Genomic DNA, 71032 nt, shown 5'->3' on the forward strand with positions numbered 1-71032 from the left:
CAAGCGAGAGAGCAAGAAAAGAGATTCTAATCAAGTTATCTATGACAATAAGAGAATGACGAATATTACAAATGTTTGCTTTGGCATGTGCACTGGTACATACATACATATGCATGCGCTAAGGCGCTATCTACGATTTGGCATGCGCTCTCTTCTATGTTGCACGAATATGTATGTACGAGCTAAGGAACACTGCGCTTTGACATGCGCACTCTACTTTGTTTTATATTCACACATACATACTTACAAACATATGTATGTATATACATATGTATGGGCGTAGACGCAAGTGCAAAATCTAACAGAAATATTGTTGTCGGCGTTATTTTGATTAGAAATGTTATTGCGTTAGGTAAGCTTTGAGTCAGTTCAGTTTTCTTCCAAAAGTCAAGGCGGCTATTACCAGCGAATAATACATACATACTACATCGAATTTCAGTTCAGATTCAGATTAATTATTAAAAATAAAATGCCAAACCAAAGGCGAATTAGACGAAAAAGGAGTTTAACAGGTCGAAGAGAAGATGTGAATGTTATAGATAAAAAGGAATTTTTAATTGTTAATGTATGTATGTATATGAATTGACCTGTTTTATTAGAGCCGTAGTCATGCAGGATCTATGGCAAGTTATTTCAAAGCTGCCCTAAACTCCGTAGTTCTTCCGGAGTATAGTTCGCTTGGGGGTTTGACTAATATATGTTTACACTGTAAAGCAAAACATTTCGGAAGTGAAAAGGTACCTGTACTTTTCATTGTTTTATATTTGTAATATATGTATATACATACTTATTGCCTTAATATTTGGTTGAAATTGTTACTAGGTCAGAAATGGCTTTACGACATGTTGTCATGGCGGAAAAGTTAAACTTTACGTGTACCTGAGTTTTTGAAAGCTGTGTTAGAAAATGATTTGAGCTCTTGGCGGGGACACTATTTGGAGAATATTCGGCAGCTAAATAGTTCGTTTGCTTTTGCATCATTCGAAGCGAAAATTGCGGAGCCTACAGGGCGCGGACCATATTGCTTCCGAATACATGGATCAATATATCATAGGGTAGGTCCATTGCATGCAGATCATCCTTCAGAATCCTCCTACGCCCAGCTGTTTATTCTTGACACGAATATAAGGGCACAACATAATTCAAACTGCGATAGGTATTTGCTGAGAGAAATCCACGAAATGCTTTCAAATATTAACCCCTTGGCAAATGAGTATAAGCATATGGCGCAGGTTGAACGCGAAGAGGAACAGAGTGCCACAGAAGAAAATCGCAATGCTCGCCGAATTAGCATGCTACTTTTGCTTAGATCGATTATTACGTGATATTCACCAAAATGAAGTACCTTTTGGTGGAAAGGTTATTTTATTAGGTGGTGATTTCAGGCAAGTTCTTCCTGTGGTGCCCAATAGCTCACGCGCCGCTATAGTTGGTAATTGTTTGAAACGGTGCTCACTTTGGAAATTTTTTAGGTGTCTCAAACTCTCAACGAATATGCGTTCTAAAGAATCCTTATACAACAGTTTTCTTTTGCGTGTTGGAGAAGGTCGAGAGCTCTCTCCAGAGTCGAAAATCAATATACCAGAAGAGATAATTTTGCTAAATGAAAATTTAGTGGATTGGGTATTTCAGCCTCAGTCTGGTGTTATTAGTCAAAACCATTTGAAGGATCGGGCAATTTTGTGTCTAAAAAATGATGACTGCACGATAATAAATAGCGAAATAGTAAATATGTTGCCCGGTGAAGAAAGGGTATATTATAGCGTGGATACTGTCGTTTCTGCAGATCCTCAAGAGCATGTCGGATTCCCTACAGAATTTCTAAACTCCCTTAATTTCAGTGGAGTAGCGCCTCATGAGTTAAGGCTTAAGGTTGGAACAGTTGTGATGTTAATCCGCAATCTTAATACATATGAAGGGTTGGTCAATGGGACTCGCTTGATAGTAAAAGCACTACATTGTAATTGTTTGGACGTCGAAATTTTAACCGGTGAATCACAAGGGAAACAAATTTTATTGCCCCGTATAAATTTACAGCCCAGCGAATCAACACTTTCTTTTATTTTAAAGCGTCTCCAATTTCCAATAATTGTAGCATTCGCAATAACAATAAACAAATCTCAAGGGCAGACTCTAGAAAGAGTTGGTGTTTTCCTCAAGGAGGATTGTTTTACGCATGGCCAGCTGTATGTCGCATTGAGTCGAGTACGATCTTCTCAAGATATCAAAGTTAAGACTTACGACCAAAATAAAACCACTACGAATGTAGTTTTCCATGAAGTACTTGAAAAAATTGAGTTTTTATAAAATTTTTTTTTTTTACTTTTTTCATTTTAAATGACGGAGTCCCCCGATTATCGGGGGTTATTACTAGTTTTTATTATTATATCAACTACTCTTTACGCGGCTGGAACTGTGTTTGCTGCTCAATCCGGCAGTCTTTGTATAATAGATTGTTTCCAAACCATTGCTACTCGAACATTCCGAAAAATTTATTGTCGATTCGGTTTTGTTCTATCATCCGTGTTCATCACAATATGAATTAATGGTAATGGGGCTAGCTGATGCAAAGACAAGATACCTCTTAAATTCTTTTATTTATTGCGGAAAGGATTCAAATGGCTTTGACCATAGTCAGGGGGAAATGAAATCTTCAAAGCCAATAAAGGCATTGCTAAAACTCGCTAGACATATTTATAAACAAATCGAAGTATTACTTACAATTGCCCTATCTGGACTATTTATCATCAATCATTTCGTTATAGTAAAAAACATTTTTCAAGGTCAAAAATAAAACGCGGACTTAAAAATATGTTATAACCCGCGAAATTTGACTTTCTCATTTAATAATTTTGATTTGAAGTTATTATTAGGTGCGAAACTAAGTTCTCGCTGTTTGGCCAGCAGTTAGTGCTGATCGATTTTGATACATCCAAAACGTTATAACTTAACCAAAACATTTAAAAAGAAACTGTGTTTCTGCTTTAGTGATTTTTCACTTGCACTTTATATCGGTACATTTTAAGGTATCGAATTTTTTTTATTTAGAAATAAGTTAGTGACATGTTATTTATCAAAAATATTAAAAATTAAAAACAAAACATATTCAGTTATAGACTAAAATATTTGAAAATTAGTGAGCTTTACAAAATCAGCTCGAAATATGCGATACTGAGATATTTATTTTCATTATATTTTTATATTCTTGCTACCAGTTGCCACAGAGTTTTACAGTTTTGTTCACCTAATGGTTGTACGTATCACTTAAAATTAATCGAGATAGATAAATGTATATATATATATAAATGGTCAGGATGACGAGAAAAGTTTAATAATATCTTTAGTGTGTGCCAAGGATGGAGTTATGTGTAGAAGTTCACGCAAGTGAGGAAAGTTCTCTGATCGCCATTCACTTGGGAGTGGCTAAATCCGATTCTTTTACACATGACTCAAGCAGCTCACTACTTCCGGTCTTTGACCAAGTATCCTCTGGGTAGCCTAAAAACATCCGTTCGAAGGCGAGCTAAAGTGAGAAGGCGAAACATCCCCTGCATAGGGTTGTGCGCTGGGTTTGGGACCCGCCACGTAAAAAGCCTATCCCAATGAAATCTAAACGACAGCCCTGGATGAGAGACCCCCCTTTTGATGACGACCATGGCAAACGAAATAAGGACTACGATTTGAGGGCATGTACCTGGAATGTCCGGATCCTTAATTGAGAAGGTGCGGCTGCCCAGCTGGTTGATGTCCTCGCGAAAATAAAGGCTGACATCACCGCCGTCCAAGAAATGCGATGGACGGGACAAGGACAGAGAAGTAGGTCCTTGTGACATTTACTACAGTGGCCATATAAAGTAGCGCAAGTTTGGTGTTGGATTCGTGGTGGGAGAGAGACTCGGTCGCCATGTATCATTCACTCCGGTGAATGAACGTCTAGCCACAATCCGCATCAAAGCGAGGTTCTTCAACATATCGCTGATTTGCGCCCACGCCCTGACGGAAGAGAAGGTGACCAAAGATGGTTTTTATGAGTGCTTGGAGCGCACTTATGAGAGCTGCCCCCGCCACGATGTCAAAATCGTGCTTGGCGACTTTAACGCCAGGGTGGGCAAAGAAGGTATCCTTAGCACTACGGTCGAAAAATTCAGCCTCCACGACGAAACTTCCCCAAATGGGTTGAGGCTGATTGACTTCGCCGGGTCCCGAAATATGGTTATTTGTATCTAGATTCGCCCAGCATAAGAAGATTCATCAAGCTACCTGGCTGTCTCCGGATCGAAAAACTACCAACCAGATCGATCATGTTGTGATAGCCGGAAGACCCGTCTCCCGTGTTTTAGATGTGCGTGCGCTCCGAGGTCTTAACATCGACTCGGACCACTATCTTGTTGCAGCCAAGATTCGCACCCGCCTCTGTGCAGCAAAAAAAACGCACGCCAACAAATACAAGGAAGGTTCGACGTCGAGAAGCTGCAATTACAACAGACAGCCAAACGATTTTCTACTCGGCTTGCACTCCTGCTCTCTATGAGCACTCGTCAGCAACTCGGTATAAGGGAACTGTGGGACGGCATTTAAAACTCCTTACGTACAGCTGCAACCGAAACCATTGGTTTTCGGAAAGTGCAAAATAACAGCTGGCGCGACGAGGAGAGCCGTGTCGCAGCGGACAGAAAACAGATTGCCTACCTCGCAACGTTGCGATCGACCACAACACGTGGGATAGATACTAAGAGTTGAATAGGGAAGCGAGACGCAATTGTAGACAGAAAAAGAAAGAGGCTGAAATGCGTTTCAAGACCGGAGCATACTCTTGTAGAACCCCCAAAGGTTATCTAGTGACCGATGCCCAGAGCATACTTAAATTATGGAGGGAACACTTCTCCAGCCTGCTGAATGGCAGTGAACGCACAACACCAGGAGAAGGCGAACCCGATTCCCCAATCCATGACGATGGAGCAGACGTTCCATTGCCCGACCATGAAGAAGTTCGAATAGCAATTGCCCATCAGCTTCTTTGTAAAATATGGTCGGACGAAAGCATGCCCAACGATTGAAATTTAAGTGTGCTATGCCCAATTTATAAAAAAGGAGACCCCACAATCTGCGCCAAATACCATGGGATTAGCCTCCTCAACATCGCATATAAGGTTCTATCAAGCATATTGTGTGAAAGATTAAAGCCCACCGTCAACAAACTGATTGGACCTTATCAGTATGGCTTCAGACCTGGAAAATCAACAACCGACCAGATATTCACCTTGCGCCAAATCTTGGAAAATAACCGTGAAAGGAGAATCGATACACACCACCTCTTTGTCGATTTCAAAGCTGCTTTCGACAGCACGAAAAGGAGCTGCCTTTATGCCGCGATGTCTGAATTTGGTATCACCGCAAAACTAATACGGCTGTGTAAACTGACTTTGAGTAACACCAAAAGCTCCGTCAGGATCGGGAAGGACCTCTCCGAGCCGTTCGATACCAAACGAGGTTTCAGACAAGGCGACTCCCTATCGTGCGACTTCTTCAACCTGCTTCTGGAGAAAATAGTTCGAGCTGCAGAACTAAATAGAAAAGGTACCATCTTCTATAAGAGTGTACAGCTGCTGGCGTATGCCGATGATATTGATATCATCGACCTCAACACCAACGCCGTTAGTTCTGCTTTCTCCAGGCTGGACAAGGAAGCACAGAAAATGGGTCTGGCAGTGAACGAGGGCAAAATGAAATATCTCCTGTCATCAAACAAACAGTCGTCGCAATCGCGACTTGGCTCTCACGTCACTTTTGACAGTCATAACTTTGAAGTTGTAGATAATTTCGTCTATTTAGAAACCAGCATTAACACCACCAACAATGTCAGCCTGGAAATCCAACGCAGGATTACTCTTGCCAACAGGTGCTACTTCGGACTGAGTAGGCAATTGAAAAGTAAAGTCCTCTCTCGACGAACAAAAGCTAAACTCTATAAGTCGCTCATAATTCCCGTCCTGCTATATGGTGCAGAGGCTTGGGCGATGACAACAACTGATGAGCCGACGTTACGAGTTTTCGAGAGAAAAAATTCTGCGAAAGATTTATGGTCCTTTGCGCATTGGCCACGGCGAATATCGCATTCGATGGAACGATGAGCTGTTCGAGATATACGACGACATTGGCATAGTTCAGCGAATTAAAAGACAGCGGCTACGCTGGCTAGGTCATGTTGTCCGGATGGATGAAAACACTCCAGCTCTGAAAGTATTCGACGCAGTACCCGCCGGGGGAAGCAGAGGAAGAGGAAGACCTCCACTCCGTTGGAAGGACCAAGTGGAGAAGGACCTGGCTTCGCTTGGAATATCCAATTGGCGCCATGTAGCGAAAGTTGTTAACTCGGCTATAATCGCGTAAGCGGTGTCTACGCCAATTAAGAAGAAGAAGTGTGCCAACTTTTGACCAAAAATTGTTTAAATCCAATAACAACTTTTCAAGTCCCTAGGTACCGAATATTTAGACCCCAGTACATATGTGTGTATAGTTGGCCCATATATCTAATAACTTTTTCGAACTTCGGGGTGCCTTTGTACCGCATATATCGGCCAATGTGTTAGTTATACCAACGTGAATAAAAGAACGTGTTTTACTCTTAACAGTGTATCTTTGTGCCTAAAATAGATAAATTTGAGCGAAAACTTGATCTAGCCCCTATATAACTAATACGTATATCAGGATTTTTGAACATCCGGCTGCCTTTACTATATTTGATTGGTTTTACGCTCAAAAGTGTTTCCCTGTCTTTGATTCTTGCAAGTTGCAAGAGTATAAAATGTTCGGTTGCACCCGAACTTATCCCTTCCTTACTTGTTTAAATATAGAAAAAACGGTAAAAAATACCGGTGTAAGCTATAGAGTTTTTATAAAAGGACTATTGTTAAAGGATCTTATCTAAAAATAATAAAAACCGATTCCACTTTTTTAAATTTTCACAATTTCACTATTTAAAAATAGGTATACCAGAGGATTTTTTTAAACTCGAAGATAAAGGTATTTCGCTGACCCGGCATCCAAACTAAAATTGTCATTTTCAAAAAGATACCCACGATTTACCAGATCCTGCTGGATTGATTTCAGGTGATTTTTAGAGAGAATTCTTTATAGGCGTGTCTGTGTCTGGAACTAGTCATATTTCCAAATTGAAATTGTTACTATTTGTTCTTTAATTCTAAGCAGTTAAAAAAAGTGCTAAAATGTTTGTTTTGTTTCCATATGCGTTCTCGAAGAAGCGCAACCAACGCTTTGGCCCCATCGTGGTGATTTCGAATATGCAGGAACCCTAAATACGTTATAACGAAGTGCGAGCTTTTATTTAATAAAAGCGGAAATTTGGCATCGTATGGGAGAGGTGCATTTAATAGGCGACCTTCTACTCGGATTAATTTGAATGACAGCGACATATCCGAGTACTCATGCAAAAACGGGTTGTGTTTTTGCAAGTTTGCGGGTAGGGTGGTACCTTTATGCAATTTTTGAATAACATCCGAAAATTCTGAATGTTGAACCGCTTGTGCAATTTTTAGAAAACTCAAGTTTAGCTCTTCTGAAGTCAGATCCCGTCCCATGGAGGATTTTGGTGGTCGTCTTATCTATCGTAATATGTATGCGACCACACGAAGCAATTTTTTTTGAGAAGAAAATTTTTCAATAAGGCCCAATATTGAATTTTTCTCAGTAGTTGAAATTTGTGTAAACGTATTTTTCTTCTTCTCTAAGGCTTCGTCTTCTGGTGATAGCTGGAAGTGGTTATTAATTGGCCATAATGCAGGGTCTTCTAGGAGGAACTGTGGACCGCAAAACCATATCGAATTATTTAATTCGTCCACGTTACAACCCCGAGACACTTGATCCGCAGGATTTTGTTTTGTTGGCACATGCCGTCAATGTACTTTGTCAGTCAACTCTTGGATTTCGGACACTCTGTTTGCGACAAAGGATTGTAATGAGGATGGATGTGTTTTAATCCAACGTAAACCGATTTCAGAGTCTGTCTTGACCATAATTTCGAAAGAAGATGTGCTGCCGAAAGCAAGAGACGTTGGAGAGACTTGGTCTTCAGCGGAGCTACTCTAGACTTTACAGTAAGCAGCATACGGTTAGTACCACTAGCAGATTCGCTTCGTATGTATATGCAGCATCCGTACGCCCTTATTGAGGCGTCGGAGAAGCCATGTATTTGGCAGATGGCACTCGACTCAAGGTTTACGTAACGAGGAATGCTTATCGATGAGAGCTGCATTAGGTTAGCTTTAAAGTTCTGCAAGCTAGTGTCGAGGCGCAATGGAATCGACTCATCCCAATCTAGTTTTTTGATACAAAGCGCTTGCAATAAGATTTTTGCTTTCGTAACTAGTGGGGCTAGCAGTCCAAGAAGATCAAAAAGGCGAGCAGAAACTGACAATATATTTCTTTTAGTGGCTCGCAGATCATTAAAATTGTCATCTTAAACAAAGCGAAACAAATCCTCTTTCGGCAAACAATGGATTCCTAAAGTTTTAGTGGAATTTTTGTTATTGAAACTTAATGACTTTTCAGTGCAATCACTGTCGGAAAAATTAGGGTGGTTCGAAAACCATTTCGTTAAAGTGAATTCGGCCGAGTTTAATATTTAAATTACCTCACTTCTCAAAAGATCTAGAGACTCAAAATTTTCGGACCCTGTTAATAAATCATCAACGTAAAAGTCTCTTTTGATGGCCAATGAACCGAGTGGATATTTCATTGTATTGGCATCACTGAGCATTTGCAAACACCATGTTGCGAGAAATGGAGCTGGCGCAGTGCCATATGTTACGGTGCAAAGCGAAAACGAAGAGATGAATATAATTCTTCTTGGATGGTTGGTCCTACCATCAAAAGTTCTTTCAACGCTATTTGAGTTGAAGGTCGACTCGAAGCATCAAAGACAACACGTAATTTGGTTGTAGTGCTTTCGGGCCTTAAAACGCATTGATGCGGAATGAAGTAGTGTGGCTCACTAGGGATCTTATTGTTTGTTGGGCTCATGTGACCCAATGCTCTATATTCATTCCCAAAGTCCAGATACATTTTTCGAAGTTCTAGATCTTTTAATGTCCTTCTCTCCAGGGCCTAAAACCGCCAAACTGCGGTTTCGTAGGAGTGACCGAGTAACTTACGCCCAGCTTTAAAAGGCATTCTGACTTGAAGCCGTCCTGAAGGCAATACTTGAGTTGTATTTACGAAAAAGTTTTCACACTCTTGTTGCTCTTGTGGGAATTTAATGCCATTTGAATTTGAAGGTAATTCTTCAAGAGCCCAAAATTTTTGGACTACTGAATCTATTGACGTAAAGTCTTCTTCAGCTTGGCTTAATGTGCTATGTAATCTGGGAGAAGAACTTACATTACTGGCGTATTTGCCAGATACAATCCATCCTAAAAGGGTTTTCTGAAGAGTTGGTTGGTGAGGACCATTTTTAATTTGGCCAACAGCTAAAGATCGAAAAATGTTTCAGCATCCAAAAGAATATTCCATTGTGCGGAATTTTCCAGCCACTAACATTGATGGTATGGTCTGGATGATTTGCCGAAATGCATCGCATTACCCAGAGTCCATCGAAGCTCTCGCAGGCAGGTAATCTCCACAGCTGGTCCTCACTAAAATTACTGCTGTTGCCAACATTACCCGATCCGGCATACTCGCTGTATGCATGGTATGTGTGGTGGATAGTTGCGGATGAGGTGCAGTGGGGAAAGAGACTGGATACTGGTGCAACAGTGTGTGATGCGATCGATTGCACACACGACATCGATCCGCTCTGCACTTAGAGACCGTGTGCCCCTTACACAAACAATTTAAGCATAAGGGCACCGATTTCACGAACTCGAATCTCTGCTGCACCGGAAGCGCCTTGAAGGTGGGGCAGACAGTCAAATGGTGGTCCTTGGATTTGCACTGCTGACAAAGAGGCTGCCTTGTATTTGCTTAACTAGCGCCGATTTGGTTCTGTCCATATGTTGTTGTTTCCCATGACTCGCATTACTTGTTGGTATGGGCTTCGTCCTAGAGTGTGATGTTCCTTCTGCTGATAGTTGCTGATATCTTCGATTTAGGGTGGCTTCACAGTCCTTCCACAGTGGCAGTTTGTCATAGTCCAGCGCTTCTTCCCATTTGGATCGGGTGGCAGGGTCAATCTTTGTCATTACAATTTGTGTGATTATTGCGTTCGTTATTTGTTTTTCATCGCTCAGCGATAGCAATGAATCATATACCGCTGACACTTCGTCAATCATTGAACGCAATGAAGGCGCAGAAGGCTTTGGGATTGTTGGCAGCTCAAAAAGTTTAGATATTGTATTGAAAACTATCAAACATTTATTATCATAAACTTTTTTGAGACTTGCCAACACTTTCGGATAGGTTTCATCCGACATCTGAAACGCTTTTACTGTTCCCAGTGCCTCTCCAGATAGACAATTTACAAAATGGTTAAATTTTTCTATATCTGGGATATTTGGATCATTATGAACCAAGCTCTCGAACAAACTCATACAATTTTTGAATTCTGAATATTCTCATTTGAATTTCGGCAAATTCATTTTAGGGAGCCTTGAGCTGTGAGAAGCTACAAAAGAGGTTTCGGCAAGTGAAGTTTTATTTTTCGCTAAAATTGACTTAATTATGGACTTCGTTTCAACGATGATGTCCTCTAACTCCCCTCGGGCCATGTCGCCTTCATCAATTTCTTCGATCTTGGCTTGGCACTTCCTTAATTTTTCACTATGTGAATTTAATATATCGAGACGACATTTTAATTCGATTGGATCTAGAGACATAGTCTTTTCGAGAAGGCCCGTTTTAATGCGCAAAGTACTACTTTTCGCAACCGTTCTTTGACGTCTTAATCATTTTAAGTCCATCAACTCCTTACTTAGAGACAGGTTTGCGGGAGTTGGCTTTTGCTTGCTCATTTTTCCTTGTTTAAATTAAATTTCCGAGAAAAAAATACTATATAAGTTGGCAACAGATATATTAAGAATCGATAACGAAAACGAAAAAATATATATATATATCGGTTCCCAAATATACGAAAGCCAAACCAATAAGGTATTAGAAATGAACAATAGCAATAAAGGTTGGCAACAAATATATTTGGAATCGGTTACGAAAACGTGAAAAAATAATATCGATTCCCAAGTATACGAAAAGCCAAATCGACAAATGCGCAAAATGAGCAATAGCACGATACAATTTCGGAATCGATCTTCAGTAGTCGAAGTCGATTAAGAATCGATTCTTGACAATCAAAAAATCGATTATTTTACGAGAAAACTCGATTCTCGAGTAGAATCGGAATCGAGTTTACTATCCCTACTGGCAGCCATCGCGTGCACAAATAATAACCTCCTCACAATAACCACCACAAAAAAAATAGTTTTTTTTTCCATGTTATTTATATGGAAAACAGAAAATTTGAAAAAGGCACCTCTTAATATTAATATTAAGAGCTCATCTTTTGAGTGACTTTTTTTCACATTTTCGAAAGTTTTTAGCCTGTTTTTCAGTTGAAAAAAAAGGTTGCCTCAGAATGACACACCCTAATATACATATATATACACTATTAATGTATGTATAAAGTGAAAAAGGGAGAGCCAAAAACTGAAAGTGTACTTGTTTTGATGTTTGCTGTTTTTTTGTTTGAACAGCTTTCAGTAAATCGCACTTGTTACCTGGCGCTTCGGCTGTTTGCCGGCGCTTACGTCCCTTTTGCACAGAATGCAGCGGCAGCTCATTCCCACGAAGGTAGCGTCGTTGTGGCAGCGGCGGGTTGATTGCATCGGTTTGTTGGCAGCGGTGACGATGGCAGCAGCGGTTTGATGGTAGCAGCGACGTTGTGGCAGCGAAGTGATTGTAGAAGCAGCGGATTTGTTATACCGGCACTTTTGCATTTACCTTTTATTTTGATAGCCAATATCAATCCAGACGAAGCAGTAGCTTTCGGAGGCCGCCTTTGTGTGGTGGAGGTTAATCTGGAGGAATTTCATCCTTCAGATTCTCCTCTAGGAGCGCCAGTTCAGCGCTCAAGTCGTGATCGACCCTCACCTTCTAAAACAATTGTTCGAGGCTGAAGACGGAGTCGTCGATCGACGAACCGCCTACAGAACTCGCCACGTCCGAGAGGTTAGGGTCGTTCTCCATGGTCGTTTGACCTTCTGCCTTCTCCCCTGCATTTGCAACTTGGGTGCCATCAGCCCTGGCATCCGTCGGGAGTACCTTCAGTACTACCATTTCGAATCCATAACTGATGGCTCCCTTGGTTTTGCTGAGAGGACCGATGTACTCCGCGTTAAGCATTATTAGTCAGCTTGTGCAGCCCATGGTACCTGCCGATATGGTTCATCGGTTCTCTCCAGCCTCATGGCCCTCCAGTGCGCGGGAAGTGAGGGTAGTTGCAGGGGAGTTGCAGTATCTGAGGATTTCCTCGATCTCCTTCGCAGTGGACGGTTCGGCTGGCAGCCAGACGCTAGCCCTAGGGCGAAGAGGAAGATCCTCTTTGCCCACGATCTTTCATCGGCACATCTAGTCAGCTTGTGCAGCCCATGGTGCCAACCGGCACTTACACATTTTGGGGGTGGCCAGGGCTTTTCCTTAACCACCTTGAGGAAGACTGAAGAAATAGCCGCGGCTACTCTCTTCCACTCTTCGTGGGAGATAGCACCGTCCTCCCTGCTGCGGTCGAGCACACCAAGTACTCTTGCACCAGCACTTCTAGCGATTTCGCTGAAGGTTGGCGCAGCCCCCGTTCGCGGCTTTTTGTCAAGGCAGGTTTCTCCCTCGTGCGACCTTTGCCGCTTAACCGCTGGCTCAGGTCTCTTCGTTTCGAGTCGTGACCTATCGGCCTCGCTCTCACTTAGTACCTTCTTGGTCCATTCAAGCGTGGACGTAGCGTTCCACGATTTTTGCCGCTAATCGACGGTCCGACTTCAGCTTCCTAGCTAAAGCACTTTTGCTAATGCCCCCTGTGGATCCCTTCATAATTCTAGCAGAATTCCTCTGCTAGTGTTAGCGATTCCGCCGTGTATGAAAGCTCAACTCTTCACTTCCTCTTTTGCGGGCGGTTTTGCGCCGGTTTTCCCCATCTTGTCGCCTGATGCGGAGACTCCTACCAGGGTCCTAGTCTTGTAGCTGCAGCAGCTCCGCCTGGGACAGATCTGGGTGTCGATTTCGACGCCCCTTCACCTCCCTTCGTCACCTTCTCGTGAGTATTTGTTTTTGATGTGGCCACGGAAAGGTAGTCGCCTTTTATGGTCCCAAGGTTATCTTGGTGACGAGGCCAAGGCGAGGGTTGACGTACGCCCTTATGAGGCATTACGTTCAGAGCCGACCAGCGTAAAGAAGGAGTCCAACTTACACCTACCACGCCAACTTAACGACGAGGAGGGGGGAACGTACTCTGAGGCCTGCCAGGGTTTTAACGGGACGGAGACAGTTTCGACATTACACAGCCCGGCAGCCATTTCTGATATACTCAAGTGCCAGAGTGGCGCCACCACCAGCCCATAGTTCTAACATATTCAATTAAGTTTTCCTACTCTAAAAACCAACTCAATACCAAAAAAAAGGCGTCTAGGGAGTTGTAAGGCCGTGAAGGCAGCAAACCTTTTAGCGTTACCCAGGATGCACCAGCGTGAAGGCGACCTGCACTACATCCCTAAAAGATCCCAAAGAACCGAAGAATAAATCCAGCAACAAAATGCGTCAAGAGCAATCAGAAAATACAGGAGCTGAGCGCAATTCGAACAGGCGTAAAACAAATGATCCACAACGCCAATGGGTACATTGTGTATTTACATCTGATTCATTTTTACGTCTAGAATTCCAGTATGAGTCCGATATTGAATATTAAGCTCATTCAAAAGTGGTAATTGGTGCTATGGATTAGGACTGTCCTCATTGTCATGCTCTCAAATTCAAAAATGAGCCACCTGGAATGTCTTGCGCATGAGGAAAAGTGCAACTACCTGAAATTGAAACACCACCTGAACCATTAAACGGTTTACTTATCAGTACGGATCCAGATTCTAACCTATTCCTGAAGTCAATTCGAACATTTAATTGATGCTTTCAAAATACATCGTTTGAAACAACAGAAATAGTTTGAAATATTATTGTTAATAGTCAACAATACAATTCTACATTCAAAATGATAGGCAAAGTTTATCATAAAATGGGCTCATTGCTGCCAATGCCAAACGAACCACATACATTTTTACAAATCTACTTCATGGGCGTCGAGGATTCCGGAAGCGCACTTGCCAATCGCGTGAATACACGTCGTGACTATAATAACCCTGATTAATTTTTTACCAGGCGCATCGTCAGCGACTTCGACGTTCTATTGAACGAGCACAATGAATTGTTGAAAATATTCAAATCACACATACACAAATTACAAAGCGATAATCACGCTATTGTCATTAATCCTGGCATTACAGTACGCGTATTCAGACGAAAGTTGAAGTCTCTAATAAGTTTCATTACTACACTACATGTATTCGATCCCACACGTTGCTGGCTGGCTGTATTCAGTTGAGTGGCAAAAAGCGAGGACCACCTCATGCGCACATTTTGGTTTGGTTAATCGAAAAAATCCTTCCAGAAGAAATTGATGGTATCATTTCTGCGGAAATTCCAGATCCGTCTACTGACCAAGTGATGTTTGATATTGTTACAGCAAACATGATCCGTAGTCCATGCGGTACTTTCGTCGTTCATCGCCTTGCATGGCAGATGGAAAATGTACAAAAAATTTCCCTAAAGATTTCGCTAACGATACGATAACAAATACCGACGGATATCCAATATACCGTCAAGGAAGTACTGAAAATGGTGGATCAGTGCCATTAATATCGTTTCTCCAAGAAGAATTTCAGTTCGAAATAAACAACAATCCGAGAGAATGTGCTACAAGATATGGAACAGCAATAGATGCTGTATTTATTAGATATCTTGATAATGTGATGTCTAATACTTTTGTAACATACTTCAGCTATCATCGAAAAATGGTCACAGTAATACCGTCAGAGGCAACTTCGAATGTAACTGTTACGGAAGTCACTGATGAAAATAATTGAGTGGACGTGATTTTAAACAAATATTTGGATAAAACTTTGTATACAAAGAAAATAAATGTTTATTGAATAAACTATCTGTCATCATTTTCTAGAAAAAATTCATAATATTATATTCTTTCATTGTGTACCATATTTAGCTCCTGCCATAATCTGTACTTTTTAACCCATTACTTGTATAAAATAATTTCGATGTTTCACATCTGGCAGCTGTCAACTGATAGCTAACTCTTTTCTGAACATCTACCATCTTTCTAAATGATCTCAGATTCTAAAGAATCTAAAGCAATACAGTCACTAAAAGTTCCGAGAATGATTTCAGACGAAAAAAGTCCGTGTATACCTGCAGAAGCTACACGCTCAAAGCAAGGTGCTACAAAACAAAAAAGGGTGAACGATATTTCATACACCAAATTTCTTTCTGAGAGTGACAGTCTAATTCGATACTGCATTCGATTTTCATCTTCACCGATTCAAGATACTTCTGAATTTGCATCACCTCAGATACAAAACTAAAGGTCAAGCAGGCAAAATAGTCAAACAGTTCGCTCTCAATGACGAAAATTTCAATTTTGCTTGGGAAGTTCTAAAAGCACGTTACGAAAGCGAGAGAAACTACAAACAAGTGACGGTATTAATGAATTTTCCAAGAATTCAGAAGGAAAATTCAAATTATTTGCCGGGCAATCGAGCAATCGCTCTCATCACGAAGAAAGTGCCCAACGTGGCAGCAAATGAAAGAGTTTCTTACTACTCAATATGAAATTGCAGAAAGGGTAGATAAAAATCTAGTCAGAACTAAAAACGTTCAAAACGACCTCAATAGAAGCTTCAATAGACCCAAGCAAGTAGCCACAATAATTTAAATAGAAGCTTTTTTAAGAATCAATCGTTCACATCCGAACAATATAAACAAACGGTAGGCGCACTTTGTAGAGGAGATCACAAGCTCAAATCTTGCGAGAAATTCTAAAAAATTAATATTACCGATCTAACAATTTCGTAAGAACGAAAAAAGTATGTACAAACTGTTTGTCACAAGATTGTGTAAGCAAATTTAATTGCGTTTACTGCCATAAAAGACAACATTCTATGTTACATAGAACAAATTATTCCAACTCACCCCCAAACAACGCAAACGTAAAACGGGCAACAGGTTTAGTTGCAACAACAAATTCAGAAAACTGCCAAGAAGCACCATGCTGATGAAAGGCGCTAAAAACCCAAACGCTACATAGCGAAAATCACACTATGGTACTACTACCCACAGCAGTTGTCTCTATCGAACACCGAGGAGAACTGTTTAAACTCAGGGCCTTAATAGGCCAAGAATCACAACGATCATTTATAGCGTTTAGGGCACTAAACAGGCTATAGTTGCCAACAAGACTAGAAATCACGGGAATGGGCGGAAGAGTAATTCAAAATTCAAATAAAATCTGCCCCTTTACCCTCTTTTCCCCCAAAGCGGATAAGCGCATACAAGCAGAAGCTATTGTCTTACCGCAATTAACAAATATGCTACCCAGCTATCATATAAATAGCAAGCATTGGCAAAAGGGTTCACACCTTAAGTTAGCAGACCCAAACTGCAACACCTCCGCTCAAATAGACATTCCATTAGGCAGCGGTCGCATACCACAGATAATACTCGAAGGTGTTGAGAAAATTACAAATACATTTCTGGCGCAAAATACCATTTTCGGATGGGTCCTAAGTGGAGTAGTTGCAGTACCAGCCACAACAATGGCAACTCAAGTTGAGGAAATCTCAAACGAGTACCTCAGTTCACAATTGAAACAAATTTGGGAATTAGAAGAACTCAAAAATAGTACTATAAATACAACTCCTATTACCTGCCACATCACGCAGCAGTAAAGTCAGACAAAAAAACAACAAAAGTAAGAGTTGCCTTAATGCCTTAAAAACGACTAGGTCTGGGAATTCCCTAAATGGTATCCTATTTACGGGACCCGCACTCCAACCAGATTTAATTCTCCTGACATTAAATTGGCGTATATTCAAATACGTATTCAATAGGAACGTTGAAAAAATGTATCGGCAAATAGTCGTACATAAAGACGACCAAGATTTTCAACGTATTATGTTCCAAAGATCAACCACCAGTCCACTACGCGCCTTCAAATCAAAAAAAGTTGCATTTGACGTTAACTGTGCACCAGACAACTCAAGGTCAGAATTTGCTCTGGCAACTGAAATATTAAAAAGTCAAAGGTATTTAGACGATATTCTGTCCGGAAGTCACACTCTTCCACAAGCATGCGAGGCCTTATCACAGGCAATAAAAGCCCTTAAATCCGCAGGGTTTCCATTAAAAAAGATTACGGCAAATCATCCAAATATACTCGTAGATATACTAAACGAAAATTTGTTGCACACTAACTTCCTTCTATTCGAAAAGGAAAGTACAACAAAAACTCTAGGCATCCAATGGAATGCGATATCGGACTAGTTCTCATACATGGCCAAGTCCATATCTGCAGCATCCGCCATAACAAAGATACAGATTTTATCCTCGGTGGCAAAACATTTCAACCCCGCAGGATGGCTTTCGCCAATTATGATATAAGCGAAAATCTTAAAACACGAATTATGGCTAGATGGAACCGACTGGGTCGAACAAGTGAAACCTCTTCGCTTAGAAAAATGGTCCCAGTTCGCAAACAATCTGAATGACATTTTTCAGATACAAATTTCACGATGGTTAAAATAATCTCCCGAACACAAAGTCGAATTACATCGCTTCTATGACGCCTCTGAAAAGGCTTACTGCGCTACTATCTATGTGCGCACGCAAATTGACACCACGACCACAAGCCACTTATTAGTAGCAAAAGCAAAATAGTGTCCTCTAAAAACGCTAAGTCTACCACCACTTGAGCTATGTGGCGCACTACTACTTTCCAAATTAGTAGCAACGGTGAAAATGCATTTAAACATGACAAAATGCAAACTGTATATGTGGTCCGATCCCTAAATTGTACTAGCCTGGTTGGAAAAACCACCACATGCATGGAAGGCGTATATTTCTAACCGAACGTCTCAAATTCTTGACCTAGTGGGATCAGCAACTTGGCGACACGTAGGAAGTGCTGACAATCCTGCCGAGCTAGGCACAAGAGGGTGCAAGCCACTGCACCTTGACACCACCACTCTCTGGTGGAATGGCCCCCGATGGTTGATAGAATCTCCTGAAAAATCACCACCTTTCACACATTATTGGCTGATACCGACATCCGTGAACGATTTTCATCGTTTCCAAGAGCTCTCAGAGTAGTTGCTTACATGTTCAAATTTATAGGACAACTCTAAAGCAAAGTCAAAGGCTCACCTAATTTCCCATGCAACACAGTGACGCACCTAGAGTTACAAAAGGCAAAGGTCGCACTAATCGCATATACGCAAGCGCGCTACTTCAACCACATTATATCCCTACTAAGATAATCGAAGCCAATTGATAAAAAGAGCCCACTCTTAGTTCTAAACCCATTTCTGGGCACGAAAGGTCTTATTCTGCTAATTCAAGCCTAACATACAACGAACGCCACCCCATAATAATTCCAGAGAGGTCTCCGTTTGCAACATTATTCCTCAATTACATCCACATATTAATGCTACACGCCGAGCATCGCCTCATGCAACACATCCCCCGCCTTGGGCCGCAAATCAAAAAGTGCTTCTTCACGTGCAAGATTTGCACTATGCACAAACAGAAGATGGGAACTCAGATTATGACAGCACTGCCACCTGAACGCTGCAATGTCGCTCTGCTTTTCACCAAAACAGGTGTTGATTTTGCTAGGCCTTTTCAGGTAAAGGCGTCCATGTTAAGGTCTCCCACTCTCATGAAAGGCTATGCGGTTGTCTTTGTATGTTTGCCACTCACAGTACTCTCGCAAGACCCATCAGATGGAAAGAAGAAAACATATAGGATCACCTAAAAAAAATCGTTGGAAGACTCCTGAACAAGCACCAAAACTTGGAGAATGCATCCTCATCCATGATGATTGTCTTCCCCCTACCGAATGGAGGCTTGGCCGCATAGAAAAGCTACATTACGGCTCCGATGGTCACATACGAATCGTTGATCTCCATACCCAAAACGGAACGTTAACCAGACCGCTCGTAAGGCTGTGCTTTCTGCCAACCTCCGATGATCCGCAAACCGCAAACAACAAGCCGATGTTACCGTGATACAATTGACTAATTAAATAAAAACGACAAAAAGCGAGAAACATGGTAATACCAACCGTTAAAAATAACAATCCGTAAACAGTTAACAAAGAAAACTAATACAATTGGTTAATCAATACGACGACCCATTCATGCCACATATCATGGCACATTTCCCACGTCAAACTGTATGACAGACACGTATAATTAACAATCTCCTTTATACATAGATTATCATGGACGTAGATAAGCCGGTGTTAGCCACGCCAACCTTTCAGTCGGCTACCAGTGTGCAACGCCCCGGGCCTACCCTAACACCTCGAGCTGCAGTTGCAACAGCACCGGCAACCGCACCTGCCACAGGCAACCGTTCATCACGAATCTCGGACGAGCATCGTATAACATGCTCACATCGTCTGCACCACTTTGGGAAGCTTTAGAGGACTGCGACCGTTACAACGACAGCAAGTGACCCAGGCACATGGACACTGTCTAAGCTGCTTATCGCAGACGCATAGGCTTCAAGAGTGTGAGTCGAGGGGTGTGTGCCAAATCTGCAACAGGCCGCATTACACGCTGCTACATCGCACTGCGATGCGCGACGTCAATCGGCCACCTATACTTCGCAATCACGCAAAAAGGCATCAACCCGTAAGGTTGATGAAGGGAGCGTCCAAAAGGGTGCTAGTGTTTGTCCCAGTATTGGGGACTGCGTTTTCTTGGGCCGACCAGCGGTCGTAGTATCGCGTTTTTAAGCCCAGGGATCGATTCGGTGCAGGGCCACATCGGTTGACTCAGGACCGTTACTCCCATTGCTCCGTCCGGCGGCCGATAGAGTAACCTGTTCCAGCTAATTGACCGCTTGTGTGGTCGGTGCTACTGATCCAGTCGGCGCTGGAGGCGCATCCTCCGGCGCGTACAGACGCACGCACTCAAACTTTGGGTGCTCTAGCGATGCTCTAAGCTACCGGGGGGGTCGGCAGGTCGCGGATAGCCGAACGGCGTGTAGTAGCAGGTTAGTGGCGAAATAAGTCAAAACGAATAAGCAACCCCCGACGATGAGCGGCAGGAGTGAGGGATGCGGCATAAAAGCTAGCAGATCCGCTGAAGCTCCCGTGACTGTGGCGAATCGACACCGCCACATAGAAATATGTGTCCTCTCATCATGTTTGGACATAATGAACGAAAAGCAAAATCCAGGCGCGACGGACCCATAATAGGCGGCTTCCTAGTCACCGTCTGTTCACCATGTTAGGTGCGGCTGATTTTACAACGTGACCGGTACACAGCGCGGCGCACTGGGAGTCCCTGGATATCTTGACAGCGATGTCTCCACCGGGCAAGCGCCGGTCCGTCCGTGTTTTCCGGGACTGGTAAAGCGAAGGACAGGCCTCAGTTAACTGAGGTAGGAGCATAGTCTCCGAGGGTACACCCGTTCCTGTCTATTTCGGCCCGCCCCCTACACACGATGCACTATAAAAAAAAATGGAGAATGAGTTGAGAAAATACACCAAAACCAATAGCAGCAGTGTACCTAACTGCATGATGAGCAACGGCACTCGAAGCTCTGGCAGCATGTTCCTAGAAACGGATTTATCCAGGAAAACGCCGACCATAAGCGGATCTAGCGAAGCTGACCCCTTCACACGTGAACCAAGATTGATGCGATCACCAAAACAGGCGCTAGTTGTTGAAAATCCTGTAAGAGCGAGGTCGTCCCCACCTACGCTGCAAGACAACACGCCTCAATCGGAACCAACGCAACTGAAGGGTGACATTATGTCTGAACTAGGGGACATGATCAAGAGGCTAACAGAAGCAATGCATGAAGGAAAGCAAACGAAATGCCCCCCTAAGGCTCACAGGAACAGACTCAACACCGAAAAGACCCCGAGAGGATGAGCAACTGACGCGGAAGACCCCGCCTAAAAGTAAAGCTAGCCAAGAGGAGGTCCAAAAGAGAAGCACCGCGTGCAAGAGGAATGAAGGAAACATTCCTACAAAAGAACGGAAGGAAGAAGAAAAGGCAAATGAATGGAAACAGGTGAAACGAAAAACACAAAACTCGATTAAAAAGGCTGCTTTTGCTCCACACTCGAGGCCCGATGCAATTCTCATTGCGCGCACTGGAAACATGACGTACAGCGATATGCTAAGAGCTAAGATGCTCAGAAAGAGCTTGGCGAGAACGTTTCGCGGATCCGGAAAACGGTATAAGGCGAACTACTGCTTGAAATGAAGAAGGACCAGATGAAAAACACGGAAGCATATGAAAAGGAGATATGCAAAGTTCTAGGCGACCAGCCGCAAATAAGAGCCCTAACCCACGAGGTATCGGTGGAGATCAGAGACCTGGACGAAATAACCACCATAGAAGACATAGCGGTGGCAGTATGCTCACAAATTAAAGAGCTGAGTTTCTTTGACGAAAATGCGATCATAGCCATCAGGCAGGTGTACGCAGGCACGCAGACGGCAGTCATCAGCCTTCCCCAGTGGACTCAAAACGGCTGCTCGACGCTCATAAGCTCAAGATTGAATGGGTGGTCTGCAGAATAAGGGAAAAGCCCAACCTCAGAAAGTGTTTCAGGTGCCGAGTACGAGTGAGGAAGATCGAAGCACATGTTGTGCTAACTGTGGTGAAAAGGGACATTTCGCAAATGAATGTGATAAAAGCCCATCATGTGCAGCATGCAAAAGCAGCGGGAAAAAGGAGAACGGACAGCGGATCGGAAGTTGGAAGTGTCCTCTATATCAAGCGACGTGTAAAAAGACAAAATAAGAGTTGTCCAAATTAACCTAAACCACTGTGAAGCGGCTGAAGTGCTACTGAAACAAACAATATTCGAAGAAAAGATAGATGTGGCGATAGTGTGTGAGCAATATAAAAACATAAACCTTGCACGTGGATCTCCGACAAGGAAAACAACGCTGCCATATGGGCCTGTGGGGGCAACGCCTTTCAAGATAAGCCGCTTCTGGGGAGATCTTACAATACACGAGCAAAAATAGGTGGTAGAAATAAATTTCTACACCGTCTATATTCCCCCGAGTGTGTTGCATGGAGACTACGAAATAATTCTGGATGAACTAATCCGAGACGCCCTCACTACCCCGTCAAACGTGATAGCAGGCGATTTCAACTCATAGACAATTGAATGGGGTAGTAGCTATACAAACAGACGTGGTAATGCTCTACTCAAAGCGTTTTCTATGCTAGACGCCGTGCTGCTTAATATCGGCGGTAGAAATACTTTTGAAACGAACAGACGCTGATCGATAATAGATATCACATTCGCCAGCAGCACGCTGGTTCGATCTGCAAATTTGAAGGTGTGCGACTTTTACACACATAGCGACCACCTGGCCATCCTGCTGGAAATCCGCAAACAAATACTACAAACACGATCGAGCGTAAAAAAATTGCAGAAAAAAGAATGGAAGGTGGAAACGTTCGATGAAGAAACTTTCAAACTTATGTTGGATGGGAACCTAGATGGTGCGATCAACGTCGACCGACAGGCGGAAAAGCTGGTGAAGCGCATAAGTAAAGCCTGTGATGCCGCTATGTGTAGGAAAAGACACAACATAACTCAAAGGCCCGCATATTGTTAGAACGAGGAGATCAGCACATTGAGAAGCGAATGCCATAAAGCGAGACACCTCTGCCAAAGATGCCAAGGTACGCCACACCATACAATATTGCGCGAAGGTTTCAAAAGAAAACGTAAAGAACTCAAGAAGGATATCAAAAGAAGTAAATCTTTGAGTTTTAAAGAACTATGTGAAAAGGTGAACGAGAATCCGTGGGGTGACGCGTATAAAATAGTGATGGCGAAAATCATAGGGGGTAAAAGTCAAGCACCAACCTGTCCGACCCTCCTAAAAAACGCTCTTCCCAACGCAAGAACCACAATCGAGTAGAACGATACCAACCAGGATGGAATATCCAATTGTAGACGAGAAGGAGGTAATCGAAGTGGCGGAGAGATTTGGCAACGCAAAGGCTCCAGGACTTGATGGCATCCCGAACACGGCACTGAAAATTGCCATCAGCCATAGCAAGAGGACATTCGCCGAGCTCTGCACACGATGCCTGAATGAAGGAGTTTTTCCGAAAGTATGGAAAAAACAGCGGCTGGTTCTTCTTCAAAAGCCAAACAAACCGGCGGGAGAGCCGAGCGCGTATCGAATAGAAGAATAGTCTCCTGGGTTATTCTAAAACTAATTTGGATTAGAAGACATCGGTCCAGTTTAGACGCAGTTGGAAAAGTGACGGACATTGCGGACAAAGCCATAGAGGGCACCAGATGGATGTATGGAGATTAAAAAAAGGTGCGTGGAGTCCCTACGCGCGTATGAAGTTATACTTCTTAGTGATATTCCAAGAAATGCATATCATTTTATGAAAGAAAACTAGAAAAGTTAAATTCACATTTTATAAATTTATTATGCACATAAAATGAAGAATAAAGCAAAGTCTAAATGAAGGAACTTTGACTAGAAAAGTAGTTCTGTCTCTTCGTTGCGGAAGAGAATATGCAGCATAATCATCTCTTTTTTGTAATATCTATTAACACACGTTTAAGGCCAAGCAGTTATCGGTGAATTGACCGGTGAATTGATCGGTGAATTGACCGTTGATTCATCAGTAGTTATAGATGCTCCCGCCGAGATTGATGGAACAGCAAACGTTGAATCTTTTTTTACGCGCTCTCTGATATTCCGCAGCTGTTTTCCTCTTCTTTGCTTGACTGCCAGCTATCATTTCCAATTTCTCCTTTTCCCGCTCTGCTTTCTTTCGTGCTCGGTAGGTATAATCAATTTAAAATCAAAACATTAAAATGTTTGCCAATCCAATTGATATTAGTTTCAAGAGCACAAGTTTAATGCACAAGGTGCATCTATTACGGACAATTGAAATATTCAAGAGAAACTTACCATCACATAACCTGGAATCTGCTGTGTTATGCGTATTATCACTGTCATTTATTTTATCAACATTGATCGGAGGTCCAGCCGTCATTAATCCATCAACACGCGTTGAAGGCCCAGCAGTTATCGGTGAATTAACGACCGTTGATACATCAGTAGTTATAGATGCTCCCGCAGTTGAACGTTGAATCTTTTTTAAGCGCTCTCTGATATTCCGCAGCTGTGTTCCTCTTCTTCGTTTGACTGCCAGCTATCATTTCCAATTTCTCCTTTTCCCGCTCTGCTTTCTTTCGTGCTCGGTATTCACGTTAATATTGTGCTATTTTCTCTACTCTTGAAACACGGGCTGCACTGTCTTTTTCCGCGGTATAATCAATTTAAAATCAAAACATTAAAATTTTTGCCAATCCAATTTATATTAGTTTCAAGAGCACAAGTTTAATGCACAAGGTGCATCTATTACGGACAATTGAAATATTCAAGAGAAACTTACCATCACATAACCTGGAATCCGTTGTGTTATGCGTATTATCACTGTCATTTATTTTATCAACATTGATCGGAGGTCCAGCCGTCATTAATCCATCAACACGCGTTGAATGCCCAGCAGTTATCAGTAAGTTGACGATCGTTGATTCATCAATAGTTATATGTAGATGCTCCCGCAGAGATTGATGAAACAGCAGACGCTGAATCTTTTTTACGCGCTCTCTGATATTCCGCAGCTGTTTTCCTCTTCTTCGTTTGACTGCCAGCTATCATTTCCAATTTATCCTTTTCCCGCTCTGCTTTCTTTCGTGCTCGGTATTCACGATAATATTGTGCTGTCTTCCCTCATCTTGAAACACGGGCTGCACTGCCCGCGTTGAAAGCCCAGCAGTTATCGGTGAATTGACGATCGTTGATTCATCAGTAGTTATATGTAGATGCTCCCGCAGAGATTGATGAGACAGCAGACGTTGAATCTTTTTTACGCGCTCTCTGATATTCTGCAGCTGTTTTCCTCTTCCTCGATTGACTGCCAGCTATCATTTCCAATTTCTTCTTTTCCCACTCTGCTATCTTTCGTGCTCGGTATTCACGATAATATTGTGCTGTCTTCCCTCCTCTTGAAACACGGGCTGCACTGCCCGCGTTGAATGCCCAGCAGTTATCAGTAAATTGACGATGGTTGATTCATCAATAGTTATATGTAGATGCTCCCGCAGAGATTGATGAAACAGCAGACGCTGAATCTTTTTTACGCGCTCTCTGATATTCTGCAGCTGTTTTCCTCTTCCTCGATTGACTGCCAGCTATCATTTCCAATTTCTCCTTTTCCCACTCTGCTTTCTTTCGTGCTCGGTATTCACGATAATATTGTGCTGTCTTCCCTCCTCTTGAAACACGGGCTGCACTGCCCGAGTTGAAAGCCAAGCAGTTATCGGTGAATTGACGATCGTTGATTCATCAGTAGTTATTAGTATGTGGATGCTCCCGCAGAGATTGATGAGACAGCAGACGTTGAATCTTTTTTACGCGCTCTCTGATATTCCACAGCTGTTTTCCTCTTCTTCGTTTGACTGCCAGCTATCATTTCCAATTTCTCCTTTTCCCGCTCTGCTTTCTTTCGTGCTCGATATTCACGATAATATTGTGCTGTTTTCTCTCCTCTCGAAAGTTATACTTCTTAGTGATATTCCAAGAAATGTATATCATTTTGTACAAAGAAAACTAGAAATCTTAAATTCACATTTTACAAAGCAAAGCCTAAATCAATTATCATTTCTGGGTTCTGACGGATTGATGTCTAAAATATTTACAATTGGATTATGATAACAAAAATATTTTATCTATATTTCTCGCGAATACCGCACCTCCTTATGTCGTAGGATCATTTCTTTCATTGATCATTTCTAATGAAAATTTTTCTCTGAGGAATGCAAGTAATGGGTCTGCTTCTGGCAATGAGAAATTTACATTGAAATCTCCCGGAAGGAGTACCGGGTGTTCGCTATACTCTACTGGTTCTCCGAGATTATCTGCAAAAGCTTGTGAACCTGCAGTTGACAACGGTAATAAAGCTTTACCGATGATCAATTTTATATCTCTCATCGATGAATTTGGTGAAATATAAATGGCAATTAAATACAATTTTTTACTATTATGATTATCGCTAGGGTTCATTTTGCATTCTACCGCACACAAATCGCCAATTCTTGTTGATGTTGATATCGTCACATCAGCATCACTCGTGTACGGAGATTTTATATCTAAATGAGGAGTGAGAATATGACATTTGTCTTTCTCATTGTGATAAATAGCAACACCTGAATTTCTTTTTTCATTTCGTTGAAATCTTACAACGAAGTCAAAATTTGGTACGGATACAGGAGGCTCGTTGTCGTTCATAAATGTTTCTGATAACATCAAGATGTTTGACTGTTTAACACTCTGTCTGAGAAATCATCAACATGAGCACGAAGACTTTGACTATTGAATGATATTATTGATAAACATTTTCTTGTGCTAAGAAACTCGAATAATTCTTTTTCTAAGGTGATAATTGGATTTTGACGTAATTTTATCATTTCATCTCGCAAAGCGCGACATGACCTGTCATTGCTTCCAATGCCATGATAAAATTTTTTCTGTTTGTTCACTGGGATAATGTAAACTCTTTCAATGGCAAAAGCTCTTGACAGTGCAACATAAACTAATTGTTGAGATTGAGCTTTTTGATAATAGTAAACAATTTCATTGAAAGTTCCTCCTTGCGACTTGTGAATTGTCAACCCAGAAGCTGGTGCCAGTGGAAAGTGGTTTCTCTTAGCTGATATACTCCTCTGTCTATTAAGATGTATTGTTGCGTTTCGTCGGGCAATTGGCACGGCCAAAGGATTGATATTATTTGCTAGCATGAATGATCGTGCTGTCATACAAGCTTTTACCCCAGTTTTACCACAATTTGGAAATACTAGCCATACTCGAGTGACTTCCCCATTGTCGTTTCTTTCTACGTGATCTAATTTCCCAATAGCACCGTTGGTTAATCCATCAGCAACTGCGATGTTGGCTGTTATAATGCAATATTTTCCATTGACGAGTGTTAAACGCTGTAGCAGTCCACCGGTATCAGCTGGTAGTGTTTTCTTCTCAAGGGCACTACGTGTGCTCTGTAATTGTTCATCATTTTCACAACCTGCGATGAAGTCTACAGCCGCGGATATGATCTGATCAGGATGATTTGCCAAGATGAATTGATTATATTTGTCGACCGTGGCATTAGAATATCCCAGTCGAATCCCGTAAGGACATAATGTATTGGCTTCTTCTTCTGTCATAAATTTTGATTCTACTAACGCAAGTTCTTCATCATTTAGCCGATCCCCATTCCCGATTTTCGTTAGAATGATCGAGAAAACTACATTTGCTTGACGCATGACTTGTGTGAGTTCATGCAGTTTGAATGAACGCCAAGTTTGCGACCCAATGTAATGTTTCGATTGTTTGAAAATTGGAGTAGCTTTCACTGGCGGGAGTTGTCTCAAATCCCCAACTAGTATCATGTCTAGTCCCCAAAAGGTGCATCTGAATTACCTTTTATAATTTTCAATCTCCTGTCGGCTCTTTCCAGAAGCTCTGCTTCAACCATACTAACTTCATCGATTATGATCAAGCGATTGTGTTGAAACAATGATCGGAATTGGTGTAAGACTTCTGCACTCAAAGCATTGTCTTTACAGGTGGACAACGACAAAGCAGTATGAATGGTGGTACCGTCGATTGCCACTGCCGCTTTTCCTGTCGAAGCACATGTGAGATATGCATTACAGTGTGCGTTGTCGGTTGCATATTTATTGTAAATTTCCATGATGAGGCGAATTACAAAAGTTTTTCTACATCCAGCGGGACCTGTCAGAAATACTAACAATGGTTGAAGTTGTTTCGATGTTAAATGATGGATAGCCTGCATTAGGATGGATCGTTGTCCGATATTTGTTGCTTGCATAAGTTCACAAAATTGTGCATTCGGCATTAAATTTTCTCTTCGCTTCGCAATTGGTTGGAGTCTGTTCAAGGTTGCTAAGCGGAGATCATCGATGACGTTTGAATTAGGATCTGCGTACATTTCATCGAAAGGAAGTGGCTGAGGAACCGCTCCCATAACAGCCTGATTGTCTGCTTGCATAATCTCATAGTTTCTTCAATGTTGATGTTGGACTCGAATTTCTTGCGACGCTCTAGAATAATGTTCTCATTGTCTGCATAAATTTGAAGGAATTTTGATTCAGAAAGTAGTTCTGTCTCTTCGTTGCGGAAGGGAATATGCAGCGTAACCATCTCTCTTTTGTACTCTACGAATTGGGTTCTTATATTATTATTTGTATATCTTATAACATGGTGTTTAGTCAATTTCTTGTATTCGTTATTGGCGTTGCATTTGTATTGCGCACAAAACTGGGCCAGAGTTAGATCGTTCAATTCCTCCGGTCGTTGCTCGTATTTGTCGAACACATTATACCTCCAAATGTCTGTGGACTCGCCATTAAGCTCCATCAATTCTTTGCGTGCTTTTTTCAAACTCTGTCGGTTTATCGGCCACGACGTTGGGATGAATATTATCGATCTAGAAGCTTCTGACATTGGTTTACGAAGTAGCCACCAAGCTGCTTCTTGGCTCGAAATCTCTACTGAGTTCAATAAGTCGACACTCATTTTTCTAGTGATTTCAACCACTCCAAATCCGGATATTTTTCTGTGATTTCATTAATTTGTCCCTGTAAATTACTGATCCCTCGGTTAGATTTATTAACATAGTCTACCACGTACGTCGCGCATTCGTCTAATATGAACTGCAAATCCATATTCGATTTTAAAACATTAAATAAGAATGGGTTTGATGCATTATGCCATTTTTCCGCTGGTGTTCTTTTCAAGAAAATCCGTGGCCGGTTAATTCCCGCAGAAAGTATTTTATAGTACTGTTCATCCGAAGTTATATTGTTGTTTTGATAGAAATCATCAATGTCGTTGTAATCGGCTATTTCGTATTGAGGCCTTATTTTCTTGTAATGACTAGCGTAACTGACGAAATTTGGGTCTTCTTTCTTCATAGGGACGAGTATTTGTGTAGATCGAGAAGGCAGGAAAGGGGCTTCAAATCGACATTATTGTGGCTGGTTACCTCTTACTTTTATAAAACAAGTAAATGTGTGTTTATGTGTCAGCAATTTGATGTTTCCTGATGCTTCAGATGTGGATACTGCGATTAAATGATATCGCACTTTCTCTGTCTTCCTCCAATGGACGCTTCGGTGCGTTCTCCAGCCAGAGTAGAATATGGGCGTGAGGACTACCACGATGTTGAAATTCGATTCGCTTGAAATAGTCTTTCACCCTATATTGTGCAAATGGGGATGCTTTTTTGCTTTGTAGGAGACTCATTAACGTGTGCACTAATTTGTCGAAATAGATGGCACAGGTTACAGTGTCCTCGTTGATTAATGTACTTTTATCCAACCAATTCAATTGAGCAGTTTCATCTTCAGAAATTACTCTTCCATCTTTCATTTTTTGTAGCAGTTGTAACAGCGGGATCCACCCAATTTCATTTGCTCTCATTGTGAGAAACATCGTAGGCCTTCCGAGTTGCCGAATCAAGGCGAATAAATCTTTCTTACGCTGCGACCAATAATATGCAGAATTCGGTATTGATTTTAGAAATGCCAGATTTGTGTCGAGGCAATTTTGTATATACTCTTCTGATTCTATTTGTTGTCTCGTCACTCTTGTGCCATTCCCGATAAACTTGAAGGCAACAGTCAGGGATGAAGCAACACGAAGTCTCATATTTTTTGCAGCCATATAAGGCATAATAGCGTTTGTTGCTGGGAAGTGAGGCTATCTTCGATTGTGATTTGTTCACTGACTCCGTCGTTTGGCATATTCCCATCACATATCGGTCTATTCAAGAACTGCTGATCAATTTCTATGTCTTGATAAAGTGGTGTACCTTTGAGAAAGTTTAACCATGCTCGAATTGTCCTTTTATTAATCAAGCCTTGAACATAGCCCGATTTGTGAATCTTCCGTTTTTTTATGTGCACGTTGATACTGTGATCATCTCCAATATTGCGTGGTAGTTTTTTTACCATCGTATCCACATCAACCGGCACATTTATAACCTGTCCATATACTCTAAATTGCCCATGCACGTGTCTCAAACGTTTTATTTCCATGAAAGGAATGCTGGGGGAAATTAATCATTCCGTTATAATATCCAACGGTGGCAAATCATAAGGCATTGGTGGATATTTGAAGCCATTGTAAACTGCGTAAGTTGGTATTTTTTTTGCCGCAGTGATTGCACACACGCTGAACATGGTTTAATATTTTCACTTGGAACATCCGGTAGAATTCTGTAAAGTACTTCCTGATCAATATTCTCAGGAAGTGCGGTTAAATCTTGCTTGAACCACAGGCGCTCACATATCAAACAAGCAAATCCAAAACTATTTTTAACTATAAATTCTGCCATTACAAACTCATGTGCTTTTTAATGTTGTTGAACGTGACCATAAGGAATTTGCGGATTATTTCTCACGTTTTCGGTGCCGGTATTATCGGTGTTTTGCTCTGTATCCTCGGTTGTACTCACGTTTCTTTGCCGTGATGGTGCGGCCCTTGCCAATTCTCGCTGAGATTTTTGCCGTGCTCTATACTCTCGCTGATACTTTGCTTTTGATTTCTTTCGTGGTATATCCCTGAAATTTATACCACTACTTGTAGAGGGTCCTGCAAACGTTGATGGATCAACACACGTAGAAGGTCCAGCAATCGTTGATGGCTCAATGCACGTAGAAAGTCCACCAATCCTTGTTTGATCAACATTGATCGGAGGTCCAGCCGTCACTAATCCATCAACACGTGTTGAAGGCCCAGCAGTTATCGGTGAATTGACGATCGATGATTCATCAGTAGTTATAGATGCTCCTGCAAAGATTGATGGAACAGCAGACGCTGAATCTTTTTTACGCGCTCTCTAATATTCCGCAGCTGTTTTCCTCTTCCTCGATTGACTGCCAGCTATCATTTCCAATTTCTCCTTTTCCCGCTCTGCTTTCTTTCTTGTTCGGTATTCACGATAATATTGTGCTGTTTTCCCTCCTCATGAAACACGGGCTGCACTGTCTTTTCCCGCGGTAAAATCAATTTAAAATCAAAACATTAAAATTTCTGCCAATCCAATTGATATTAGTTCCAAGAGCACACGTTTCATGCAGAAGGTGCATCTATTACGGACAATTGAAATATTAAAGAGAACATAACCTGGAATCCGCTGTGTTATTCGTATTATCACTATCATTTATTTTATCAACATTAATCGGAGGACCAGCCGTCATTAATCCATCAACACGCGTTGAAGGCCCAGCAGTTATAGGTGAATTGACGATCTTTGATTCATCAGTAGTTATAGATGCTCCCTCAGAGATTGATGGAACAGCAGACGCTGAATCTTTTTTACTCGCTCTCTGATATTCCGCAGCTGTTTTCCCCTTCCTCGATTGACTGCCAGCTATCATTTCCAATTTCTCCTTTTCCCGCTCCGCTTTCTTTCTTGTTCGGTATTCACGATAATGTTGTGCTGTTTTCCCTCCTCATGAAACACGGGCTGCACTGTCTTTTCCCGCGGTAAAATCAATTTAAAATAAACACATTAAAATTTTTGCCAATCCAATTGATATTAGTTCCAAGAGCACACGTTTCATGCAGAAGGTGCATCTATTACGGACAATTGAAATATTAAAGAGAACATATCCTGGAATCCGCTGTGTTATTCGTATTATCACTATCATTGAATCTTTTTTACTCGCTCTCTCAAATTCCGCAGCTGTTTTCCTCTTCCTCGATTGACTGCCAGCTATCATTTCCAATTTCTTCTTTTCCCGCTCTGCTTTCTTTCTTGTTGGGTATTCACGATAATATTGTGCTGTTTTCCCTCCTCTTGAAACACGGGCTGCACTGTTTTTTCCCGCAGTAAAATCAATTTAACATCAAAGCATTCAAATGTTTGCCAATCCAATTGATATTAGTTTCAAGAGCACAAGTTTAATGCGGAAGGTGCATCTATTACGGACAATTGAAATATTCAAGAGAAACTTACCATCACATAACCTGAAATCCGCTGTGTTATGCGTATTATCACTGTCATTTATTTTATCAACATTGATCGGAGGTCCAGCAGTCATTAATCCATCAACACGCGTTGAAGGCTCAGCAGTTATAGGTGAATTGACGATCGTTGATTCATCAGTAGTTATAGATGCTCCTGCAGAGATTGATGGAACAGCAGACGTGGAATCTTTTTTACGCGCTCTCTGATATTCCGCAGCTGTTTTCCTCTTCCTCGATTGACTGCCAGCTATCATTTCCAATTTCTCCTTTTCCCGCTCTGCTTTCTTTCTTGTTGGGTATTCACGATAATATTGTGCTGTGTTCCCTCCTCTTGAAACACGGGCTGCACTGTTTTTTCCCGCAGTAAAATCAATTTAACATCAAAGCATTCAAATGTTTGCCAATCCAATTGATATTAGTTTCAAGAGCACAAGTTTAATGCGCAAGGTGCATCTATTACGGACAATTGAAATATTCAAGAGAAACTTACCATCACATAACCTGGAATCCGCTGTGTTATGCGTATTATCACTGTCATTTATTTTATCAACATTGATCGGAGGTCCAGCCGTCATTAATCCATCAACATGCGTTGAAAGCCCAGCAGTTATCAGTAAATTGACGATCGTTGATTCATCAATAGTTATATGTAGATGCTCCCGCAGAGATTGATGAAACAGCAGACGTTGAATCTTTTTAACGCGCTCTCTGATATTCCGCAGCTGTTCTCCTCTTCCTCGATTGACTGCGGGCTATCATTTCCAATTTTTCCTTTTCCCACTCTGCTTTCTTTCGTGCTCGGTATTCACGATAATATTGTGCTGTCTTCCCTCCTCTTGAAACACGGGCTGCACTGCCCGCGTTGAAAGCCCAGCAGTTATCGGTGAATTGACGATCGTTGATTCATCAGTAGTTATAAATGCTCCCGCATAGATTGATGGAACAGCAAACATTGAATCTTTTTTACGCGCTCTCTGATATTCCGCTGCAGTTTTCCTCTTTTTCGTTTGACTGCCAGCTATCATTTCCAACTTCTCCTTTTCCCGCTCTACTTTCTTTCGTGCTCGGTATTCACGATAATATTGTGCTGTCTTCCCTCCTCTTGAAACACGGGCTGTACTGCCCGCGTTGAAAGCCCAGCAGTTATCGGTGAATTGACGATCGTTGATTCATCAGTAGTAATAGATGCTCCCGCAGAGATTGATGGAACAGCATCAGCATTGATCGGAGGTCCAGCCGTCATTAATCCATCAACACGCGTTGAAAGCCCAGCAGTTATCAGTAAATTGACGATCGTTGACTCATCAAGAGTTATATGTAGATGCTCCCGCAAAGATTGATGAATCAACAGACGTTGAATCTTTTTTACGCGCTCTCTGATATTCCGCAGCTGTTTTCCTCTTCCGCGATTGACTGTGAGCTATCATTTCCAATTTCTCGTTTTCCCACTCTGCTTTCTTTCGTGCTCGGTATTCACGATAATATTGTGCTGTCTTCCCTCCTCTTGAAACACGGGCTGCACTGCCCGCGTTGAAAGCCCAGCAGTTATCGGTGAATTGACGATCGTTGATTCATCAGTAGTTATAGATGCTCCTGCAGAGATTGATGGAACAACAAACGTTGAATCTTTTTTACGCGCTCTCTGATATCCCGCAGCTGTTTTCCTCTTCTTTGTTTGACTGCGAGCTATCATTTCCAATTTCTCCTTTTCTCACTCTGCTTTCTTTCGTGCTTGGTATTCACGATAATATTGTACTGTCTTCCCTCCTCTTGAAACACGGGCTGCACTGCCCGCGTTGAAATCCCAGCAGTTATCGGTGAATTGACGATCGTTGATTCATCAGTAGTTATAGATGCTCCTGCAGAGATTGATGGAACAACAAACGTTGAATCTTTTTTACGCGCTCTCTGATATTCCACAGCTGTTTTCCTCTTCTTCGTTTGACTGCCAGCTATCATTTCCAATTTCTTCTTTTCCCACTCTGCTTTCTTTCGTGCTCGGTATTCACGATAATATTGTGCTGTCTTCCCTCCTCTTGAAACACGGGCTGCACTGCCCGCGTTGAAAGCCCAGCAGTTATCGGTGAATTGACGATCGTTGATTCATCAGTAGTTATAGATGCTCCTGCAGAGATTGAAGGAACAGCAGACGTTGAATCTTTTTTACGCGCTCTCTGATATTCCGCAGCTGTTTTCCTCTTCTTCGTTTGACTCCCAGCTATCATTTCCAATTTTTCCTTTTCCCGCTCTGCTTTTTTTCGTGCTCGGTATTCACGATAATATTGTGTTGTTTTCCTTCATCTTGAAACACGGGCTGCACTGTCTTTTTCCGCTGTAAAATCAATTTAAAATCAAAATATTAAAATTTTTGTCAATCTAATTGATATTAGTTTTAAGGCACAAGTTTAATTCACAAGGTGTATCTTTTACGGACAATTGAAATATTCAAGAGAAACTTACCATCACATAACCTGGAATCCGCTGTGTTATGCGTATTATCACTGTCATTTATTTTATCAACATTGATCGGAGGTCCAGCCGTCATTAATCCATCAACACGCGTTGAAGGCCCAGCAGTTATCGGTGAATTGACGACCGTTGATACATCAGTACATAGTAATAGATGCTCCCGCCGAGATTGATAGAACAGCAAACGTTGAATCTTTTTTACGCGCTCTCTGATATCCGGCAGCTGTTTTCCTCTTCTTTGTTTGACTGCCAGCTATTATTTCCAATTTCTCCTTTTTCCGCTCTTCTTTCTTTCGTGCTCGGTATTCACGATAATATTGTACTGTTTTCTCTCCTCTTGAAACACGGGCTGCATTGCCCGCGTTGAAAGCCCAGCAGTTATCGGTGAATTGACGATCGTTGATTCATCAGTAGTTATAGATGCTCCCGCAGAGATTCATGGAACAGCAAACTTTGAATCTTTTTTACGCGCTCTCTGATATTCCGCAGCTGTTTTTCTCTTCCTCGATTGACTGCCAGCTATCATTTTCAGTTTCTCCTTTTCCCGCTCCGCTTTTTTTCGTGCTCGGTATTCACGTTAATATTGTGCTGTTTTCTCTCCTCTTGAAACACGGGCTGCACTGTCTTTTGCCGCGGTGTAATCAATTTAAAATCAAAACATTAAAATTTTTGCCAATCTAATTGATATTTGTTTCAAAAGCACAAGTTTAATGCACAAGGTGCATCTATTACGGACAATTGAAATATTCAAGATAAACTTACCATCACATAACCTGGAATCCGCGTATTATCACGTGTCACTTATTTTATTGTTTATTTAAATCACTATTCACTGTGTACTAATACTACAAATAGTACGTCAATATTATATAGAACACGAATTAATTAGTAAATAAACATTGTCTACAGAAATGATCCGGTGAAATCTTAACTTTTCAACGGCTAACCCAGAGTATTTCAACTAAAAGTCGCACAAAATAGTAAAGAATTCGCATTAGTAGTAGAAGTATATGTATAATATGTACATATATTGCTGTGATAAATTTAATTTCTATTAGTAAGAAAAATATTTATTTGTATAGTATACGATGTTAAAAGGCATACATCTTCTATCCTATCTTGTGTATCTGCACATGCTCATATGAGTGTATGTATACGCTTGTGCGCGTTCAGAAATTGAAATCATATTTTTATCACTTATCAATATACTTATTACATGTGCGCGCATTGACTTGCATGTTCATACATTCATATACACTTATATGTACATATATTTGCATACATTGCCAAACAAATAATGCATATACATCTATGCGTACAAATATGAATATGTCACCAACAAAAAATTGATCTTCACAAGACAATATGGTAGCCAAATTGGCGAAGAACAAGTGTAGTACATTTTACAACAAAAACGATTTCATTCATGAACGCAGGCGCAAATTCCACAAGCGATCTCGCTTCATTCATAAAAACAGAGGCCGTAACATCTCCCCGAGCATGCCTTTGCCAACAAGTCGTCTTTTCGCGACGATGGCAAAAGCCAAAAATCATAAATTGCACAACTTTCTGGTGCTTCTCGCAAAAATGCGTCGATATGTATTCACGATTATACGTATACATACATATCGTCACCTGAAATGCAAAATAACGTAACAACATTTTCGGAAATTTACAGTGGCATGAATTAAACACGACATAAAATGGAACATAAGTGAAAAAAATTTTTAATATTGGTTAAAACTGGTTTATGTCTGAGCGCTGAACCTGAAAATGTTGGACATATGTAATATTATGTTTGTAATATGAAGTAGTGAATCATAATCAATAAGGCAGTCAATTTCGAACTTTTTGATGATACGTTATTTTGCATTTCAGGTGACGATATGTATTTACGCATGTTTGCAGGCGAAGCTGCTACAGCGGCAAGGGGTGACAATCGGTGGCCATTACTTTACTTATGCCATAGAAATTCCATTGCTACGAATATGGAAATGACAACGAAATAATGAAAATATGCATATTTCTAAAGGTCATTAATTTCTTTTAAGAAATGAAAGGAATGAATGATCCTGAGAAGTATAGTCTTAACTTTTCAACGGCCAACGCAGAGCATTTCAACCAAAAGGAATTTATTCATTAAAATCACCACTCAGAAGTTGTTTTATCCGTTGTAAGCGAACGATTTTCGAAGAAACATCATTTCTAATATGCCACAAGACAAAATTAGAAATGAACTTCTTAAACCTCACGCTGTCAGATAAAACGATATACCTCGTCATCGCGGGTCGATTTCCAAAAAATGGACCAACGCAGGGTATTTCAACAAAAGGGCACATAAAATAGTTGGAATTCGCAGAAATGAAAGACAAAGGCAAGAAAAAGGAGTATAACTTCAATAATGAACAAGCATACAAACATACATATGCGCAGCAGCAGTAAGGAAAGAGGTAACAATCGGCGATCCATTGTATATTTCTTTCATGCATAACCAAACCATAATTAGGACTACGCAATACAAGTGTCAATGGTGGTGTTGGTGGTAAGCGCTTGAAAAGTTACGACGAGCACGTAGGTTCGAATCCCAACAGAATTTATTTTTAATTGAATATGTCACCAACCAAAAATTGAAACATTGTTCTACAAAAACAACAACAGCATAAGCATGGCAACATTGTGTTGTTGGTAGAAAAGCCGAGCTGTACCGAAAGAAACGAACAAACGATCACCGATTGTCACCGCTTCGCTTGCTGCTCGAACATCTTCGCAGACAAGGTTGCGTAGATTCATATTGAGCAAGGTTGCGTAGATTCATATTGAGCAAGGTTGCGAAGATTCATATTAAGCAAAGTTGCATAGATTCATATTGAGCAAGGTTGCGCAACCTGAATCTATCGCAACCTTTTCCGAACTCGTATAAGAAGTATAACTTCAAAAATACTGCGCAGTTGTTACGCTGGACGTGAAAAACGCTTTCAACTCGGCATACTGGCCACATATACTGAGAGCATTAGAGGCAAGAAACACCCCGGGGTATCTCCTGAAGACAATTAGCAGCTATTTGTCTGACAGACTACTGCTGTACGATACCGATGCAGGTCCAAAAACGTACACGGTGACAGGTGGAGTACCACAAGGCTCCGTACTAGGTCCACTACTTTGGAATGTGCTATACGACGGGGTGTTACGATTACCGCTGCCAAAAGAAGCACAGATAATTGGCTATGCGGACGACATTGCCGTAACGATCGTACTAAGGAACTCTCGCAGATTCAGTACAAATGCAATGAGACCGTGTTGAAAATTAAAGACTGGCTTACGAGTACCAAGCTGCAGCTTGCAGGTGAAAAAACAGAGGCAGTGCTCATCACGAGCAGAAAAAGCTAGAAACGGTCACCTTGAACATTGATGGGTATAGCGTTGTAACGCAAAATTCACTGAGGTACCTTGGCGTTATGATCGATACGAGGCTCAATTTCAAGGCGCACATTGAAAAGGCCTGTGGTAAGGCGGCTAAAGTGACTGCGGCTCTGTCGAGGATCATGGAAAACATTGGTGGCCCAAGTCAAAGTAGGAGAGCTCTGTTGGCCAAAGTGAGCCTGTCAATGCTCATGTACGCAGCTCCCATATGGGGGACAGCCCTGCGTCAAAAAACTTGTGTCAATATGCAAAAGGCTGTGTCCGGGTTATGTGCTCTGAGAGTTGCCTGTGCGTTTAGAACGGTGTCGCACGAGGCGAGTGCTATCATATCTGGTTTTATGCCACCTAATAAAATGGCCTCTGAGTTAAGTAGAGTCTACCGTAAAACAAAAGCAATGAATAGGCGCCTAACGGTCGACGAACGCAAAAAGTAGAGGAAGACAAGTCTCGATGAGTGGCAAAAGAAATGGGATGCGGCAGATAAAGGAAGATGGACATATAGATTAATTAAGAATGTATCAGCCTGGATTGACAGACAACACGGTGAGATAGATTTCTACTTAACGCAGTTCTTATCGGGCCATGGCTGTTTCAGGGAATACCTGCACAAATTTGGCAACGATGACGAGACACAATGTTCCTTCCGCGGAAATGCCGCAGAAAATGCAGAGCACGTCTCTTTCTCCTGCTCGAGGTATGTAATAGAGAGAGACACCATAGAAAAGTTGACAAATGAAAGGAAAACGCCCGACAACATAGTGAGTCACATGCTGCGATCACAGCTGGTGGGGGCTAAAATGAAAGAATGGGCCACAATAGCGCTCCTAGAACTCAGAAATAACCCGAGTGGTAGGTCGTGAAGAGGCAGTTATCACCCAGCCTGGGCCTGCGAAGTAGTGCTTAACGGCGGTCCCAGCAGCCGGAGTTAAGGGTTTAGTATGTAGGCATACTGTTTCGCAAGTCCTGTATAGTTATTTATTACTGTGTGGGCGTGGTCCCTAAAGAGGTGTAATTTAGCGGACAATATGAATCGTGCATGCTCCCAGTCTCACCCTGGTAGTATCTTTAGAAGATTCCCCCGTCGGAAAAAAAAAAATCTAATGTGGTGTGGACATCTTCATTACACACCACATCATCATTGCATTCCACATCCCACGCACACAAATCCCACAACGTCACAAATCCCACAACATCACAAATTCAACATACACGAGGACACCATACAAAAAAGATCAAAAGAAATCGACGGACAAAGCACCAGCCTCTTGCAATATCGCTACGAACTCGCAAGCATCGGATCGCTTAAGTTCCTCCGTGCCTTTTCTTCGAAACGCCTACCTATTTCGTTGCACATTTTCAATTTCTTCGTACAAGGTTAGTGCTGCGAAAACTTTGAAGTGCTTACACGCTATTACATTAACCCTTTATAACTCAACTTCATCATTTAATACAATGACTGGCTTTTTGCATAGCTTTCAGCAAATAAACAAACACGTATATTTTGGTTTTTCAATATTTTCTTCTTAAAAGGATATTATCCTATTTTAAGGGTATGTAACATATATGTCACATTGTGTTAATATGTCTGAAATTTATGTTTAAGTAGTATGAAATAGTTTGAAGCAATTATTATTTTTATTGTAAAATAAAGCTACTCCACATTTAATACACACAGTTTGTGATACCCCATTGCATCCTGGTAGCTTACATCGAATCCGTTTTTCTGCCCATTCTGGCCAATGACCAATTTGATCCTGTCTTATCGGCATCGGTGGAACATATTGTGTTGGTCCCTTATGTGTTTTTGCTTGAATTTCTCCTCAATTCCTCGTCTTTTTATAACGGACTTTGTTCCTATTTTACATAACACTGTAGCAACCTCTTGACGAAAATTGGCTGAGGACAAATGTTGTCCTTCAATGTTATTTACCTTGCGCACTCTCCTATATAGCAGCCATGCATTAGACATGGCTAGGTCTAAAAAGTGGTAAAACAGTCGAATTTGCCAACGCTTACTTCGCAATAATATTTTATATCTACCCATTATGCTGTCGATCAAGTCAACTCCAACCATGTGGTGATTGTACTCACAAACTATTTGCGGTCTTTCTATCTGTATATACTTTTTATTTTTTTTTATCATAGCGTCTTATATTGGATGTGGGTTGCTCCCCAACAAAATTAGAAGCCAGAGTGACAATCTTATTATCCTTCCAAGCCACAGTGGATATATCTACTCCTTCAATGTTACCGACGAACTCTTCTGAGTATCCTCTTTCCTTCTTCAATAACGCTTTCTCTTCTTGGTGTTTACAATCAGGTATTCTGTTTCGTCGAATTGTTCCGAGACTATGTATTCCCCTTTTGGAAAAAAATTCTATAAGGCGTAATGAAGTGAAATAATTGTCAAAGTAGATTCTATACTGCATTTGATTTGGAACAATCCGGCACAATCTCATGACAACGTTGAACGCTCCTAAGTCTGGTTCACTTGGTCCCACAATATTTTCTGCGCCTGTCTCAACCTCAAAGTTGTATGCAAATCCGCTTACACCGCAAAGAACAAAAATTTTATATCCCCATTTATTTGGTTTTTTGGGATTATACCTCTTCAAGTTATGTCTAGCTTTAGTAGAACATATTTGCTCATCCACTCAAAGGCATTTTTCTAATGCGATTTTCTGACAACTTTCATTCAATTATAGAATCACTGGCCGTATTTTGTACAAACGATCATGGTCAGGATGTGAGCGCGGTAGCATTTGGGAATTGTCGTTGAAATGACGAAACTGTCTAATTTTTTCGAAAGTATTCACTGGCATCGTTTCCTTGATCAAAGTAGTGCCTATGCAATTATTCCAATGCTTTGTTACTCTTGGCAAATGTACTAACGACATTATATACACTATTCCAATAAATTGCTGTATGTCAATTTCCGAGACACGAAATGCATTGCTAGGATCTTTAGCAACTTTATATAAATTTGTTTGTTCAGATATGTATTTAATGAGCTCCTTCGGAAATATTTGGAAAAAAAATTGAGCAGGAGAATCTAGGTCTAAAATATTGCTATCTAGAGTCTCGTCTTCTGTAAAACGAAGTTGATGTTCGTTCAAAGATAGGGATTTTTTCTTCCATAGCACACTAATTTTAGATTTTTTTCTATTTCCTGATGATCCTGGTGCACTCTGCTCATTACTTTCACTGACGGCCATGGGCAAAATCGGCAAACTGTCTTCACATTCGTCATCTTCTATTATGTTTTCAAAACACAAATCATCCAAATCAGTGGGGTAAAAGTCTGGATCTGCAATGCTATCGCCATCAAAATCAAGTCCATCAACGCTTTCTTCGTAATCCATAAGAAAATTTCCGATTTCATTCTCTGTCAGTTTTATATTAATCATACTAAAAAAATACACGTTATAACACAATGTTGCAGATATGTCACAAAGCATTATTACCTGCACATAGCAAAAATATAAATATTGTAGCTGTTTAATAATTATAGTTCAAAACAATGAACTCGCCTTTCGAACTCCACAAAACAAAACAAACGTTAAAATACACTTTATATATTTTTTTTTTAATTATTGAAAAATTACACAATAGAGGCTTGACACGATCAGCACAACTTTAAAATCAAACATTTTAAACAGCTGATCAAATAACGTTGGACAGCAAGTGGTACAATAAGTGTTGAAACCGGTTTGTACCAGTGTTGTAAAATTAATATAAATATGGTTTCTGTGTTCATACGAACAATTGTGAGCATAAAACCGGTTTGTTACAGATATGTTACAAGATGCTATAAAGGGTTAATACGGTGTGAATTATTATCGGAGTTCCAACAATATGGACACCAAAACGAACGTCAGAGATAAAGTACACTGTAATAATTCACAATGATATGCTTAAACCAATAACTCACAGTGATACTTAAACTGATCAAACTATTAACTATAAATTTGTTGCAAGTAATCGCCGTTTTGTTACAATTAATATTGCTAATTACTATGTAGTAAGTACTATGTACTCTATGTAATATAATAACAACAATTTCCGCAAATACAGTAGAAATAAAAATCATAATAAAAATTAACTGTGCGTTGAAATAAATAGAAACCATAATCTAAGTTAACTTTGTGTTATCTTTCTAAAATAGAAGTAGATCTCGCATGAACAAATTTTAATCAGAGAACTAATAGAAGAATTCGATCAACAATTATAAACAACATACCAATCATATCAGTTTTCAATAACAAATAAGTTTTCATACAATTGTCTCAAAGAGGCACTTCACTTAATTAAGCGACATAAATTAATTGCGTTAGATTATACCAGATCAACATGACACTATAATGTTAAAGTCGGAAAACGTTTGCATATAGCTTTCATACAAACTGAAGGATGAGAATCAAGTGCTTGTATGGAAGGCTTTTTCATTTGTCACGCATCGTTATGAAATTTGGCAAAGATTATTATCCACAGCATCCCTACAATCTCCGAACAAATCTGAATGATCGGAAAACGATAGCAATACATAGCTGTAATACAAGTATAATTCTTCAATAAGGCTGACTTTCGCCCAATCCATAATGAGCCACATGTAGTTCAATGCTAGGAATTGTAGCACAATCCTGAAATTTGCATTTCTTCTGAAATACCGTAAATTTGGCGGTCGAGAGGACACTTTTCCTATTTAGATCTGAAGAGAAAGCATATGTATGGGACAACCTAAATTGACCTAAAGGCACAAAATTTAGATTGCACCGATATTATCATGACGTAGATATAAAATAATTTAACTAATTTAATTTGTGTGTGATCTAGTGTAGCTGTTAAATTTCGTATGCATTGCCATAGACCTCCGCTTGCAGCTATTAAAAGTTGAAATGTGGAAAAGAAATTGAGTATAATTTTGAATTATCTAAACGATGTATGCCCAGAAATGCCGTATTAAAAATAATAAATTAAATAAATGTTGCGAACAGGCGTGGTGCTTCTTTCAGAAAAGGATGCAAAAGTCGTTCGCACATTATATAAATTTTTCCCAACATACGCCTGCTTCCGAAATTCCTGGTCAGTTAAACAACCACTCTTTACCTTTTCAGAAACACTCTTCTTCGATGCGAGCGAAGTCCTGTGGTCGAAGCCCAGCACGTAATATTTTTTGTGCGCTAACAAAGTATGTATGTATGTATCGAACTGGCATACCTCGGCGAAGACAAAGTTGCTCTTCTGCTACTTTTGCGTTATCAACAAACGTACATACAGTAGCTCCAAGCGAAACTCGTACAAGTCAAAAAAAAATTATTAAATTCCCAAAAATCATAAATAAAATAGGCGCTTCCAAAAAAACTTTTGCATATTTTATTAGTATATTACTACGTAACAAAAACAAAATAATCAAAACTAAACGTTTAATTCAAATACACTTTAAGTGAGGTAAAAAAGTAAAATAGCATGTAATTCAATGCCAAAGTGGAACTCGTACATTATATCGGGTGATTTTTTTGAGGTTAGGATTTTCATGCATTAGTATTTGACAGATCACGTGGGATTTCAGACATGTGTCAAAGAGAAAGATGCTCAATGCTTTGACATTTCATCATTGACTTACTAACGAGCAACGCTTGCAAATCATTGAATTTTATTACCAAAATCAGTGTTCGGTTCGAAATGTGTTTCGCGCTTTACGTCCGATTTATGGTCTACATAATCGACCAAGTGAGCAAACAATTAATGCGATTGTGACCAAGTTTCGCACTCAGTTTACTTTATTGGACATTAAACCAACCACACGAATGCGTACAGTGCGTACAGAAGAGAATATTGCGTCTGTTTCTGAGAGTGTGGCTGAAGACCGTGAAATGTCGATTCGTCGCCGTTCGCAGCAATTGGGTTTGTGTTATTCGACCACATGGAAGATTTTACGCAAAGATCTTGGTGTAAAACCGTATAAAATACAGCTCGTGCAAGAACTGAAGCCGAACGATCTGCCACAACGCGACACAGCTCGCGATTCTATGGCCATTTTGAGGGAAAACTTCGGAGAACAATTCATCTCAAGAAATGGACCCGTAAGTTGGCCACCAAGATCATGCGATTTAACGCCTTTAGACTATTTTTTGTGGGGCTACGTCAAGTCTAAAGTCTACAGAAATAAGCCAGCAACTATTCCAGCTTTGGAAGACAACATTTCCGAAGAAATTCGGGCTATTCCGGCCGAAATGCTCGAAAAAGTTGCCCAAAATTGGACTTTCGAATGGACCACCTAAGACGCAGCCGCGGTCAACATTTAAATGAAATTATCTTCAAAAAGTAAATGTCATGAACCAATCTAACGTTTCAAATAAAGAACCGATGAGATTTTGCAAATTTTATGCGTTTTTTTTTTAAAAAAAGTTATCAAGCTCTTAAAAAATCACCCGATATAAAAGTAAAAGTAATGTTAATATTAATATTTTGTATGCATTCCTTTGTTTTTGATAACCATTTGTAATCTATTTGGCATACTTTTAACAAGCTTTTCACAAAAACTGGGTTCAATTTTTTGCCATTCATCCTGGAGGATCCTCTACAACTCGTCCTTTGAACTTATTGTACGCTGGTACACTTTCATATCGAGATAGCTCCACAAGTTCTCAATGGGGTTTAAATCTGGACTCTGGGCTGGTTTATCGATGACATGCGGACAAGCAACCAAGACCGCACATATAAGCCTTATGCTTTGGTCATTGTCCTGGTAAAAATGCAAATCCTCGACAAGGCCCAGTTTTTCTTTACAAAGTGGCAATTTTTTTTTTAAAATGTTCAGATGTACATAGCGTGATTCATAATACCCTCAATGAAATGCAATTCTCCAGGTCGCTGTGCAGAAAATGATCCCCACACCATTACCGATCCGCCACCGTGCTTTACTGTGGGCTTCATATTTTTGGCAAGAAGCACCTCATTTGACCTTCTCCATACATAGAGTCTACCGTCCGAACCGAAAAGATTAAACTTGCTTTCATCTGTGAATAGCACGTTTTTCCAAAACGAGAAATCTTTTGATTGATGTTCCTTTGCAAATCGTAGTCTTGCTTTTTGATTACGTTCGTTGATAAGAGGCTTTCGCCTTGCTCTTCTGCCGTTATAATCAGTCCTATTCAATATATTTCTTATGGTTTGTGGGCAACACTTTTTCCCAAATCATTTTCGGTGATTGTTACGAGTTTCGGTCACTTATAAATGGATCTTTTTTGACTTGGCGTAGAATATACTGTTCATCACTAGCAGAGAAAATTTTGTTATTTGCAACTTTCGATCTATTTTTCACAGTTCTATCTCTCTTGTACCGTTTAATGATGTACTGAACGGTCGATCGGCTTCGATCTACAATTTCAGATATTTCCCGAAGCGATTTTTGGTTTTCGTAATGACGAATTACTAGTTCCCGCACTTCAACATTGGTTTGTCCCCTTTGTCTGCCCATTTCACTTGCGTGCGTTTTTTGCTGCACAGAGGCGGGTACGAATCTTGGCTGCAACAAGATAGTGGTCCGAGTGGATGTTGGGACCTCGGAGCGCACGCACATCTAAGACACTGGAGACGTATCTTCCGTCTATCACAACATGATCGATCTAGTTGGTGGCCTTTCGATCCGGAGACAGCCAGGTAGCTTGATGTATTTTCTTGTGCTGGAATCTAGTACTACAGATAACCATATTTCGGGCCTCGGCGAAGTCGATCAGCCTCAACCCATTTGGGGATGTTTCGTCGTGGAGGCTGAATTTACCGACCGTAGTGCCAAAGATACCTTCTTTGCCCACCCTGGCGTTAAAGTCGGCAAGCACGATTTTGACATCGTGGCGGGGGCAGCCCTCATAAGTGCGCTCCAAGCACTCATAAAAGACATCTTTGGTCACATCGTCCTTCTCTTCCGTCGGGGCGTGGGCGCAAATCAGCGATATGTTGAAGAACCTCGCTTTGATGCGGATTGTGGCTAGACGTTCATTCACTGGAGTGAATGATAGTACTCGGCAACGGAGTCTCTCTCCCACCACGAATCCTACACCAAACTTGCGCTCCTTTATATGGCTACTGTAGTAAATACTACAAAGACCTACTCGTCTCAGTCCTTGCCCCGTCCATCACACTTCTTGAAGTGCGGTGATGTCAGCCTTTATTTTTACGAGGTCGTAAAACAGTTGGGCAGCGGCACCTTCCCAATTAAGGGTCTGGACACTCCAGTTGCAAGCCCTTAAACCATAGTCCTTATTTCTGTGGTCGTCATCAAAAGGGTGGTTTCTCTTCCGGGGCTGTTGTTTATTTTTCATTGATGGCGGGTCCCAAACCAAACTCACTGCCCTTAGGAGGAATGGTTCGCCTTCTCACTTTGGCTTGCCTTTAAGCGGATGTTCTTAGGCTACCTAGAGGATACGAGGTCTACGAACGGAAGTCGTAAGCTGCTTGAGCAGTTTACATATGTAAGAGGGTCGTTTCTTGCCACTTTCAAGTGAATGAAAATCATAGAACTTTCCGCATTTGCGTGAACTTCTACACATGACTGCATCCATAAAAATGATTCACAGCTTGAAATACATATATCTATAAACTCTTGATCCAAGTGCAATAACTAAAGATATTCCTATGCCAGAATTCTATAATGGACTGCAAATAATAACGAACACTATAAATTTTGCCAAAACTAACAATTTTTAAATTGTCAAAAAAAAAAAAATAATAATAATTAACAATAATTAATATATTACGATATGCCGATAATCATATCTGTTAACGACAACAAGCCATTATAACAATATATTTATATATATCTTATTCATGAAACTAAATGTAGCCTTTTTTATGTACATATGTATGTATATCTTTTAGCATATAAGCATGGCAATTAATTAGTGAAACGACAAATTAGCCCAGCGAGACAATTCACGAGAATAACGCTCCACTCCTCTTCATAGACAATGGACTAATCCTGCCAGATTGCCAGCATATACTCCTTCTGCGTCGATGCAATGTTGCCAGCGCGATTTCCAAGCATTGAAGACGTCACGGAAGCCATTCTTTTGAATAGCCTTGAGAGCCGAAGTACATGCTGCTTGGATCCCCTCAGTCGTCTCAAAATACTCAGAATCCATGACTCATCACGTGTCATTATGTTATTCAAAATTGGGGGATCACTTCCGCACATGTTAAAATTTTCTTATCATACTTCCACTCCCTGCAATTTCTGATCGTCAGTAAGCACTTTTGGAACCATCGTCGCGCACACTTTGCGCATGTTCAAGTGCTCCGTCATATCTGGGCAATTAAACGAATACTTAGTCGACAGTCTGAGTTCCTAGCTTTGTGCACACGAGTCACATTGTCGGTGCGCGTACGCTCCGAAGTACAGTCGCGGCGGAAGAAAATAAGTAATATTGCTTTCCGGAAAAACCCTGTGAAATGGCGGAAATTGAAGAAATCCACAATTGATTACATTATACAAAGGGTGTTCCAAAGTAAACAGGATCTTTTGAAACTAGCTAATCTAATTGTCCAGTGATAATTTCGTGACATTTCATCGATTGGAAGTGAAGTTATTGCATTTTAAGTGTCAGTATGTTTGTGTTATCGGTGCGAAAATGAGCTTCGAACAAAGAGTCAACATTAAATTTTGTTTTAAAATTGGTAAACATTTTACCGAAACGTTTCAATTGATGAAGGATTGCCTATCCCGTAGCAGCCACGAGCGGTTTCAACGTTTTCAAAGTGGTCGTGAGGACATAAATGACGATAAACATGTGGTCCAATCAAAATCCGTGACCATCCAAACTGTGCCTGAATTAATCAAAAATCAGCCGAAATCACAATTGAAATTCATGGAAATGGAATTGAACATCTCCAAAACATCGATTTATCGCATTTTGGCCGAACATTTGGGCTTACGAAAGCTGTGTGCACGGTTTGTTTCGCACAAATTGACTGACGACCAAAAATTGCTCAGAATCCTACATTCGAAGGACATCATTAAAGAGGTTTATTTGACCAAAAATCACATTTTAACCATTAACCATTTCCCTTATTCATCTGATATGTCACGGGGCGACCTTTCCTTTTCGGAAAAATGCATTTGTCAATGAAAGGAAAGCGGGTGACGACAGCTTTTTTTTAAGTCGGAATCTTATATAGTGAAACGAAATACACAGAACTTCCAAATGTTTGCTGAGATTTATCTCTCCAATGCCACCCATGAAGAAAAAAGGTAGACAAACGGCATCAATGATTTCAGCAGTAAGGCTAACCAAAAAGCAAAAAACCAAACTCCATTTTAATCTGTAGATGTATAGCTATCGCCGTAACTGGGATCTTTCACAAATCTTGAAAAACAAAAAAAAAAAAAACTTTGTGAATACTTTTAAATATAAAAAAAAAATTATGACTTTTTGCGACAATTTTTATATGAAAAAAAAAACGGTTCAATATTTTTCAAAAACGCTCGAAGGCCTTTCTTTCAAAATCCTGTAGCTTTCCAACTGCACTCAATTTCACAGTTAAAAAATTAAAATAATAAACATATTTTGACTACACACGCGAACCAAAATTGACAAACATTAAAACATCAAAACATCTTTATCAATAGTAAACAAAATCAAAACAACCTTATTATAGTACAAAGCAACTCCATATTTTAAATTTTAATAAATATAATTAAATATTATATTAATAATTATATGTACAGAAACTGTGAAGAAGGAGTCACTTCCCAAACAGAAAATATGTATTTTCTTAAATCCACACCGATAAAAACTCTCGCCTGTATAATATCTGCTCCATAATTTAAAACTTCATGATTAGATGGAAGTATGCAGAACCACGGATATGTGCTAACGAATAGTATTCCTATATTTTCCCATGTATAAGTGCGGTAAACCTTCTTATCAAATTGACGTCTACAGCAATTTATTCGGAAGACATTATGGGGTTATGGAATGGGTACTTCGGTTCACATTGGACATAGTTTTTAAAATTTTTGTTGCCACTTCTAGATTTGAACCAACCGTCGAAACTAATTGTGAAGCACTTCTCTTTCCATTGTTGTATTGCGACACATTTACACCGATTTTTGCAATAGTAAATATATGTAACTACTCCGTCTTTTATATTAGAATTCTCCTGAATTCTTGATATATATAAGTTTCATTATGCTAATATTACTGAAATTATTATAACAATGTTACAACTGTATATTACTTTGCTGTGAAATTTTTAAATTTATTATATTTTTTTCATCTATTTGATCCAATCTATAAATCTTCTTATTTCATGTTCATAATATTTCCTTCATCTGTTTCAATTAAATTAGGTAAATAGGAATCAGTGATTTTTATCGAACAATTATTGAATTTCCCCTTAAAATAGTTTGATTATTATTACAAGTATTATTATTAAATACATTATTAGGATATTTAACAATAATTGATTTTTCATCCAATGAAGAAATTTCTAATTCCATATTTGTTACTAAATTACAAATCTTTTTTATTATGCGAACTAAGTTTTAACTGCTAAATGTGTTTATTTTCTTCAAATAACATTGTCTTATTTTCATATGTAAAAATTTTTCCTATTTTTGCATGGATTTCTTTTTGGTTTCTATTTTCCAAATAGGTGTTCCATTTCCTTAATTTGTTTTCTAACTTTAACTTCATGCTGAGGTGGATACCTATACAATTTTCAATTAATCTGCTGCTGCGTTGCAGTTTTAGTTTCATGTTGGATTCCCTTTGTGATAGTCAATTTATCACCATTTTTAAATTATAATTTACTATCTGGGGTGTTGTGGAATACAAGACAGAATTGCTTAGCTGTCGGAATTGCAAACCAATTCTGATTTTCATTGAATTTTTGTCTTTTCAAACATACGCAAAACCAATATTCGAATCAGCCGTTTACTAATGTGACAAAACTTGCAAATGAATACATTTGGAAATAATCTTATTAAAGTTTTTAATGAGTTCAGATTTAAAGGAAGATTTTAAGAGATAACATTTATCGAATGAATAAAGACGCATTTGCATACTGCTGACAAATGTACATGCGAGATGCATCGAGCAATTTCTTCGCAAAGGCAGAATATCAAAGATTTCGTATCTAAAAAATTATGTTTAAATATATAACTATAAACTCAAAGAATTTCGCTTTAATCAATTATTTATTTCTCTCCTAAAAAGAACCACAAAAAATCTGAATTTTGAACAAGCAACACCTTACTCGTTCGCTAAAGCAAATCAGACACTCGCTACGGCAAAATTTGTTCTTGCACTGAGCAAAAAAATTTATCAATTTTTTATGTATGAAAATGAAAATAATCAATGAATGTTGTGCAAGAGTACTTATAAGAGTAAGCGTCTTTTCAATTTAGAAAAGCATTTTTTAAATCTTCATAAAGATATTTCTAGTCTTGAAATTTCCGAAAGAGAAAACAAATTAGCGAATTTAAAAAAATGAACATTTACAAAGCAGTTGATACTGAAGAAAAAGGTAAACAAAAGAAAAAGGCGTCGTTTATAGTTGCTCTTTATTAGGCGAAAAAAGGACGCCCATTTGATGATGGGGTTTTTTTTTATAAAATTTGGGCTCTGAATTTTTTAGTTGTTTTGGAAACAAGGGTTATGATGCCTGTCGGATATTAGAATCTGTCCCTTTGTCCCGCCCCACGCTAGTCCGTCGAACAGAACAAATCAGTTCATAGATTTTTAGATGTTCAATAGATAGACTTAGAAATTGTATGTTTTTTTTTGACGAAACCACAGATGCAAATAATATACGTCAGCTTATTGTTTGTGCAAAATCAGTGGGAAGCAATTTCGAAACAGTAGAAGAAGTTTTAATTGTGATATCTCTCCACAAAAATGTCACAGGGGAAATAATTTATAAGTCTATCGAGGAAAATGTTTTAAATTTGTTAGACATTGAAAAACTGAGCAGTATTTGTACTGATGGGGCAAGAGTTATGTTGAGAAAAAACAAAGGACTTGTGGGATAATTTTATAAAAAAAAATATCAACATACTCAAATTCCATTGTATAATCCATCAGCAGGCGTTATTTGCTAAAAAATTAAATATTGTTAAAGCCATGGAAGTTTCCATCAAAATAATTAATAAAATAAGAGGCGGACACCACGCTCTGAGCCACCGAAAGTTTAAACTTTTTCTTGAAGAACTGTCTTCGGATTATCAAGACCTGCTTCTATATACCGAAGTTAAATGGCTCAGTTGTGGGAAAAGAGATTTCCAACTAGACCTTGCCTTTCTGAGTGATATTACCAGCTTTATAAATGAATTAAATCTCGCTTTACAGGGCAAAAATAAATTTATATCGGAACTTATTAATAATGTTGGCCAAATTAAAAGAAAATTAAATATTTTGATTAGCGAACTTAAGGAGAAAAAAGTCACTCGTTTACCACGTACAGAAGAAATAATATTGGAAACAGCAAACATGAGTAAATTGGATGAATATGTGGAAGTATTGGAATCAATCGTTATTGATTTCAATAAGAGATTCAAGGATTTTGATAAAATTAGCAACATTATTACTCTCCACGATAGCCCACTTACATGTGACATATGTAAGTCAGCAAAAAGAACCTCCTCAAACTGAACTAAGGAGTCTGCAAAGGAGCGTAACTGTGCCATTGGGGAGCGGTTTGGAGTTTTGGAAGAATCTACAAGCTTTATTCTATGTTTGATTCAACCTACAACTGTGAAGCTGCCTTTTCCAATCTTAAAATGATCCAAAATAAATATAGAAACCACCTAACGGACAAACATACATATATGCGATTTAATGAGAATCAAAAATTAAAGATGAAATTGACATTAATAAAATAATTGAATAAACTAAAATAAACATATTTTTTAATTATGAAAACTTTTTTCGGTGTAGCTGCTTTGTTTACTTTTTGTTTCGCTACTTGCTTCGCTTCTTGTTCTTCTCAACTAACATTTGTATAATTTTGTGCGTGTGGTAGTTCGGTCGAGACTGATTTAATGTTTTGTACTTCACGCATAAGTTCATTTACCGAACTTACCTTAAGGTCTTTTATAAAGATGGTGCGGCTCTATTTCGGGTCGATATCTCAGCTTCAGTGTTTTTTTTTATTAGTTGCCAGTTGTCCGGTTGAGGTATGTTGAAAATTATGCTCTTTGCTTCTCCCTGGATGCTCTGGTAGTACACAGATCGTACCACTTCCTTCTGTAACTCGATATTACTCGTTATTGATAGCAGGTATTCGATGCTATTAAAAAACGAGTTTATCGTTGTATCTCCCGTCCTCGTAAATATAGGCAGGTCGTTGACTGTTTTTACAAGGGCATGTTTTTTTTTAGTTCTAAGTAGGCTTGCCGCATCTGTTCCAGCTGTAGTTCTCTGCGGGCAAGTTCGTCTACTAGATTGACCGCTGCCATCCAAGAGTCTGCTCGGAGAACAATTTCCATATCTCTGCCTTTAGACTATTTTTTGTGGGGCTACGTCAAGTCTAAAGTCTACAGAAATAAGCCAGCAACTATTCCAGCTTTGGAAGACAACATTTCCGAAGAAATTCGGGCTATTCCGGCTATTCATGGACCACCTAAGACGCAGCCGCGGTCAACATTTAAATGAAATTATCTTCAAAAAGGAAATGTCATGAACCAATCTAACGTTTCAAATAAAGAACCGATGAGATTTTGCAAATTTTATGCGTTTTTTTTTTAAAAAAAGTTATCAAGCTCTTAAAAAATCACCCGATAGATTGACCGCTGCCATCCGAGTCTGCTCACTTTCCATATCTCTGCTGTTGTCAAAGGTTTGCTGCCTTGATGATTTAATTTTGGTGATTGGTTTGGTTACCTCGCCTTTTCAAATTTTTGGTGAATTCACACTCTTATTTTTTAAGACTGCAAAAAACTTCACAATTTTTTTAATACATGTTTTGGTGAATTAACGTTTTTTTAATTTTTGAGTCCGTTTTCGCTGTAAAACTTTTCTTTTAAATTATGTTATATTTATATATATATATACATATATATATACATATAGTGTGGTGTCGACTTTATTAGCATTCACTGCACACTTTTTCTCAAAGTAATTTCAAAATAAATGTTTACTGCACCTTCGGTGGTGTCTATTTTTGCATTTATTGGGGTTGTTTTATATTTAATGATATTCTGGAGGGTATGGTCAACTCTTGAGATACAGAATTGCAGAGTTATTATAGGGAATTATATAAAATATAACGGTTTTCGAGGAAAAATTTTTTTTTCTGAACACGGTTCGTTTTACTGAATCCTTATATAACACTTTTAAAAGGATCCTACCGACTGCGGCAATTTTATATTTCATTCGTTTTAAACCCTAGAGAGATACCATTTAGTTTGGATGGTTGAATCAGACTAAATTTTAATTTTATTAATTATAATCATTCAAGTTAGTAGTGCAATGAATTATTGCTTACAAATCATAAATACTTATTTTACTTATTACATATGTTTTGCAAGAAAGTATGCATTTACTATTATCTAACTAAAGGCTTTGTATCATTTACATTGATTTTTGCAATAGCAAAGGAAATGGTTTTAAATTACAAAGTTATTGATTTACGCTTGTTCTATTAATTTCATTAAGAAATTCAGTAAATTTATCATTTTGAATGTTCCCTAATGTAAGTTAGAAATAAAGCAATTTGATTTAAAAGAAATAAATAGAGTAAGTCAGAAATTATATTTGAAAGTTATAATTATATGGAAAAGAAAAATATAGATATTAAGCATAAGTGAAAATGAAAAATATATTTGAGAATTTTAAATTTTATAAAAATAAAATACTTTGATATTGCTAAAACGTAAGTATTAAGCATAAGTGAAAAATTAAACTTTATACAAATACTTCATAAAATTACTTAGCTTAATTGAAAGTGGAAATAATTAATTAAAATTGTGAAATTTAAGTGCATTTAAAATTACAAGTGTTTAAAGGGGCGTAAAGCGATAACAAATATAACAACCCCTGACTTGGCAACTCATTTAACGAAATTTTCTACGCAAAACCACTATAACTTAACCTGGATCTGCCAATCCTCCCGGATAGAGGGGTAAAACCAGCTACTGGTTTTCAAAAAAAGAAAATTAATATTAATATTGTATTCAAGGTGTACGGACGTGTTTTTAATTTGCTCCGTGGACTTGGTGTTTAGAAAAAGAAAAGAAGCAAAAATTAAAAAACAAAAAATTTATTAAATAGGAAACAAACAAATAGCAAACAGCGCACACAAATTGTTATTATTAAACATAAACAAATTGTGCACGAAACAAAAAGTAAAAACAAAAAAAGAAAAATAATCAAACAAACAGAAAGAAGTGCTGCTCAAAGTGTAAACACAATGACTGCGACAGACTACAGCAGCACGACAGTGAACTGAAAACGTCGTTGTTCATCTTACTACATGTACATTTTGAGAAGCAACAACAACACAATGGCCGGCATGTACACAAAACAACGCAGTTGTCCATTTTGTATGTACACAATTTCGTTGTGGCCATACTAATTCCTTTCACTTCAATGAAATTTTAATATTTTGTTCAAAATGAAATTTTTTATGCAAAAAATAAGTAAATAGGTAAATATATTTGCAATTGTTATTACAAATGATATAATAGAGCTATAATATAGCTATTTTATGCTTTTATTTATAAAATAACGTCAAGTTTGTTAGAGCTGTGAATAATTTTACATTTTACATATTAGTGGCACCACCACTCTACCTCCTCTTTCTAGCTTCCATTCTACTGTCAACTCTACTGTCGTCCTACTGTCGTTGGCAAAAATTGGAGGATATTGAAGTTAGCGAGAACGACAAGTGTCGGCCTGCACTCGTGTAGTCGTGCAGCTGTCAAAATAACACTGCCCTTAAGAACGTGTGTATTTTAATATTTGGCAGATGTAGTTTGCAGTCTGTCGCCGTCTATGTGTTCACCACATCAGCCTCACCAGCAAGGCCGTAGGCATTTTTTAAATGTCTACTTTAGCTTTGTCGAGCCAACAACAGCAACTTCTGGCAAAAACAAAACTAACGGCGATGACTCATCACCGCAGCGATCAGCTGAAATGGTAAGCAAGCGGAGTCAGCGGAAGCAGGAGAGAACAGAAAACGGAAATTTCAACCAGGCACGCCAAATGGTAAAAAGACAGAAATCCTAATCGGCAACTGATTTGCCATACTAATGCCTGGTTTTCATTAGGTCTCAATAATTGACATCAAAAACTGCCTAAGCGAACAGCTGCGCTTTTGGTGTCAAACATCATTTTCATTACAACATCCAAACTGACCGAAGGTCGATATTGCAGTGCCTTTCAAAAACTGTCGTCAATTTTTGGTGTCAGATGATTGACCACCTGTTTTCATTTATGTCTATTGTGAACAGGCAATTTTGACAGCTGTTAAATTGAAAATATAATTACTTTTAAATAAGTGCGTGGAAGTGTAAAAATGAATAAGAATAAAAAAATTGCAATAGTAACTGTGGCGTTGTCTTATAACGTCATTAAAAGCTTAGAAAAAGAAAAGGACTCAGCAAAGGAAACCAAAGCAGTGGTAGGTTAGACCAGGATTAAGGAATCGTTGCACCAGTGGATTTTCCGCCACACTTCGATCCAAGCTGGTTTCTCAGGACCCAAAGTGGTTGAAGAACTTCCTGAGGATGACTCTGGAAGATTTCGATTTTTTAGTGGTGCGTCTTACTCCATATATTTACAAAAGCAATACAAGATTCTGTGAAACGATCTCGATCGGTGAAAGACTGGCGGTAACACTACGCTATTTAGCCACAGTTGATAACTTCTCGAGTTTGATGAGTGTTTTTCTATTGGGAAAAACTACTATCTGCCATATAGTGTATAACACGTGTGGTGCAATTTTTGAAGCTTTAAAGAACGAGTTTTTAAAAGTGAGTATTCATATCTGTTCGTTTGTTAGTGAAAAAATATTTTGTGGATTCTAATAAGGTTCCCAACACTCATGAGGAATGGGCAAAAGTATCGGAACGTTTTTACCAGCGATGGCATTTTTCTAACTGCTGTGGGGCATTGGATGGAAAGCACATATCGATTCAGGCGCCTGCGAACTGCGGTTCAGAATATTTCAATTATAAGAAATAGAATAGCATTGTTCTGATGGCTATGGTTGATGCGGACTACAAATTTTTATTTGTAGATGTTGGAGCTTATGGTCGTGAATCTGATGGAGGCGTTTTCGCAAGGTAAAACTATTACAAAATAATAACATTAAATGTTAATTATTAAAATGTCTTACTATTTTAACATATTCAGATGTGCTCTTTCAATGGCTCTTGCAGAAAACAAGTTAAATTTTTCGCCGCCGAAACCACTTCCACATGAACGTGATGAAATGCCATTTGTCATTGTAGCTGACGACGCTTTTCCCTTAAAAACGTACTTAATGGAATCATTTAGCTTCCGCAATCAAGTTTTGTCGTACAAAATAATTAATTATAGGCTATCCAGAGCCAGAAATGTTGTGGAAAATGTGTTCGGCAGAGATAAAGAGATGTTTAACTCCTCTCTCACTGGAAGTGAGAGAGCAATTGCTAAACGTCAAAACCACCTAAACTTTGACAGTTGATCGAGTTCAGGAGGTTTTGACGTTTAGCAATTGGAAACGAGCGATGGCCAGATTGAAATCTTACCAAAAAGATATGTAAACGGAGGGATTAGTTGCATCGTTCAAGACCACTTATAAAAATGAAAATTAAATAAATTTGTGAAATTTAAAGGTATTTGATGAAAGGTTTTGTAATTTGAAGCATCATAGTATTGTTTTCAATGAAAAATGATTAAAAACATTTAATGATTGAGAGTTAACAAGCTTAAATCCATTTATTGGGTATTGAAAGGACAAAAGTCAGTTGTTCTAATATTCTTTAAAAAGATTTAAATAGTTTATTCATATAATAAATAACCACTATATAGTAATTTTTATTCATACTAAATGTTGGGTGTTTTAATTTAAATGCCCAAAAATTGTAATTTTGTTCAATCTGGCCATAATGGAAAATGTTATAAAAAACGCTAATTTTGAGGCGCTCTCACACTGGAATAAGTTTAACAACCCTTTATTCCTGGTGTTCGGCATATGTGCATCACGTTTTCGAATACTCCGAAGACCCATGAACGTTACTCCCGAACATGCTACAGTTATTGTACTCGCGATTTGCATATTGCATAATTGTTTGTTAAGACGCAAGTTTATATATGTATATATGATTATCTGATGTAGACAAAGATACAAATGGCATTACTGATCCAGGTAATTGGCGAATGGAGTTGGGAAAAAATGGAATGTTTACATCAGTTCGGCCAAGCAGTATTTTAGGTAGGCCAGCAGACAGCGCGATAAATGTCCGTGGAAGTTTTATGGAGTATTTCATGACTCCTCATGGAGAGGTTGAATGGCAATATAATGGGACGATATTGCATAATTCGTCTTTGTAGTACTTTCCTCTTTTATAAATATGTAATTCTATAATTTAAGTTATTTTGCAAATACAAAATATTTTCATGTTCCTTTTTTATAAAGTTTCTCAAATTTAAATAAAACAAGTTTGAATTCAATTAATTTCTATATATGCCATCTTTTATAAAAATTTTTATATGTATAAACATTTTTTATAATTATAATTATTATTTTTAGTTCAGTTTTATTCAACAAAAGATGTAGCAGTTGTAGTATATGAAATAGATGTGTTTCGAATTGCAGTATGTTGACCTATAGAATAAAACAGCAAAATTAGGTTTTATTAACACATACAATTGTGCAACTGCTCTGACCTAGCTACATTCTATTGATACTTGAATATCAACTCACATATATCCCGCATAAATTCTTTGGCCAGTTGTGGAGATTCTTGGGCCCACTCTCGGCCATTGGATGATACAAAATTTACTAAATCATCCCAAGCGTCACTTTTGGTAGCTGATGTGAGGGTCTCCAGTGCACGTTCCACCACTTGAATATACTCATCATCATCTTTTTGAGCTCGACCTCTCCCTAAATTGATTGAAGTGGATGGCGTTGGTTGCATTTCGCCAGATAAACTTGTATCTTGCGCCTCAAACAATATTGTTTGAGGGGTCACCCGTTGTCCTGTAAAAACAAGTAGCATTATTTTTACAGACGTATACTTGCATTAAATAAATTTGATGTCGTGTTCTCTTCAACACGCAAGGTGGGCTCCAGGAACCTTAAAGAATTAAAAAGTGGGTTCATTGTAGGTGTTCTTCCAGCCCCTTGACCACTTTTTGTATGTGACTTTCGGTTGAAGGCCGCCTAAAAGTAATATTTATAATGCAATTTGTTGTGTACTAAATATTTCACAATTACTTACGCGAAAAGAGCAGCAAAGGCTGTTCCATTTGGCTGCTACTTCTGATCGTGGAATATTTAATATGTCTGCTACTTCATGCCACTGAGCCTCTCGCAAATTTCGATCTCTATAATCATGGAAAGAAAATTACATGTGCCTTCCCTGGACTCTACTTCTTGGATCAGCCGCTCGGTCTCTTCCACTGTCCATTTTGCTTTCATTTTCCACACTCGCTTGATTATTCGAGTTTGAATTTCTAAATTATTTTCGTCCTCCATATTTGAAACTGAAAAAGTTTGGGAAAATAAGTTTATAGTATTCTTCATCAAATGTAATAAAAACCTTACTTTGAAATGTGAAAAATCGTTTCTGCTTTTTATTTCTTTAACACCTGTTTCTGTGGCAAACGAAAATTATTGCCGACATGTTGGCAAATCAAAATTAGTTGTCAAATATTGCCACATATCGAAAATTGATTGTTTTCATTTGACTGTCATTTGAAATGACCGTGCATTGCCAAATATGCCGGCAAACGCAAATGACATCATATGACCACCCGTTTTCATTATTTTGACAACATTTGACGACAAATATGACCTAATGAAAACCAGACATAAGCAATGGTTCAGACGATGAAGGCCAAGGGTACCACCACAGTCGTTAATGCCATACCACCTCCAATATATTTGCGCGAGGGCAGCAGAAATACTCTTGTATTAGAATAGTTTTATTCGTATCAACTGAAGAGCTCTAATGCCTAGTTGTTGTAATTAAGGGTATAGAGTCCGCCGTAAACTCTAGTGAAGCCAAAAATTAAAGCATTGGAAGAATGCGGTTTTAGTATTAAACCTGGTGTAAATATATTTAATAGAAACAAAGTACCACAGCCTATTTTTAAAACAGAACTGATGCCAAATTGCCGATTTATAATTTAAAATATCTGCTCCATCGCAGAATCACCGTTGAAGAACCACATAAGGGAAATGGGCCAGTACAATATACAAACTCTGAGGAGTATGAACCCACGAAAGCATATTGCACTCTACGCATTTGGTAATCGACATCCTACTTCAAAATGTACTCTTAAAAAAGAGGAGTTAAATAAAAAATGCTGCAATTGTGGAGGAAATCACACTGCTAACTACAGGGGTTGCCCCGTATATAAAGATTTGAAATCGAAGTTGTCACAGGGCATTCAAGCACGTCGTAACCAAATGTTGGATATTCCTCTTAATGAAAATCTTGAAATCCCCGCCCATATTTCAAAACCAGCTAATCCTAAAGAAAATGCTACTCAAGGGAGCTATGCAAACGTGGTGAAACACAAAGCGTTGAAACTATGATTTTCCACCTTACCCAATATATGACACAATTTATGGCTTCAATGCAAATTATCACATCATAAAACCAAATGTTGCAAACTTTTTTAAGTAAAAAATTAGTGTATTGAACATTTGTTCATGGAATGCTACCGGTGTTAACCACTATAAACTGGAACTTATTAGACTTCTGGATGAAAATAATATTGATATAATGCTATTGTCAGAAACTCATCTTACGAACAAAAACAGTTTCTTTATACTGGGATTTAGACTCTATGTTACAATCCACCAAGGAACAGCAGTGTTGATGAGAAAACGGTTAAATCATCACGCATTAGAATCTTATGCCACAGCGCAATTACAAGCTACAACAATAACTATAAAAAATCTCTGCGGAGACTTAAACCTGACGGCTATATACTGCCCACCTCGGTTTAAAATTACAGACATCTAATTTAAAGACTTTTTTGGAACACTAGGCCATAGATTTCTAGCAGCTGGAGATTACAATGCAAAACATACGTATTGGGGCTCATGCCTAATTAACCCGAAAGGACGACAGCTGTATTACACTATTATAAATAGGCACAATAACCTTGACATAATATCTCCTGGTAAGCCGACATATTGGCCTAGTGATCGTAACAATATACCGATTTAATTGATTTCGCTGTATTCAAAAATATTGACACTGACCTATCTTCTGATCACTCTCCTGTACTAATAAAGAAATGTGAACAACCTATTCTCGTTGATCCAAAAATGGGTCTAACTTCTTATAAAATGAATTGGCTAAAATATAAAAAATACGCGAGTAGCCATATTAATATCGAGCACAAAATAAATACAGGAAGAGATATTGGCGAAAGCATAAGAGAACTCAATGATATAATAACTAACGCGGCTGTCTTAGCAACACCTAACAAAAGCCATAAGCCGCTTGGTTTCAGAAATATCACTAGTAGTGAAATAGAAAGGCTTGTAAATGAAAAACGGCGTGCAAGACGAGAATGGCTGATAAATTGATCCCATTCCACTCAGCTTCAATTGAAAGCTGCTGTACGTAAATTAAAAAAAGCGCTTAAACGTGAGGAAGAATTCAACACTGAAATGTACATATGTATATAAAGAAGCTGTGTCCAAATTCAAGCAAGCAAAATTCCCTTTGGAAAGCCCAAAAGTCCATGAAGCCACCAACTGACTCCAACATGATTATACGAGACATGGGTGGAAATTGAGCTCGAAGTGACGAGGAAAAGGCTAATTGTTTTGCAAATCCCCTAGAAAAGGTATTTCTACCTAATTGCCTAAAGAACGACTTTGAGCTGTGCAGCTCACCCAACATAGTTAACGAGTCACTTGAGTCTTTTAAGACTTCACCTTCTGAAATTACTAGAATAATAAAAGAACTTAACCTAAAAAAGTCACCAGGACATGATAATATTTCACAAAAATGCTAATTGAGTTACCAAATATTGCTGTAGAAGTGCTCTCTTTGCTCTTTAATGCATTCTTAATGTCGGATAATACCCTAAGTCATGGAAAAAGTCGCAGAATATTTTGATAGATAAACCTGGGAAAGGCTTAACACAGCCGTCTTCATACAGACCATTCAGTCTTCTTCCCTGCCTTTCTAAAATATTTGAAAAAGTGTTACTATCAAAGATGACTCTTTTCTTTCACGAAAGTAATATAATATTATGGCACTAATTCGGGTTTCGTGAAAAACATAGCATAATAGAGCACCAATCAGTCTTCTTCCCTGCCTTTCTAAAATATTTGAAAAAGTGTTACTATCAAAGATGACTCTTTTCTTTCACGAAAGTAATATAATATTATGGCACTAATTCGGGTTTCGTGAAAAACATAGCATAATAGAGCACCTAAATAGAATTACTAACGAAATAAGAAAAGTATTTGGTACGGAGAGTACTGTTCAGCTATATTTCAAGACGTGGCTCAAGCGTTTGATAAGGTGTGGCATGAAGGCCTTTTATATAAGATTAAAAACCATTCTACCTTTAGAATTGTATAAAACATTGGAGTATTATTTAAAAAATAGACAATTTATGGTGAAAATAGGAGATTTTATATCGGATGAAAGACAGATAAGCGCTAGTATACCACAGGGCAGTGTTTTAAGCCCAACTCTATTCATCATATATGCAGTACATCTTCCAACAGCTAATAATATATTTACTTCAACTTTTTTGGATGACACAGCTTTAGTGAGCCGTAACAAATGTCACATTTTAGCATCAAGAATATTAGCGGAGCATTTAAGTTCTGTCGAAGAATGGTTAGCGAACTGGCGTATAAATGTAAATGAAATAGTATAAGCATGTTACGAGTTAACACGAAACATATTCATAATTATAGCTGACGCTTATATTTTAATAACAAATATAGCTGAGCTAATATTTCGCAATCAGAAATAAAGTTATAGCTGACAGTAATATTTTCGTCAACAACAGGAAGCGAACATCCGCCACGAGCCGCAAAGGTGCGATTCCACAGAACTGTAAGTTACGGGACAGGTAGATTAAAGTTACTTTTAGCTTAAGAAAGAATATGTAAGTCAGTTGCAATTTAAAGTTTAATAAAGAAGGTCATACGGACCCAATTAAAATAAAACCACCTTTTTTCGGAGCTCTAGCAAAAAGCTCGATAACTGGCGCCCGAGCAATGTGTTAAACAAGCAACTCACAAAAGTACCATAAGCAGTACGGAAAGCGAGCAATGTGTTAAACAAGCAACTCACAAAAGTACCATAAGCAGTATGGAAAACGAGCAACTCACAAAAGTACCATAAGCAGTACGGAAAGCAAGCAACTCACAAAAGTACCATAAGCAGTGCGGAAAGCAAGCAGCAGAACTGACTTTATGGCATCGAGGGAGTGAAAGAGTGCGCCCAAGTACCGAGAGGAAAAAGGACAACTGCATGGTCACCGGCCATGGAAGGGAAGCTGATATCTATGTAAGGAATAAATTAAGTTATTTAAATTTAATAATTAAGAATATAAAAAAAAAAGAAAAAAAAGAACATTTTTTGAAAATTAATAATTTAGAAATATATAAAAAAGTTTTTTGGAAAGGAAAAAAAGAAACTTATAAGATGCACGGTCACCGGCCATGGAAGGGAAGCTGATATCTATCTAAGGAATAAGTTAAGTTATTTAAATTTAATAATTAAGAATATAAAAAAAAAGAAAAAAAAGAAAAGAACATTTTTTGAAAATTAATAATTTGGAAATATATAAACAAATTTTTTGGAAAGGAAAAAAAGAAACTTATAAGAGAAAATTAATAATTTAAAAATATTTAAAACAATTTTTTTTTGTTTGGAAAACGAAGTAAATAATTTAAAGAAAGTTTTTAGAGTTCCAATAAGAAAATTGTTTCTTTTACAAATAATAAACGGGCTCGTACAGCCAATAATAAATAATAATACAAAGCTGCGATTCACCACCTACGGGGCACCCTCCAGCTTATAACATACAAAATTTTCTGCGATTCACCACCAAAGCGACCCTCCAGAGAATTATAAACCACAAAGAAAAATAAAAAAGGGCTTGTACAGCCAATAACATATAAAGTTAAAAAGGGCCGCGATTCACCACCTAACGGGGGACCCTCCGGTTCTTATAAAAGTAAAATAACTCTGCGACTTTCCTGTAAAAGGCACCCTCCAGAGATTAATAAAGAAAAAATATTTATATATTTTAAAGAAAATGTCTAACCCAAATAATTTAATCAGACCAGTGCTAGGGAATACAACTCCCGTTGCACCAACATGACCTTCCGATTCTGGCACCCAAATTTCGCCAGAATTGGCACATTTAGTTATATACGTTGTAACTCAAATGTTACAGACGGACGGACAAAGCATAATACAAAGTATTTTGAATAATGGTACGAACCAGAACATTAGGGAACAAACTACAGACGAAAGATACAGAGACAACATGAACGAAATGGACAAAATCCCGACGTAGTGCGATCACTACGAGAATTTTCAGGAAACGCTTCAGAGTTTACCTCCTGGAAAAAGAGTGTCGAGCGGATTCTGAGGATATATGAACCCTCGAAAAGCACACCAAGATATTTCGGAATTTTAAATGTAATTAGAAACAGAATTATAGGGAAAGCGGACATAGCACTAGAGTCTTATAACACGCCTTTAGATTGGACAGCAATATCTCGTTGTCTAACTACCCATTATGCAGACAAAAGAGACATTGGTACTTTAAGAGTATCAAATGACTTGTCTTATACAGGGAAGACTAACGATTAACGAATTTTACCAAAAAGTGTATTCGCACCTATCATTAATCCTCAACAAAATTGGTTGTATGGAAGTAGGAGAAGAAGCAATACATCTTCTTACGGAAAACTACCGTGCTAAAGCCCTTGACGCGTTTGTCGGAGGACTTTCGGGTGACCTTCCTAGGCTTCTCGGCATCAGAGAACCAAAAAGCCTACTAGAAGCTCTTCACCTTTGCCTGAAGTTAGAAAATCAAATCTTTAGAGCAAATCACGCTAACAATTAATTTCCTAGACAACAATTCCAACAACAGAATTTTTTTCCAAATCTTAATCGACAACTTCCTCAAACCAAATTCCATCCCGAGTTAGCTTTTATACCAAAACCAAATCAAATATTTAATCCTTATGGTCAACAACGGTATCCCCAAAATCCAGTAAACCAACAACATGGTTTTCATAATCAAAACCCATTTAATCAACCACCAAATAATCCCCCTCCAAGACCAGCAAAACCACCTCAACCAATGGACGTAGACGTTAGCTTAAGAACAAATGCTATCAATTACGCCAATAGACCAAATCCCAAATTCACTGTCAAACGACCATCAAACCTTTCAATCAAAAATGATCTGCAACCAAAAGTTCAAAGGAACTTTCATGTAAACTCAAACTTTGAACCTTACAGCGAACAAAATTATCAATACAACAATGACTACCAAAACAACGACTATGACTTTTCCGGTACAACACAAACCGACGAAAACGAACAATCACTAGACCTGTCAGATGTAAATTTTTTAGAATAAACAGCTCTTCGTTACTTTATTTCAACTGCAAAACGAAGAGTGGAGAAATTTTAAAAATCCTAGTCGATACAGGTTCCAATAAAAACTATATTCAATCAAATTTAGTACCAAATCCCAAAGAAAACAATAACCTTTTTTACGCAAATTCAATCGGTGGAAAAATACACATTCCCCATCACACTTTTCTAAATCTTTTTAATATTTAAGAATGCAAATTAAAATTTTTGTACAAAAACACCGAAACTTATTTTCAGAACCTAATGAAAACCTATCGTACACAACAAAAGTAGTATCGGAAATTAGAACAAATTCAGATACACCTATCTACTCAAAATCATACCCATATCCTGCCAGTTTAAAACAAGAAGTAAAAAAACAAATAAATAAACTATTAGAGGACGGTATTATCAGAAAATCAAGATCACCATACAATTCACCAATATGGGTTGTAACCAAAAAAGACGATGCATCAGGCGAAAAAAAATTCAGATTAGTTATTGATTGCAGAAAACTAAACACAGTTACAACTGCTGACAGATATCCAATACCAGAGATAAATGAAGTACTATCACAATTAGGAGAAAAACTAATATTTTCAGAAATCGACTTAAAAAGCGGTTTCCATCAAATTCCTCTTAAGGAATCTGACGTGGAGAAAACAGCCTTTTCAGTGAACAATGGAAAGTATGAGTTCACAAGATTACCTTTTGGACTGAAGAACGCCCCATCCATATTTCAACGTACATTAGACGATATTCTGAGACAATATATAGGAAAAATATGTTATGTCTATATAGACGACATAAAAATATTTAGAAAAGATGAAAAATCTCATTCAGAGCATATTGACAATATTTTTGATACACTCCGTAAAGCTAATATGAAAGTACAAGCAGACAAATGCGAATTCTATAAAAACCAAGTAGAATTTTTAGGATTCATAGTTTCTTCTGCTGGTATTTCCACAAACCCATCTAAAGTAAAAAGTATTGTAGATTTTCCATACCCCAAAACACTTAAAGACCTTAGATCATTTCTAGGACTTTCAGGATACTATAGACGTTTCATAAAAGATTATGCAAAATTAGCTAAACCCCTCACAACTCTACTTCGTGGTGAAGAAGGTAGAATGTCAAGAAATGTTTACAAAAAAATCCAAATCCAATTAAACAATGACGCTAAAGCAGCATATAATAAAATAAAATCCAAATTGACATCGAAAGACGTCATTTTACAATATCCTGATTATAAAAAAGATTTCGATTTAACAACAGATGCTTCCAAATATGCCATAGGCGCTGTCTTAGAACAGAATGGAAAACCCATAACCTTTATATCTAGGACATTAAGTAAAATCGAAGAAAATTATGCAGTCAATGAAAAAGAAATGCTTACTATTATTTGGGCATTAAATACTTTTAGAAATTATCTCTATGGAACGGCAAAAGTTGTAATCCATACAGACCATCAACCTCTCACATACGCCTTAAGCAATAAAAACAATAATTCTAAAGTAAAACGGTGGAAATTCTAAATTAAGACGATGGAGTCATGTGTAGAAGTTCACGCAAGTGAGGAAAGTTCTCTGATCGCCATTCACTTGGGAGTGGCCAGAAACGATTCTTTTACAGGTGGCTCAAGCAGCTCACTACTTCCGGTCTTTGACCAAGTATCCTCTGGGTAGCCTAAGAGCATCCGCTTAAAGGCAAGCCAAAGTGAGAAGGCGAAACATTCCCTACATAGGGTTGTGCGCTGGGTTTGGGACCCGCCACGTAAAAAACACCCCCAGTGAATAGCTATAACCAGCCTCGGATGAGAGATCCCCCTTTTGATGACGACCATGGCAAACGAAATAAGGACTACGAATTGAGGGCATGCACCTGGAATGTCCGGTCCCTTAATTGGTAAGGTGCCGCTGCCCAGCTGGTTGATGTCCTCGTTAAAATAAAGGCTGACATCACCGCCGTCCAAGAAATGCGATGGATGGGACAAGGACAGAGACGAGTAGGTCCTTGTGACATTTACTACAGTGTAGTAAATCCTACTACAGTAGGATTCGTGGTGGGAGATAGACTCCGTCGCCGAGTACTATCATTCACTCCGGTGAATGAACGTTTGACCACAATCCGCATCAAAGCGAGGTGCTTCAACATATCGCTGATTTGCGCCCACGCCCCGACGGAAGAGAAGGACGATGTGACCAAAGATGCCTTTTATGAGTGCTTGGAGCGCACTTATGAGGGCTGCCCCCGCCACGATGTCAAAATCGTGCTTGGCGACTTTAACGCCAGGATGGGCAAATAAGGTATCTTTGGCACTACGGTCGGTAAATTCAGCCTCCACGAGGAAACATCCCCAAAAGGGTTGAGGCTGATCGACTTCGCCGGGGCCCGAAATATGGTTATCTGTAGTACTAGATTCCAGCATAAGAAGATACATCAAGCTACCTGGCTGTCTCCGGATCGAAAAACTACCAACCAGATCGATCATGTTGTGATAGATGGAAGATACGTCTCCAGTGTTTTAGATGTGCGTGCGCTCCGAGGTCCTATCACCGACTCGGACCACTACCTTGTTGCAGCCAAGATTCGCACCCGCCTCTGTGCAGCAAAAAACGCACGTCAACAAACACAAGGAAGGTTCGACGTCGAAAAGCTGCAATCACAACAGACTGCCAAACGATTTTCTACTCGGCTTGCACTCCTGCTCTCTATGAGCACTCATCAACAACTCGGTATAAGGGAACTGTGGGACGGCATTTCAAACTCCTTACGTACAGCTGCATCCGAAACCATTTGTTTTCGGAAAGTGCAAAAGAACAACTGGTACGACGAGGAGTGCCACGTCGCAGCGGAGACAAAACAGGCTGCCTACCTCGCAACGTTACGATCGACCACAACACGTGCGGGATGGGATAGATACCGAGAGTTGAAGAGGGAAGCGAGACGCATTTGCAGACAGAAGAAGAAAGAGGCCGAAATGCGTGAGTACGAAGAAAATTCTACGAAAAAATGCGGCGGCTTACGGAGGTTTCAAGATCGGAGCATACTCTTCTAGAACCCCCAAAGGTGATCTAGTCACTGATGCCCAGAGCATAGTTAAATTATGAAGGGAACACTTCTCCAGCCCGCTAAATGGCAGTGAACGCACAACACCAGGAGAAAGAGAACCCGATTCCCCAATCGATGACGATGGAGCAGAAGTTCCATTACCCGACCATGAAGAAGTTCGAATAGCAATTGCCCGCCTGAAGAACAACAAAGCGGCAGGGGCCGACGAATTGCCGTCCGAGCTATCGGCGGCGAAGAACTGATAAGGAGCATGTATCAGCTTCTTTGTAAAATATGGTCGGACTAAAGCATGCCCAACGATAGGAATTTAAGTGTGCTATGCCCAATCCATAAAACAGGAGACCCCACAATCTGCGCCAACTACCGTGGGATTAGCCTCCTCAACATCGCATATAAGGTTTCATCGAGCGTATTGTGTGAAAGATTAAAGCCCACCGTCAACAAGCTGATTGGACCTTATCAGTGTGGCTTCAGACCTAGAAAATCAACAACCGACCAGATATTCACCATGCGCCAAATCTTGGAAAAGACCCGTGAAAGGAGAATCGACACACACCACCTCTTCGTCGATTTCAAAGCTGCTTTCGACAGCACGAAAAAGAGCTGCCTTTATGCCGCGATGTCTGAATTTGGTATCCCCGCAAAACTAATACGGCTGTGTAAGCTGACGTTGAGAAACACCAAAAGCTCCGTCAGAATCGGGAAGGACCTCTCCGAGCCGTTCGATACCAAACGAAGTTTCAGACAAGGCGACTCCCTATCGTGCGACTTTTTTAATCTGCTGCCGATGATATTGATATCATTGGCCTCATCACCCGCGCCGTTAGTTCTGCTTTTTTCAGACTATATATCATAACTTCAGACAAGGCGATTCCTTATCGTGCGACTTTTTCAACCTGCTTCTGGAGAAAATAGTTCGAGCCGCAGAACTAAATAGAGAAGATACCATCTTCTATAAGAGTGTACAGCTGCTGGCGGCAAAACGAAATATCTCCTGTCATCAAACAAACAGTCGTCGCGCTCGCGACTTGGCACTCACGTCACTGTTGACAGTCATAACTTTCAAGTTGTAGATAATTTAGTCTATCTTGGAACCAGCGTAAACACCATCAACAATGTCAGACTAGAAATCCGACGCAGGATAACTGTTGCCAACAGGTGCTACTTTGGACTGAGTAGGCAATTGAGAAGCAAAGTCCTCTCTCGACAAACTAAAACCGAACTCTATAAGTCACTCATAATTCCCGTCCTGCTATATGGTGCAGAGTCTTGGACGATGTCAACAACGGATGAGTCGACGTTGCGAGTTTTCGAGAGAAAAGTTCTGCGAAAGATTTATGGTCTTTTGCGCGGTAGGCACGGCGAATACCGCATTCGATGGAACGATGAGCTGTACGAAATATACGACGACATCGACATAGTTCAGCGAATTAAAAGACAGCGGCTACGCTGGCTAGGTCATGTTGTCAGGATGGACGAAAACACTTCAGCTCTGAAAGTATTCGACGCAGTACCCGCCAGGGGAAGCAGAGGAAGAGGAAGACCTCCACTCCGTTGGAAGGACCAAGTGGAGAAGGACCTGGCTTCGCTTGGAATATCCAATTGGCGCCACGAAGCGAAAAGAAGAAACGACTGGCGCGCTGTTGTTAACTCGGCTATAATCGCTTAAGCGGTGTCTACGCCAATTAAGAAGAAGAAGAAAGCCATACTCGAAGAATATAATTACGAATTAAGATGTAAACCTGGTAAAGCCAACATAGTAGTAGATACACTTTCAAGACCATTCGAAATAAATTCTTTATGAGTAGCCACATATTCAGATGACAGCTCAACTCACAATCTAATTCCAGCCGTAGAAGTACCCATAAATGTTTTCAAAAACCAACTTTGGATCCTTTAGGAGACGAAGATAGTTACCTATTTAAAATACCATTCCCTACATACCATAGACATGTAATAATTAAACAAACATTTTCCTCAGAAAACCTAATTTAACTTTTTAAACGTTACTTAAACCCTTCGGTGATAAATGACATATTTACTTCCGAAGAAATAATGGGAATTATTCAACAAATATACGCAATCCATTTTTCCAATTATAAAATTCGATATACTCAGATGAAAGTTGATGAAATTACGAACGAGGACATTCAAAACGAAACAGTATTAAAAGAACACAAACGCGCACATAGAAACCGAGACGAAAATTCAAAACAACTCATACAAAAATATTATTTTTCAAAAATGAAAGCAAAAATAGAAGCAATAATTAAACAATGCAAAATATGTAAAGAAAACAAGTACGATCGTCATCCTAATAAACCACATTTACTTGAAACTCCTATTCCACAATATCCTGGAGAAATGGTTCACATTGATATATACAGTACAGAGAAAAATCTTGTACTTACCGCAGCAGACAATTTTCGAAATACGCCCAAGTTAGATTAATAGAATCGAAAGCAATAGAGGATATCAGAGAACCCAAAACATACAATACAGAGAAATACTTTTTTCCTTCGGTGTACCGAAAACCATAGTTATAGATAATGAAAAATCTTTAAACTCAGCCTCAATACAATTTATGGTCGAAGACCAAATTGGTATTAACATTTTCAAACACCCCCCTACGCTAGCAAAGTCAATGGACAAGTCGAAAGATTTCACTCCACACTTTCTGAAATTATGCGTTGTCTTCAAACCGAACACCCACCGCTCATTTCAAGAACTTTTAGATCGTTGCACCTACGAATATAATTACTCAATACATTCTACTACCAGAAAAAGACCAATAGAACCTTTTTTTTTAAGTCGCGTTTCAATAGACCCACAGCAATATGAAAACTCAAGACGAGAA

General features: G+C 39.2%; 1 long non-coding RNA gene and 1 pseudogene across 1 annotated transcript; both read right to left on the reverse strand.

The window, feature by feature from the left end:
• Window positions 1-37027: 37027 nt before the first annotated feature.
• Window positions 37028-37169, reverse strand: LOC126765656 (small nucleolar RNA U3; annotated as a pseudogene).
• Window positions 37170-58193: 21024 nt separating this feature from the next.
• Window positions 58194-59119, reverse strand: LOC126765521 (uncharacterized). Its single transcript, XR_007668490.1, has 3 exons — window positions 59058-59119; window positions 58732-58996; window positions 58194-58673 (listed from the first exon to the last, which is right to left on the reverse strand). It is a non-coding gene; the product is annotated as an uncharacterized LOC126765521 (long non-coding RNA).
• Between the last annotated feature and the right edge of the window lie 11913 nt (window positions 59120-71032).

This window comes from Bactrocera neohumeralis, unplaced genomic scaffold, assembly GCF_024586455.1.
Source record: "Bactrocera neohumeralis isolate Rockhampton unplaced genomic scaffold, APGP_CSIRO_Bneo_wtdbg2-racon-allhic-juicebox.fasta_v2 cluster10, whole genome shotgun sequence".
In the NCBI taxonomy this organism is placed as follows: domain Eukaryota; kingdom Metazoa; phylum Arthropoda; class Insecta; order Diptera; family Tephritidae; genus Bactrocera; species Bactrocera neohumeralis.